This window comes from Odocoileus virginianus, chromosome 6, assembly GCF_023699985.2.
Source record: "Odocoileus virginianus isolate 20LAN1187 ecotype Illinois chromosome 6, Ovbor_1.2, whole genome shotgun sequence".
Lineage (NCBI taxonomy): Eukaryota > Metazoa > Chordata > Mammalia > Artiodactyla > Cervidae > Odocoileus > Odocoileus virginianus.
Genome location: NC_069679.1, coordinates 79,763,456 through 79,835,544, shown reverse-complemented (window position 1 = coordinate 79,835,544; position 72,089 = coordinate 79,763,456).

Sequence of the window (72,089 nt, the reverse complement as noted above, 5' to 3'; positions counted from 1 at the left end):
ACTTCCCTTAGATACCTTAAGTCATCTTTTCAGGGCTGCACATTGAGAGAAGATGAAATGTTCCAGATTGCCTCAGGTCACTTTAAAAGGAAAGTGCAATGACAGTTTTCATATTTTTATTCTGAGGAGCTCTATGCAGCTTTCTTGGGGTTTTAGACTTGCTGCATTAGATTAGGAAAGATGAGACAAAGTCAGAGACTAGAAGAGAGAAGATGAAGCAACAGGATAAAATGGCTGAACATAGAATGAGAACAAGAGGACTACAGAGTGCCCCAAGGGCCTAGAGTCCTGATCAGATATGCAGGAGGCATTTGGTGGCTGCTCAGATGCCCTGTGAGATGTGACATTTTTGAAAGACCTCAGTCCAAGCCTCCAACCCAGGATAGCTGGGCAGCTCTACCTGCTGCGCTGTGTTCAGTTGCTCAGGGGTGTCCAACTCTTTGCAACCCCATGGACTGTAGCCTCCAGGCTCCTCTGTCCATGGGATTTCCCAGGCAAGAATACTGTAGCGGGTTGCCATTTCCTACTGCATGGGATCTTCCTGACCCAGGGATCGAACCAGTATCTCTTGAGTTTTCTGCACTGGCAAGTGGGTTCTTTACCGCTGCACCGCCTAGAAAGCCCATGTAACCCTAGCTGACTCAGCCAACCTCTCAGTCGCTAAGGAGTACATTCCATGAAGGCCACGATCGTGTCTGCCTCATTTGTACTGTCCTCAGTGTTCAGCATGTTCTGGAAGCACGTCTGACCTTTAAATTATGTCCCACTGAAGGTCAGAGTTCGAGTCAGACTGTCTGGGTTTGAACCACGGCTCTGACATTGACCTTTGTGGCCCATGGCAAGTTACTTAAGCTTTCTCTGCCTGGTTTTTCCATCTGTAAAGTGGTTATACAAATGGTATTATTTCATAGGGTTGTTATGAAGATGGAGATGGAATAATTCAGCTACGCTCTTAGAATAGTGTCTGGTACACAGCATGTGCCCAATAAATGTTAGCTATTATTATAACTACTGCTTGTTCAGTGAGTGAATTTGTCTGACCTTCAGTTTTCTTACCTATAGAAGACTAAAGAGCTGCCTTGTACATTTGTTCTGGATTAAAGGAGATAGTGTAAGTAGAACACCTTAGTTCACTGTCTGGCAGAAAGTTGGTCTCAAGAAGTGATAATTACTTCTTCCCCCACTCCCCCAAAATTGAACCCAGGCATTACTCTGTGATGAATTATTCCCCTCAAGGTTCTTGTTCAAGGTTGCCATATCCCTTCCTAGGCTCATACACAAGATGTTCCTCCAGGTATCCTCCAGATATTCCTGGAATGCATTTCTGGATCTCTATGGTGAAATCAATCCTGAATACTCAATGGAAGAACTGATGCTGAAGCTGAAGTTCCAATACTTTGGCCACCTGATGCAAAGAGCAGACTTATTAGAAAAGACCCTGGTGCTGGAAAAGATTGAAGGCAGGAGAAGCAGGTAACAGAGGATGAGATGGTTGGATGGCATCACCAACTCAATGGACATGAGTTCGAATAAGCTCCGGGAGTGGGTGATGGACAGGGAACCCTGGCGTGCTACAGTCCATGGGATCGCAAAGAGCTGGACACGACCGAGTGACTGAACAATAAACAAAGAAGTCATTGGAAAGAAACAAGCCCGGAGCCAGGATGCTCGTGAGCTTAGGACCGGACTTCCATCCCCGTCACCCTAGTTCCCAGCGACCCCCCTGACCCCCACACGGCCCTCAGAACGCCCCGCCCTCTCTCTCCTCTCACACAGGGGCTGCTGGCTGTCACTAGCTCATTTTCCCAAACGAGAAAAAGAAATCTCGGCAAACACATCTTTCTCCCTGGCTGAGGCCCTTCAACGGCTCTATTCAGCTTCCCCTTTTCAGATGCCCTAATCATCTGCCTTCTGTCGTTCATTCTCCACTGGGTCTCTGCTTACAGCTGAAGAATTCTGTGATGCAGCAAGAGTGTGCAAACTAATGCCGCCTGCTCTCTCTTTCTAAATTTTAACCTCAGGACATTCTTCTAGAAGTTTCGAAGTCCCCCAAAATCAATGCAGATCACAGCAATCAAAAGTGCGGTCATCTGCTTTCCACTGCCAAGCATGCAAACCCTGCCTATGCAGTGCTTCCGTTACAGATGAGCTGAAAGCTCCAGTGCATCCTAGAGGGAAGGAGGAGGGACTGGACAAGATTTGGCTCAAGTCGCTGGCGCCAAGGGTGGTAGAGCGTCAAGACCATCGACCCCGCCTCTCTGGAAGGAAACCCCTCCCTCTCTCTTCTTATAGAGATCGTATTACACAATGAAAACACCAGGACACACGGTCTTACAGATACAAATGGATCTCACAGGACACTGGGCCAGAACATGTGGAGTTTGTGCTTGATATTGATTAAGCAGCCTCACAAAAAGCAGCCAGCCCCATTGCAGGGCCTGCCCAGAAGGGACGGACACCTTCCACCTTCTCAGGAACACTGGCTCCTGAGAACCAGGATGTGGGTCTGAGAGACATGGAATAGCTGCTGCTTCTTACCTTTCATCCTTTTACTCGTCAGTTACTTGATGGATTTTCCCAGATACGTAGCTCTGAAGAGGAATTTGAAGGATGACATGCAGTGGTTTCTCTCCTCTGAGTCTAATGCTGAGATGAACAAATAAAAAGAGAGAATTTTAAATGACCAAGAAAGCAAGCCTTGTAGATGGGCGTGTCTTATTTATACACACATGGGTGTAGGGACCAGGGCAGTGTCATTTGCTCTCCTTGACAGAACACCCTCCAAAGCGGTCAGTCATCCCTGTCATTAAGTGCGGTGGGTATTATCAGCCCTCGTTTTACTCCTCTTCCCAGCAGCTTCCAAAAGGCTGCATTCAATCGGGTTGGCCAAAAAGTTTGTTCCATTTTCTGCAAGATGTTATTGGAAACTCGAATGAACTTTTTAGTCAAACCAATAACATGATACGCTTCCTTCCTCACTCTGCCAGAATGATCTTGTCCTTTTCATGACTTTAAACACCGTGTGTGTGTGTTAGTCACTCAGGCATGAACAGCTCTTTGTGACCTCAAGGACTATACCCCACCAGGCTCCTCTGGTCCATGGGGTTCTCCAGGCAAGAACACTGGAGTGGGTTGCCATGCCCTCCTCTAGGAGATCTTCCCAGCCTAGGGATCGAACCCATGTCTCTTACAACTCCTGCATTGGCAGGCAGGTTCTTTACCACTAGCACCACCTGGGAAGCCATATCTTTTTATAACAGACTGGAAAAATCTAGCAGATAAATGTTCTTGTGAGTCCGGGGAGCTGCTCCAGCAAATTAAAGGAACCCAAGTAGACCGTTGTGGGAACCTCTGATTTGTAGCCATCCTTCAGAAGCACAGGTAACAACCTGGACTTGGGCAATCTTGTCAGACTGAGCCCTTAAGCTCGGAATTTGATGTTATCTCTGGGTAGAGGGTGTGAGAATTGAGTTGAATTAGAGGACTCAGCTGGTGTCAGAGAACTGCTTCACAATAGGTGAAACCACACATACACACACACACACACACACATTGAAATTGGTACCCGAATCTTAGTGTACACATCTTGATTTAATTAATGTCTATTTTCCCTATTAGATTCACAAAGGCATGAACTACAGGCATGATATCAAGAGATCTGTTGGTATAGCACAGTGCCAGCTACATAGTAGCTCTCGATCAATATGCAGTGAATAACAGAAGCAAATGAAATAATATATGCAAAACAGTGCACCACCATCAAACAGTTTGTTCCTTCCTCTGGGCTCAGTGATACACACCACAGGAAAGAAGTAGAAGCGTGGGTGACATAAAACAATAAAAATCCCACTAATATTTATATCGAGTGCTGGAATATTTGTACCCAGAGAATTTCTTTTCAAAGACACTAATGAAGCCACACCATGACCATCTGCCTTGAGACCCCAAGACTTGTTCCCCGAGTGTGCTGGGAAAAGACACGTCTTTGCTTCTAAATTCAAGAAAATACGAGAAATGTCTCTTTCCTGGTTCTGATACAAGTCCTTTTCTAACCTCCCAGCTTTCCATTGTTCTCTGATTTTCTGTGTTCCCACTGGCACAGAGGCCTTCAGAGTTCACAGACCCTTCGCAGAGAACGCAATTACTGTACATGAATCCAGACCTTGCATAGAGTCGCTATGCAACCGAAAAAGGGTAAAAGTACGTGGAAAATCTACCTGGTTAACATCTCTGTCACCGGTGAGAAATCACGTCTTGGGTACCCTTTATGTGTCGCCCAATCAGAGGCCTTAACCCAACGACGGCTCCTCAGTCTTTGTAGTTTAACTGTATCACTGGCATTTGCCGGTGTGCAGTAGCAAAACCCTTCAATAAACTTGGGAAAGATTCAGCAGCTAGCTAAACTGCAATTACCGTTACCTGCTTGTGACCCAGACCGTGAACTGGACTTTTCCTCAAGAGAGGAAGAAAATTTTTGGTTTGACTCAAGACTCTCAATTTGCTTCAGAGCTGAAGTAGAGAATGAAAACAGAAACTAAGATAACTTTTTTCTGGTCCTGATTCCCTCAAGTCCAGGCACCTGATACCCGAGGATGGTTCAGAGTGCATCCCACCCACAGACCTCCCAAGCTCAGAGCTTTGCCGTGCTTTTGATGATTAGTGACTGCAAAATAAATCTGGGAGAAGTGCGGTTCTTCTCCTTGGGGTGGTCTCACTGCCCGTTCATATACACTGCCTTCTCTCCTTCCATTGTATGAAGCCATTGACCAACAGAAGCATTATTCAGCCCTGCACCCCCAACCCTGGCAGTAGGCCACCGAATATTATTTCAGGTGGTCTGAGGGTCACGCTGGAGCTCCTACATGTCGTGAATGACATAGAAGAAGCAGACGCTGAAACTACAAATGCCTGTTATTCACTAAACTAGGCAATCTGGCCCCCAAAACTCACAGATGTGGTCACCCTCGGACAATATTTTTTCTCTCAATTTTTCAGGCATAGCAGATCTCTATTTTAACCCTACACACTCTTGCCTCCTACTTCTTTCCTTTATCTAGTGGATGAAATACAATTCTTTGGTAAGTTTAAGTTCCTATTTAATCAGGATTAATAAATTCATACTTAAAGGGGATTAAAATGCTTTGTGGAAAGGAGTGCAGGTAACAGAAGCCTGGATTTGGGCCCCAAGACTTAAATTTCAAGACTGATAATAAATTGCTAGGTTTAGTGGTCAAGTCTCCCAACAATTTTAAATTGAATTTACCTCACCTCACACCATGGGAATAAGAATTTCCCTTTCCCAGCTGCCCTGTATATTGTGAGGATAAATGGGGAAACAACAACAATAAAATTACACTGGAATAAAGGCAGCGTGTGAGTCCAATCTATATGCCTCACTCACCATCATCTTCGTCATCAAGAACATCACCATCATCTTTACCACCCTTTACTACTTAACGCTTTCCACGTGGTTCTGCTGCCACCTAATGGCAGAGCTGAGTCAACCTGAAGCTTTCTTAAAAGTTGCACAGTCCGATTTTGCTTCTGCTTAAAATCTGCAGTTAGATAGCATCACTGACTCAACGGACATGGATCTGAGCAAACTCCAGGAGATAGCGGAGGACAGAGGAGCCTGGGGAGCTGCAGCCCACGGGGTGACAGAGTCGGACACGACTGAGAGACTGAACATCAAAATTTGTGTTCACCCAGACTAAAGTCAGAAAATGCGCAAACTCAAAACCAAAAGCAAGACAGAAATGATCGCACTTGGGATGCTTGGCAAATGGAACTCAGCCCCAACCTTGAATAAATGGGGCAGAAATGAGCCCAAGGTCTCAACTAAAGGGAAAGGCCACCAGGTGGTCTTATTCATTTTTTATTAGTTCAAATGTGTTTTGCATGTCACAAACCATGTTCCTATTAACTGCCAGACATAAAATGAAAACACGTAGGGCAAGCTGTGGACTGACTGTCAGGAGAGCAGGAGTGTGGCGTTGTAAGACTGGGTGAGACAGAGAACCGGGTCTGCTGGTGTAAGACGCTGTTAGCGGCAGCCGGTCTCAGCAGCGGGTGGCCTGGCCGAACCTCCGCCGAGGAGTGTCCCGCTACGCAGTCACTCCCAAAGGGGCAAGGATTTCTGCTCCCGGACGCTGTGAAGAGACGAACACTCTGACTCGTCTTTGGTCTGTCCGCTTTTCAAAACATTCTAGTTAGATGTCCCACGGGCAAGAAAAGCTAACAACAGCTAGCCGGCTGCACTTTGCATTTCCATGGTAACTCTCCTGCGGAGGTATTCCAAAGTCCTCACAAAAACAGGCAACGCTGACTGAGCTACATCCAAGGAATGAGGCTGTGGCCTTACTTCCATCCCAGCAGCAGAATCCTGCCCATTTTAATGTGGGCATCTGGCTGCAGAAAGTCAGTGGAGCTCCGAGTGCAAGGACTATGTGTCACACACTTGGACAGAACATCAGTAGGTCTTGTTAAGACAGGTAAAGGAGGCTGCTTAACCCAGGCCCCACCCCGAAGTGACGGAAGTCCAACCTAGCAGAGTGACAGAATGTCTCCATCACAGAGTAACTTGGGACTTTATGAAGATGGCAGAAGATTTGGAGAATCACTAGATTTATTACCCTTTGACACAAGAAGTAGGTATATTTTACTGCACATTAAACTAAGAACAAATTTTCAGTACAATTGAAACTCTTAGTGAGAAATGAAAACCACACTAAAAGAAGAGACAGAAATATAAATTGTTAAATGGGAAGAATCAATGTGAGCTCCTAATTTTAAGCAAGAAATATATTTTCCAGCTCTGTCTATGTTTCAAAAGCAGTAGCTTCACCTTTTTCCATCATTCCGGCATACTTCTGGTCAGTACAGCCAACTAGTCAACAGTTCAGGCAAGTCATCTTGGCTAGTCTGGGAAGGTATTATTTTTCAGTGAGGTCTGGTAATATTATCACAAGCATGGGATGAAAATAGAGTAAGTTTAGAAAGGTAATCCTGGGAAAGAATCAAAATAAGAGTAAAAATAAGAATACAAAAAAGGAATCTGAAATCGGAATTAAAAATAAGATTAAGAACAGAAAAAAGAATAAATATGAGAATAGAAACATGAAAAGCTACATTTCAATTCATTCTATTTGCATTATGGTATGAAGTTCTATTGTAAGTATAGTAATTTGGTAACCACTGAGATATTTTCTGTATGTTCTCTCTGCATCCTAGCATGCTTAAGCATTTTTTTTATGTTTACGCATTTTAAAAAACTCCTAGATATCTGCGCTTTTAATTAAATCATCAAGAAAGCTTCATGAAACAAGTTTAAGTCTTCAGTCAGTGTCTAAGTACTTGGGGAAAGTAGTTTAAACTTGTAAGATTTAATTTATCATAATCTAATAGTATGTGAATATTGAGAATAATGCTTATTATTTATTGCCTTAAAAATCACTGTTAATTAATAATAGAAATGATTTATACATTAAGTGAACACCAAAGAGGTAATAAAAAAGCTTGTTTAGCTATGAGTCATTTGGGTATTAAGAATCTTTTTACAGACAGTTATAGAAAAGAGTGAGTAAGTGAAGTTGTTCAGTCGTGTCTGACTCTTTGCTATCCCATGGACTGTAGCCTACCAGGCTCCTCTGTCAATGGAATTTTCCAGGCAAGAATACTGGAGTGGGTTGCCATTTCCTTCTCTAGGGGATCTTCCCAACCCAGGGATCGAACCCAGGTCTCCCGCATTGCAGGCAGACGCTTTACCCTCTGAGCCACCAGGGAAGTCCATATAATAGAGTGGGTTATGTAACTTCTCAGCTTCTCTTCTCAGTGGGAATGCTAGGAACCTTACTTAGCCCATGCATCTGAGCAAGTGGTCCCCAGTTTCTACTGACCCTCTTCTGAGAGTCCTTACCATCTCGGAGGAGAGGTTAGTTTCTCATCTCCATGCCCTCATTATTTTTCTAAGGAGGCCATAGTTTTGTATCTCTGTTTCTAACTGGGTCTGTGTTTCACTTCCTCTATCCTAAGCAAAGTTTCAGTGTTTTCCACCATGTTGACTTCACAGGAAGGATGTTTTTTAGTCGATAAGTCATGTCTGACTCTTCCATGACCCCATGGACGGTAGCCCGCCAGGCTCCTCTGTCTGTGGGGTTGCCATTCCTTCTCCACATGGGAAGGTTATGCCAACCCGTGTCCCTGCTGCCACTTTGCAGTGAAATAGGTTTATGCTAGTGAAGGACTTCTTGATTATTTGTCAAAAGTCCCCACTCAAATTGACCTAAGCAAAACAAACAAAAATGACTTGCTCACGTGCCTTGCACAGGCAAGGGTGTGGCTGGGACAAGAACAGCAGGCACTCAAGGGCGACTGGCTCTCTTGTCTCTGCTTCTCCCTGAAGAAGTCTTTATTTTCTCTTCATGCAAACAGACTTCCTCCTCATTGTGCTAAAAATGTGATTGCCCAGATCAATGGACTCACATTCTAACAAGTACCTGACTCAAAGACAAAAGTGTCTTTCTCTCCCAGCCTATGTTTGAAAGAGCACCCCATGATGGGCTAATATTGGCCAGACTATGACCATGCCCAGACTAAAGGAGACTGAGCACTCTTCCTGGCTCAGTTTAGCTCATGCATTGATGCCTATCATCTAACGAGGTCTGCTTCCTCGTTATATCGTTATATAAATCAATGGAAGAGGCTTGGGTATAGTTACTGGGGAAATTGTCGTGATATGGGAAATGGTCGTAAACAACCCAATTTGTACCAAATATAGAGCATGCAGACACAAGGCAATACCCATGACATCATTAAAGATCCCAACACTGATGGCATCTCCCAATGGGAGTTACGTCTCAACCACTGAAACGCTCACCACCTACAGTCTGCATATTCTGATGGAAAGCTAATTATAATCCAAATACTATGATATCTGAGTCCATTTTAATAAGCAAAACAATATTCCTCTTAAATGTACTTATATGACTCATCTAAAAAACTTTTCTTGTATGTGAATAAGCAAATTTCTATTTCTGAGCTTCAATTTATGTAGCCAAGGTAGGCCTATATGTGTCAGAAGGACTAACAAGTTAGAATAAATTTTTTGAGCTTCTGACACTGCCAAGGCCTAAAGATGAATTGCAATGAATTAGATTCAGTCCTTCAGCCCTATCTGTTTCTCCTGTATCATAATAAGGACTGAAATTACATTTAAATGTAATCATATAAAGATAAAACTTAAGTAGCATTAAGTCTTCAGGCTCCTTTTTGGATTGAGATGGAGAGAGACAATTAAGAAAAAACATAAATATATCTGGATGCAAATTAAAATTCCGACTGAGTGGTGAGAAACCCCAGAAGCACCAATGAAGCAACTATAAAGTCTTAGTTAACCACTTGATTGGAAGCTAAGTGGATGCCTTGCAGATATTTTTGCCTCAGAGAGCTGCAAGGCTTGATGGAGCTCAAACAAAAGCTCATCCTTTTTATAGGAGCATGGTGTGACCGGTCCCCCCCACTGTACTGGGAGCTTTGATGTGTGATTCCTGCCCTCTGCATTGTTTTTCCAACAGAAGGAATACATTCCCACTGAGCCTTCTACATTTTTCTCAATCTTCACTTTTGATCAAGTTCACATGTTTTTAGAAACACGACTAGGACTTCATAATGCCTTATCGTTCTGAGCCTGACTCAGATTCTAGGACAGAAATACAGTTGGCCCTCCATGTCTGTAGGGGGTTGGTTTCAGGACTGCTTTGGATACCAGTACCTACAGATGCTCAAATGCCTTACAGAAAAATGGTACAGTATTTGCATATAACCCTCAGGCATATTGCCCTACATAGTCGTCCTTCAGTATCTGTGAGTCTACCCTCACAGATTCAACCAGCCTCAGAGAGTGTAGTACTAGAGTATTAATGAAAGAAATCTGTGTATAATCGGACCCACACAGTCCAAAACTGCTGTTCAAGAGTCGGCTGCACTTATTACTTAAAATACCTAATACGATGTAAATGCAATGTAAACAATTGAAAATACAATGCAAATGTTATGCAAATAGCCCCCAGAGCACCATAAATTCATTTTGCTTTTTAAAACTTTCTAGAAGTATTTTTTTTAACAAATATTTTATTTCATGATTGGTAGAATCCACAGATGCAGAACCCAAGGCTTTGGAAGGCCACTTAATTAGTTGTAAAAATTAGCACTTACTTCTCGAAGTCCATGACTCAAGCTAAATAACTTGGCCTCACAAAAACCCAAAGGAACTCATGAACTCCTTATTGCAAAATTCAGACTTAAATTAAAGTAGGGAAAACCACTAGACCATTCAGGTATGACCTAAATCAAATCCCTTATGATTATACAGTGGAAGTGACAAATAGATTCAAGGGATTGGATCTGACAGAGTACTTGAAGAACTATGGATTATGGACGGAGTTTCATGATCCAGGAGGCTGTGATCAAAACCATCCCCAAGAAAAAAGAAATGCAAAAAGGCAAAATGGTTGTCTGAGGAGGCCTTACAAACAGTTCAGAAAAGAAACGCAAAAGAGAAAATGATAGATATACCCATTTGAATACAGAGTTCCAAAGAATAGAAGGGAGAGATAAGAAAGCCTTCCTAAATTATCAATGCAACGAAACAGAGGAAAACAATAGAATGGCGAAGACTAGAAATCACCTCAAAAAAATTAGAGATACCAAGGGAACATTTCATGCAAAGATGGGCTCAATAAAGGACAGAAATGGTATAGAACTAAAAGAAGCAGAATATATTAAGACGAGGTGGCAAGAATATACACAGGAATACACATAAGAACTATATAAAAAAGATCTTAATGACCCAGATAATGACCTGCAATCACTCAGCTAGAGCCAGACATCCTGGAGTGTGAAGTCAAGTAGTCCTAGGAAGCATCACTACGAACAAAGCTAGGGGACATGATGGAATTCCAGATGAGTTATTTCAAATCCTCAAAGATGATGCTATTAAAATGCTGCACTCAATATGACAGCAAATATGGAAAACTCAGCAGTGGCCACAGGACTGGAAAAGGTCAGTTTTCATTCCAATCCCAAAGAAAGGAAATGTCAAAGAATCTTCAAACTACCAAACAACAGTACTCATTTCACATGCTAGCAAACTAACGCTCAAAATTCTCCAAACTAGGCTTCAACAGTAAGTGAACCAAGAACTTCCAGATGTTCAAGCTGGATTCAGAAAAGGCAGGGAAACTAGAGATCAAATTGCCAACATCCATTGGATCACAGAAAAAGCTAGAGAATGCCAGAAAAATGTCTATTTCTGTTTCGTTGACTATGCTAATGCCTTTGACTGTATGGATCAAAACAAACTGTGGACAATTCTTAAAGAGATGGGAATACCAAACCACCTTACCTGCCTCCTGAGAAACCTGTATGCAGGTCAAGAAGCAACAGTTAGAACTGAACATGGAACAACGGACTTGCCCAAAACTGGAAAAGGAGTACGTCAAGGCTGTCTATTTTCACCCTGCTTACTTTAACATATATGCAGGGTACATCATGCAAAATGCTGTGCTGGATGAAGCACAAGCTGGAATCAAGATTTCCAGGAGAAATTTCCAGGAGAAAACCTCAGATATGCAGATGACACCACCCCTACGGCAGAAAGAGAAGAGTTGGATGGCATCACCAACTCAATGGACATGAGTCTGAGCAAGCTCCAGGAGATGGTGAAGGGCAGGGAAGCGCAGCAGGGCGTGCTGCAGTCCATGGGGTCACAAAGAATCAGACACCACTGAGTGACTGAACACCACCACAAAAACCCAAGTGCCTATTCTACCTTCTTCCTACAAGTATCCTCACCTCCCACTGGGAAGCCACAGGAAATGGGACAGTAAAAGACGGATTTCCATGGAGACTTATCAAGGGCCACCATCTGGTGCCTTGACCATTTCCCTACCCAGAATCTGCTTGGGGGCCAGGAACAAAAATTCAGACATTTAAAGCTCAAATAGATTATCTAAAAAAGATATTTAAATCCAGTGTTCTAAACTAGGTTGAGAAGTGCAAAGTTAGATACCCCCTTGTGAACCTCCCCTGACTTCAGCCTCTTGTCTTAGACCTGGGAACCCATGATGGCATCTGTGTAGATGGCAGTGGGCTGTTGTCAATTACAGAAGCAGCGGCAGGAGGGAAGTGCAGACCCACCGCTTCTAAATCCTTCTCTTTGCAACCTCTTCCTCGTATCTCCCTACCACTGCTCCTTCCCTGAACACTTACTGTACTTGCTCCAGATTGCAGCCGTGGCTGAGAATTTCATTCTCAACCACATCGAGAATGCAACTCTGACCAAAACCAGAAATGCTCTCTGCCCTCTGGCATTTACAACCTGAAAGGGAGCAACAGAAAATGAACATCAAAACCACCAAACTAGACCACCACAGAGAAATTCTACGAAGTAAACAAACCTGGGGCTTTGTTTTGTTTGGTTGTTTTGTTTTGCTAGTGGAGCTTCCTAGATGGCGCTAGTGGTAAAGAACCTGCCTGCCACTGCGGAAGAACTAAGAGATGCTGGTTCGATCCCTGGGGTGGGAAGATCTCCTGGAGGAGGAAATGGCAACCCACTCCAGTATTCTTGCCTGGAAAACCCCATGGACAGAGGAGCCTGGCGGACTACAGTCCATGGGGGTCACAAAGAGTCAGACACGACTAAAGTGACTTAGCACACAAACAAAAGTGAGTAAAAAAAATTAGGGGGGGAAGGGATGGGGCTTCTTTAGATTGGATGGTTATGGAAACTCTCCTCAGCGGGTGATATTTACCTGAAACCTAAACGATGAGAAAGAGCCAGCATGTAGGGACCTGGAAGAGGAGATTTGCAGGAAGAGGCAACAAAGGGATGGTTGCAAAGAGACTGAGAGGGGAGAGGCTGGGTGCCTGAAGCACATTGGCGACGAGGGAGACGAGAGGAAGTGGCTGAGGACAGCAAGGTGAGCGCAAAAGAGGATCTATGGAGCCCCAGGGACTTCTCCATGACGACCGACATCTTTCCATCACTGTGCGTACAACGATATACCGTTCAAGTTGATCTACTCTTCTCTCTCTGTGAGTAGGTGGTGAGTTCCTTAAGTACGCTATATCTTATTCGTAATAATAATTATGCCTTCCATGTATTGAGAGACAGCAGGCACTAAGCTAGCTCCTTGGCGTACATTATCTCCAATCTTCACAACAACCCTGCCAGGTGAGCATTACTAGCATAATTTTAACAGATGAAAAAAAGCAGCTAAGTGATTTGCCCAAAGCCAAACAGAGAGCGTGGGATTTAAATCTATAGCTCGTCGGGCTCGGAAATCTGGCCAGTTTCTTTTCCCACCCCATGTTGTCCTCACCTCATTGTGCCTAATCATCTTCATAGTCCCAGCTCCTAGCACGCTGCCTGGCATGCTAAGCAGTCTCAGATGCTCAACAGACCTGTGAAGCGTTGACTTGGACTGCACCAAATATAAGCCCACACAAGAGGAGGCTGAAGTGATGAGGCCACAGATCTGGGGAAACCAGACCACTCGAGGCAGTGAAGGTAGCCTTCCATCTCAGGATGAACGTGAAACGTGGTGGAAATTGGCAGAGAGGAGGCTGTACTTGATGGAACTACATAAAAGCAATGGGGTTTCCGGAGCGCTAACGTCTGACACCCTGAGACAGCAGCAGTATCGTCTTCTGCAAAAATTAATGGGATTTTAAAGACAGAGGCTGCTCAATGTGCTTGCAAAATGGAGATACAGAAGAATGCGCCCCGATGATGAGGGGAAAAGAGCGGTGAGAGCGGAGGATGGCACGGCTATAATTGCCTGTAATTTCCACCCCCCTCCTCCTAACTTCAATTAGGACACTTGCGAGACACACACATTTGTTAGAGTGACAGAGCTAATTGAAGCAAACCACATGTCTCATCAACAACCAAATCAGGAATAATAATCAAAGCAGCAGAAGCAAAATTGGAAGCCATGGAGCTGTCAAAAGCAGGAGGAACTCAAATACAATGAGGCATATAATTTAGAAAAAGTGAGAGGGCCCTATGGAAGCATTAAAAAATGGGACAGGAGATAAAACAGAGAGCTCGACTCAAACGGAAATTGTCACTCCCACAGTCTGGGGACAGTTAAGCCTGGTCAGAATTCATCTGATCTGGGGATGGCTGCGTCCCACCACTTCACTGCCTGGAATGGTCCAGTCCAGTCCAGGGACCGCCACTCCCTGTCACCCCAAGCTCTTCATTACTTCACATCGCTCCCCTGTCCCCAACTGTGGTCAGTTCTGTCCTAGGTGGACATGGAAGGTGATAGGCCCTCATCATCTTTGATTTTTAATATTGCTTACTTTCAAAGGTCACTATTAAGTTATCCATTGATCCTCTGTTTGCAAAAACAAAACTGAACGAGCAGGTTGAATTGGAGGAAGAACTCTCCTACTTACACTTTTTTCATAACAGACTGGACATCTTTTGTTGGCCTCCCCAGTATCCATTCTCCCTTCTCTCAATAGACCTACCCTGGTCTCAGCCAATGTAGTCAAGGCAGGGCTCCCTCTCAGGCCCAACCCAATGCAGGAGAGGATGCTCTGGTGTGTGTCGGGGGGAGCCGGGGAGGGGGGCGGGGCGGGGGGAGAGGTTGGGGGTGGAAGTGACCCAGGCTGGCCAATTAGGATCTCAACAAGTTCCCAGGCCGGTTTGGACAATGATGTTCCCTCTTTCTCTGATCTGACTCTTGGACCTGTTCAAACAACTTGCAGGGAAGGAAAATTCTCCTGTACTTTCTGGGCTCTCTGGGTGTGTCTGTGAAAAAAACTGACAACAGACAGATTAACAGGAGAAAAGGCTTGTGAATGCATTTGATGTTAAAAGTTTTATGTGGCACAAGGGACTTCACGGAAATAAGAGAAAAATCCCCAAAGAAAGAACTAAGCTTGGAGGCTTTTATACCATTTGGACAAAGGAGGATACATTTAAAGAGAAGCGACAGGACAAAGGAAAGGGACTTGGAGGTTCGAGGAGCAGCAAATTGTAGGAAAGCAAATAGCATGGGGAAACTAATAATAGACAAGGGCTAGTAGTAAGCTTCGCTTGTGCAGGCTGAAATTAGGATCTAAGATTTCCTTTGAAAGCACACGCTCTCAACATCCTTTGCAATGCCAATAAAAAAAGAGAACGGGTCACAATCTCAATTCTAAACTTCTTACATTCATCAGTGAATAAGTAGAGAAAAATGTCCTGCCTGTTTTCTTCATTTTTCTTGGGATACCTCTGATAAATCCCTTTAGGCTTTTTCATCATCCCTCTTTCTTCATATACACTATCACAGATCTGTAGATGTTTTTCTTAAGCACAATTCCACAACAGAAGCGCGCTGCAGAAACTGAATTGCTTGTCATGATTCGGGTTCTCAAACACCCAAACAGATGTGTACACGCAGAGGTCACAGTCCCACAGAGAGAGCCATAGAATTTTAGAGGCTGCTCAACAGGAGAGAAATCGACCATTACAGTGTACAAAAGTAACCTGAAACTAACCATGTGAAGTCATAACAGAGTGCTATTTTCTGGGTCAAGTACCATGTGGGTGCATGCTAAGTCGCTTCAGTTGTGCCTGATTTTTTGCAACCCTATGGACAGTAGCCCGCCAGGCTCCTCTGTCCATGGGATTCTCTAGGCAGGCATACTGCATGGGCTGCTATGCCCTGTGCCAGGGGATCTTTTCAACCCAGGGACTGAATCCACATCTCTCGTCTCCTGCATTGGCAGGTGGGTTCTTTACCACTAGCACCACCTGGGAAGCCTGGGTTAGGTACCATAATCAGTGCTAAGTAGTCACTCTAATTCTATTACTAGAGTCAAAAGTTTCCAGGGGATTCCTAAGCTTTCCTTCACTGATTTATGGTAACCATCTATGAATCTGAACTTATACTTTATTTCAAATTTACATCACTATTTGCAGTGAGGTGGGCTTTACCCAGGTTACTGCCTATAGGAGTACTGATGACACGTCTTTTTTTGATTAATTAATTAACTTTTTGGCTGTGCTGTGTCTTTGTTGCATGTGTGGGCTTCTCTAGTAGCAACGGTGTGGGCTCTCTAGTTGTGGCAGATGGGCTCAGTTGCCCTGTGGTACATGGGATCTTTGTTTCCCAATCAGGGATCAAACCCACATCCCCTGCATTGGAAGGCAGATTCTTTGCCACTGAACCACCAGGGACGTCCCAACACTTCTTAAGCAGTACCAGTCTTGCCTGATGGGGCAGGCACAGCACCAGAAAGAAAATGGAAACACAAAAGTCCTTAATCAAATGTAGGGAAAACTCTTTATATAAACAAAAGTCCTCTCTTTCTTAACATTGATGAGTTCCCAAACTGGTAGCCAGCCCTACAACTTAGCCTCCAACTAATAAAAATAAATGGAAAAAAAAAAAGAGAGAGAGAGAGATCCACCAAAAATAAATAAATAAATAAATAAAAATTAAAAAATAAAAACAAAACAAAACAAAAAAGATCAAAAAGTATTTTCACAATATTCTAGTGGAAAATAAACAGTACTTTTTAAAAGGAAATGTCAGATCTGAATATAATGTAGTCATTCTATGAATATGAATAAATTTATATATATATATAAAATAGATTCCATAATATGCAAAAAAGGGAATATGCACTCAAAGGCAGAGGCAAAATATGCCTTTGAAAAATATTTATTATGGGAAGTGTAAATAAAACTTAGACTTTATTTTGTTTGTAATAAAATATGTATACTCTATGAAACAAAAGATAAAAGATTAATATCTTCAATAAGGATGAAAATGGAGCTGAATGAGAGGGAGGAAGGAATAAAAATTAGAATAAGGTGATATAAAATAGAACGTTGACAAAATGATAGTTCTACTAGAATTTTAAAATCTGTAAGAAATAGTAAGTTGATGCTAAAGAAAATAAGTAAAAGAGATGACAAATTTGCTTGCCCAAATGCAAAAAGAAGAAAGTAAAAAGGATAACAAAGATGATGATAGCTCTGGGCAGAGAATAAAAGATGCAACAAAAAATTCACTGGAAAAGAAGAAAGAAATTTTACTGAAAGAAAAGATCAAAGATATGGTGGGAGAAAACTTTCCTGAGATGAAAGATCTGCAAATTCACCAGATTTCAGATAACACTGATGAAAGGAGACCAAAATTTAAATATACCCCATGACAATCTTAAATTTCAAACATAAAGAAAATAAACTAAATAGCATTCAGCAAAGGAGTGAAATGTTGACCACTAAGCAACCAAAATCAAAGTAGCTTCAGACTTCTCCTTCACAGGATAAAGTGCCATAAACAAAAACAAGTTGGCCATGAAGTTAATAAAGTTTAAGCTTCAAGACCCAACACTTGCATGGTGACTTTCTAAGTCTTAACTTTCATAACTAGCTTTATGTTCCTGGTTTTATATTCTTTTTCTCAAGGAGGTTCCCTCAAACTGTGTATGCTTCAGACTCCACAAAACCTAGATCTGCCCTGGTCAAAAGAAAATAGGAAAACATCTATAAGTCTTTGTTGACAATAGATTGTGATCCAAGAATTAAAACCACAAATGTTATGAATCTAGTATGAAAAACAAGGTGTAATGGAAGGGTGGAAAGGAGTGAAGATGTCTTAAAATTCGAAGCTCCTCAAAAGATTAGGTATTTTTCATCTTTAATTGGGACTTCCCTAGTTCTCAGCTGGTAAAGAATCTGCCTACAATGCGGGAGGCCTGGGTTCAATCCCTGGGTTGGGAAGATCCCCTGGAGAAGGGCATGGCAATCCACTTCAGTGTTCTTGCCTGGAGAATCCACGGACAGAGGAGCCTGGTGGGCTACAGTCCATTAGGTTGCAAAGAGTCAGACATGACTGAGTGACTAACACTTTAACTTCTAATCTTTTAATTAAGATTAATCACTCATATTTCAAAAGATTTACCAAATTAAGAGATTTAACAAAATAAAGATTTCAAGAACTGTTTAACTGTCACTGAAAAAAAAAGCAGACAGTAAAATTGATGATGATTGACATTGAAACCATTAATGTATGAAATTAAATCTAAATAATTGCTCTCAATGTGTCTACAAAATATAAGATGAATGTCATAAGTACTGAAAAGAATACATAATCAATATTCTTACATAATTCTAAGAAAGTAGAAAGTTTTGACACAGGTTAAGATGAAAGCTATCAGATTCAGCACAGAGTCTATAGTGGTCTTAAAGTGAATTCCAGCCGTTGCTCATTCCCAGTTTTAACCTAACCAATAGTCTAGCTTTCTTTAGAAAAACACAAGCTAAGAGAACATCAGGATGACTGATCACAGGAAGAGAATCTGAAGCCTGGGGTTCTGATGAGGTCACGGAAGAGAGGACAATTTCCCTCGTGATTCCAAGGGAATCCTGCAAACCTAAAGTCAAGAGACATGGAGCAAGTTTCTGGACCCCATGTTCCTTGACAGAACTTGAGCTGAAGAAATCCACGGCATCCAAAGAAGAAAAGGGGCTCCAACCCCTGCGTGTGGTCTTGGGGAAACCTGCAGATTTCTTTGTTCCATGAAGAGCTGTAAAGCACTACACAGGTGGACTGGGTTCCTTCTTGACTCGAGGCCTTGCAGTGGTTGCAGCCAATGAAATCAGAGAGCAAAGATGCTTTCTCCTGCTGTTCGAGAGAGGGCCAATTGCTTACCGCTTGCTACACCCTCAATCCACAGGGAAGGAACAAATGTGTGTGTCTTAGTGGCTCAGTCACATCCCACTCTTTGCGACCTCATGGACTATAGCCCTCCAGGCTCCTCTGTCCATGGGATTCTCCAGGCAAGAACACTGAAGTGGATTGCCATTCCCTTCTCCAGAGGAATTTCCCAATCTAGAGATCAAACCCTGGTTTCCTGCATCGCAGGCAGATTCTTTACCATTTTAGCAACAAGTGCTGCCATGCAAACCAACGCCCCTGGGCTTGCCACTCTCCAAGTCATTACAAAGCTAAAATTAATCTCGTCTGATCTCAAAGTTAAGCAGGGTTGGGCCTGGCTAGTACTTGGATGGGAGAAAACTAAGATTAAGATTAGGACTTTCCTGGGGGTCCAGTGATTAAGACTCCTGGCTTCCACTGCAGGGGGTGAAAGTTCAGTCCCTGGTTGGGGAGTTAAGATCCTGCATGTCATGCAGCATGGCCAAAAATTAAAACAATAAATGTCTTTAAAAAAAAGAAAGAAAGAAAGCTAAAATAAGTAGAGCACAGGCAAAGGCAATAAACATGCACCCAAGGAAACCTAGAAATCCCAACACTGAAGAAAACAAATTTCCAATTATACACCTTCAAGGGACATTGGCCTCCTGGAGGACAAGGTAGCTTTCATATTTATAAAGGAAAATGTTGATCTAAGGAAAGGATTATCATTATTGAAAACTAAATTAGTAACTTGGAACATCAATTAGAATAAATATCTCACAACATAGAGGAAATATACTTAGAGGTAGATGTGATACAGGAAGGATAAGATTTTAAAAGATGACCAAGTTATGGGAGTTTCAGAAAAAGGAAAAGGGAAAGCTAGAAGATAGGCAAAAATAGCAAAGAAGTATTCATGGTGGGAACACTTGATCCTGCAGATTAAAAGGGCTAAGGTCCAGAGTGATGAGGAAGGGAAAGAGGGAAGAAAAGAAGAGATGGAGGAAAGGGTAATGGGAAAGAGGGGGGTGGTATAGAGAGAAAGAGGAGGAGAAAGAGGAACCTTGACAAAACGAAAAAGAATACAATTGTTATTGGCTGAATTTTGTTACCCCACAATTCACATGGTGAAATTATAACCCGCAGTACCTAAAATATGACTATATTTAAAAAGGCAATTAAGTTAAACAGCATTATTAGATTAGGCCCTAATCCACTATGACTGGTTGCCTTAAAAGATTAGGACACAGACACACGCAGACAGAAGATCGGGTGAAAGCACAGGGAAAAGACGGCGATCTATAAGCCAAGGAAAGAGGCCTCAGAATCAACTCTGCCAACATATTGATATTGAACTTCTTCTAGTCCATAAGAAAATAAACTTCTAATAAGTAAGCAGCCAGTCTGCGGCACTTTGTTATGGCGGTCCTAGCAAATTAATACAAAAACTAGCATCAAATTTTTCTCTGTTTGATTTTAAGCACCATTTACAGTAGATAAGATATGGAACCAATTTAAAAGTCCATTGCCAGATACATGGATAAAGTAGATGCGAAATATATGCAATGTATATGACTCCGTCATAAAAAAATAGGAAATAATGCCTTTTGCAGAAACATGGATGAACCTAGAGATTATCATACTAAGAGAAGTAAGTCGAAGAAAGACAAATACCATTTGATATCACTTATATGCAGAATCTAAAATTTTTTAAAATATACAAATGAACGTATTTACAAAAGCAAAGAGATTTACAGACATAGGAAACAAACATGGTTACTAAAGGGGAAAGTGAGGGGAGAGCTAAATCAGGAGGCTGGGATCAACACATACAATACTACTATATATAAAATATATAACCAAAAGGACCTATTGTATAGCACAGGAAGTGATATTCAATACTTTGTAGTAACAAAGTATATTCAATACTTTCTTTCCTATAAAGGAAAAGAATCTTAAAAAATCGATACCTACATGTATGTATAACTGAATCACTATGTTGCATACCTGAAATGAACATGACATTGTAAATCAACTGTACTTCAACTAAAAAAAAACCTTTTATCTGTAACTTTTAGATGCTATAAAACAGGAGAATAATATTTATCTGGACAATGAGAGAAAAGGATTACAACAAAATAATCTTATACTCAGAGGAAAGAAGTCTGTTGACAGATATATAATGGATTCTGAGAGCATATCACCTACAGAACCCAACTGTGGAAAATACTTAGGAAAGGACTCTAATCAAATAAGTGAACAGAACAGATGGCAAGATAAGGACAATGGCAAGGAGAGAAAACAGCGGTAGGCAATAAACTTTGAATGGGTAATGACAGAGTAATTAGGAATTTGCAATATTAAAAATTCTTAAACCAAAAGAGTCACATAACAAAGCTGAAACTAACAAAAGTGTGGAACTAAAAGAGGTAAAATATCTCAGCAAAACCTATGACCTGTGAGAGAGCAGGGAATCAGAAGCAACATTTTTTAAAACTTTTTATATTGTGCTCATTCAGTCATGTCTGATTCTTTGTGACTCTATGGACTGCAGCCCACCAGGCTTCTCTATCAATGGGGTTATCCTGGTGAGAATATTGGATTTGCGTTGCATTTCCTCCTCCAGGAGATCTTCCCAACACAGAGATCGAACCTGCATCTCTCAAGTTTCCTGCATTGCAGCAGATTCTTTACCACTGAGCCACCAGAGAAGCCCATTTTATATTGGATATAGACAACTAACAATGTTGTGATAGTTTCAGGTGGAGAGCAACTGTACTCAGCCATACATATACATGTATCCATTCTCCCCCAAGCTCCCCTCCCATCCAGCCTGCTACAAAACATTACATCAGTGTGTGCATGTCCATCCCAAACTCCCTAACTATCCCTTCCCTGCAACTGTCCCCCTGGTAACCATAAATTCATTCTCTAAGCTTGTGACTCTGTTTCTGCTTTGTAAATAAGTCCATTTGTATCATATCTTTTTAGATTCTGCATAAAAGGGATGTCACAGGCTATTTCTCCTTCTCTGCCTGACTTCTTCATCAGTATGACAATCTCCAGGTCCATCCACATTGCTGCAAATGACATTATTTCATTCTTTTTAATGGCTGAGTAGTATTCCATTGTATTACATACCACATCTCCTTTATCCATTCAGAAGCAGCATTTTTATAGCACATTAATAAGAATGGCACAGGCCCTGCTCCAGGCACTTCATTTAATTAAATCATCACAAAAACCCTATGAATAAAGTCACACTACTGTCATCTTTTTACAGATGAGGAAAGTGAAGCAAAGAGAACAGCTTACCTACATTTACAAACCTAGTAAGTCACTCCAGAGTCTGTTTTTACCTACAGCACTAGGCTGCGAAAAGGAAAGAATTAAAGGCATTCTAGTGGCTATCTACATTAAAGGGGCATGGGGAGGACAGTGATCTAAAATGTTTAGTTGACTGTGCACATTGGATTGTATATATGTAACTTACTGAACAAACAGGGGCAGGCTTAGATTAAAGTGGCACAATTACTAGTTATGCCAAGAAAACAGAAATAAACCAGGAGTTCTATAAGCAAATCAGGACATATAATCATCTTATATCTTTAGGTCTCAACATAATGATCATAAGCAGTAAATAACCTTGATTGAGAAATCCAGTTAATTTCTTTATTTCACATAACATTAGAGAAATATATATTCAACTATGTATGTCAGAAATAACAGGATTGCAAAGACTGCAGATGAGAAAAGTACCAAGAAGCTACTAACCTAAAATAGAAACAAAAGTTAAATATATGAGTATCCTATGATATAGCATTTCCACTCTTGGCATTTTCTTTATATATACCCAAGAAAAAAACGGACACCTATGTCTCCAAAAAGACTTGCACATGAATGTTCATATCAGATTTATTTACAATAGCCGAAAACTTTAGTAACATATCAAATGTCCCTCAACAGAAGAACTGACCAATTGTAGTTTAGCGACACATAGAATACTATTCAGCAAAGAGAAGCAATGATTTACTCAGACATACAATGTGGATGAACTTTCTCTCTGAGAGAAGGAAGCTGGACAGCACATTCTAATTATGCCTACAGATAAAATTAATCTATGATTAAAGAAATCAGAACACTAGTTGTCTTTGGAAGAAGGGGTAAGGACTGACTGGAAAGAAGCATGAAATATCTTTCTAAAATGCTGTTCTACAGCTTGTTAAGAATATATGCACTAAGTTGTTCCAGCTCTACTGTTTCATGAATCCATGGACCAAGGTGTAGGTGAGGAAGAAGTTATAACAGCAGACTCCCATGCTGGCTACCACTGCATGCCACATCCAGGCCACACTGAATCCATTTCTTACTTTTGGAAGGTAGATTCTGTGAGCACTCCTGGAGCTTGCTCAGTAGGCAGAAAGGACGAATCTCTCATGCTCAACAGCAAACAGCCCTCAAGCTACCTGGCGAGCCAATGGCAGGAAAAAAAAACATAGCTTAGTCTGGTGCCCAATGACAGTCACGATTCAACCATGGGGTTTTGATGTGAAGGAGTCAGCAAAGGGGGAAGGTTGACAAGATACACAAACTCTTGGCTTATCTACACAATGGAAAATGCCTAAACACAAGCTAGAAATGACTTATAAAAGAGAATACTTTTTTGTAGAGATTTATGTCAGCACCCACCTCCTTCATCTTGGACCAGACAGCCAGAGCCTAGGGATGGATGTGGGGGAAGAAAAGACACCGGCTAGAGAGCTAGGTTAGGAAGCCCTCTCTCACACCATGTCACCAAGGCTTTTATTTCAAAGAGAACTTCTCTATATCTGGAAAGAGATGCAGCGGGGAAGGTGGCGGAGTCCATGGAGAGGCCCTCAGGGCCCCCTTCCCTGGCACAGCGGTTTACATTCAGCAAGACTCCCCTGGAGGGGGATGGGGTGGGGGGGACAGTCAAGTGAGTATCGGGATTCTGCTCTTAGATCACCCTATGTACCAGTCGGCATCAGTGGCAGCATAGTAATCACCGGCATCAAGCATGGCACAGAGCCGAAGGCTGCTAACAGGGAAGAGGCTCCGCTGCCCAGATCAGGCGCATCTCCGCAGCTCTCTTGTATGGACCAACAATCAAGGGTCAAACTGGTGATGTATATCTAAGCAGATTCCTAGGTAGATAGATGACCTGGAGGGCTACAAGCCTCCCCCTCCCCAACACACCCAAACAAGGCCACAGCAACCCGTAAATCCTCCTAACCTTGCACCTGATGGAGAACCCAGCTGAAGGAGGGTTGGAAAAATACTGTCATATTAAAGAAGAATAAAGAAGTAATATTCCTTGCACAGGCTTCCCCACTGGCTCAGCGGCAAAAAAAAAAAAAAAAAAAAAAAAATCTGCCTGCAATGCAGGAGATGCAGGACTCGGGTTTGATCCCTGGGTTGGGAGGATCCCCTAGAGGAGGGAATGGCAACCCACTCCAGTGTTTTTGTTTTTGTTTTTAATTGGAGACTAATTACTTTACAATATTGTAGTGGTTTCTGCCATACATTGACATGAATTAGCCATGGGTGTACATGTGTCCCCATCCTGAACCCCCCTCCCGCCCCCCTCCCCATCCCATCCCTCTGGGTCTTCCCAGTGCACCAGCCCTGAGCGCCCTGTCTTATGCATCCAACCTGGACTGGCGATCTATTTCCCATATGATAATATACATGTTTCAGTGCTATTCTCTCAAATCATCCCACCCTCGCCTTCTCCCACAGAGTCCAAAAGTCTGTTCTTTACATCTGTGTCTCTTTTGCTGTCTTGCATATAGAGTCATCGTTACCATCTTTCTAAATATTCTTGCCTGGAGGATCCCATGGACAGCGGAGCCCAGCCGGCTACAGTCCATAGGGTTGCACAGAGTTGGACACAACTGAAGCAACTTAGCACACACGTATATTCCTTGCACACCTGATCTTGTGTTACTCAAGTCTTTCAGCTTGTCAATGAATTCTACTGACAGAAGTTTTAAACAATATTATTTGTGTTCAACTCTCTTGCCAGTAAGAGCTTGAAGGTCTGTGAAATCAGAGCATTTAATACTGCCTGTCTACCCTCTCTACTCCCCACCAGAACTGCTTATGGAGAACTGGAGAGAGACAGAGGGAGGGGGCAGGGAAGGAGAGAAGAGGGGAGTGCTGGGTCTGAGGACTCGGGTCTGCCTAAGGGACAATGCTATTTAGCACTAACATCATCTCAGCAGCAGGGAGTAACTGAGACGGGCAAATCTTCAAGGAATAGACAAGAAGGCTAGTAGGCTTGTAATCAGACCATCTCAAAGTCAAGTCCTAACTTTGCTAGAAGAATCACTAATTTCCACATCAGAAATGCATAGTTTTCAATTAAGAAGCCTGTTACTTTTGCTCCAATTGGTTTCTACTCCTTAAAAGCACAAGTGGGCTACCACTCCTTGTTATTTTAAGTCCAAGTGTCAAATTCACACCAAGGCAGAAGCTGAATTAATCAATTAATAATCAATAATGAATTAATTAATATAATACAGAATTAATATCATTAATGATCTGGTTGATCAAATCTACAAAAAGTCCAGAAAAATGTTCATCCTTCACATATAGATATGATCACATCTTATAGTAAGGGTATATATTTCAGAAATGAAAAAGTAGACTTTAATGATGTCAAATATTTTTAACCATTCACCATCCTTGGATCTAGTTCCTAGACACAGCTGAGACAGCAGTGCAACTGTCACTTGGTTTTCTGCTTCAAATTTACCTTAAAGTTTTTGTAACCACACACATAGCAAACCGTTCATCACAGGACTAATCTATTTTCTGCCCCATTGCCTCTAACTGATTAATTTTTTTTTAATGAAGCAAATTTCTTTGAAACACAGGAATGCAAATAAATATGAATGTTTCCCTGGAAAAATTGAAAACATAGTAATAATACAGGCTGATTTACATGCCTCTAACCATTAGGCTAGGTGAAGATCTAGAATATAACTTGATTCTTAAAATAAGTACTGGAACAAGGTCATGGTCACCAATTCCAGGCACCATTTTTGAAATACAGATTGGAAAATTTGGCCATGATAGAAGAAGGTGACCAAAAGTTTTACTTTAGACATTTAAAGGGAGTTGGGAGACAGGTAAAGACAATCACTGTTCTGGGTTGGCATTAGAAATGGAGAGAACTGGCCTAAAAATAAACCCTTGTTTTAAGCAAATTTTGCTAAAGGGACTTTTGAAGATCACCTTAATTAGAATTTCAACTAAAGGATAATAAAAGGAGAGTAGGTGGAAAAACAAAGGAGGCATCAAAGAAAACACTGTCAACTTACTTTCCATAAATACAACTATAAGGGAGTATATTTTTTGTACCACAGAATACCAAAACCACCACAGAAAGCTTCCAAACAGAGATCCATCCTTGTCTGACCCAGCACTCTCTAAAAATATTAATGCTGGGTGGTTGAACAGCCCCATAGAGATCTAAGGAGACAAATCAGCAAAAAGCTACAACTCACTAGCTCAATGCACTCATTTCATGATAAAGAGAGGCTACTTTAGGACCAGTAAGTAACGATTCACCCATGCAGAAAATCCAGATAAACTGAAGGTGATTATGGGAGTAGAGTTGCTTGGTAAGAACTCTCAAATTTATTGTCCTTACCCATGTATGAACATGAAGGACCCACTTAGGTACAGTTACTTCCCTTTCATCCCAATGAAAGTCCTGGAATCCTAGGATTCACAGTTGATTCAAAACAAACATAAAAGCTGGGAGATATTGCTAAGAGTTACCATCACCCACTTTGGTATGCATGACCTGGATTATTTGAGAATATTATGGTGGGAGTTGAATGTGTATTCATATATGTGTAAATGGCACCCCACTCCAGTACTATTGCCTGGAAAATCCCATGGACGGAGGAGCCTGGTAGGCTCCATGGGGTCACAAGGAGTCGGACACAACTGAGCAACTTCACTTTCACTTTTCATACATAAAGAAATCCAGATTAGCAATTTCTAATTACTAATCTATTACTATTATTGTTGTTTAGTCATGAAGTTGTGTCTGACTCTTCTGCGACTCCACACACTGCAGCCCACCAGGCTCCTCTGTCCATGGGATTTCCCAGGCGAGAATAATGGAGTGGGTTGTCATTTCCTTCTCCAGGGGATTTTCCTGACCCACAGAATGAACCTGCGTCTCCTTCACTGGCAAGGAGATTCTTTAATATTGAGTCACCTGGGAAGCCCCTGTTACTATTACTAATCTGAAAAATCCAGATGAGTCATCTACAAAGGGTACAATATCCTGGTTCCAGACTAGCTCTTTTGAATAGGTTTCAGTAATGATAAGAAAATTTCAGTGCAGCATTTCACCACTATCTCAATATCTTCCAATATCATAGAAAATAAAAGGAATACAAAAAGAGTTTCCTGCTACTAACATCATTTTTAAAGAGCCACACATTTATTCTAGGAAGTGTTCTTGCACCTCAACATCTGGGGAATCCTTAGAATTCTGCATTAAGGGCCAGATGAGGGACTTCTCTGCAATCCATTGGTTAAGACTTTACCTTCCAATGCAGAGGCATGCGTTCAATAGACTCCATGTGCATTATGGCCAAAAAAAAAACCCCCATAAAATAGAAGCAGTATTGTAACAAATTCAATAAAGATTTTTAAAATAGTCCATATCAAATAAATAAATTTGTTTAAAAAGGCTAGATGAATATGGAGATTATATAACCTTACTAGAAGGTAAGTTCTAAGGAGGGGAGCATTTCTGCCTAAATTTCCAAACCTAACACATATCAAGTGCTCAATAAATATATGTCAATTTCATGAATAATTAGCAAAGGGAAGCGTGAAGGCAAAATGTACCAAAGCTAAAAATTTTCATGCTGTCACCTGACATGTCTAACTGATGATCCTGCCGTATGTCAAGGGAAGAGCTGCGACATGGCTCCAAGTATGATGCATAATAGGGAAGAAATTTGATCTAAGTAGCTAAGACTTTGAAACACTGATGCTCAAAAGGCTTCTCCAATTATGATTCAAATCACCCAAAATATATGAAAATAAATATCCAGAAAATTCTGGCACTTACAGGCAAAACTAATCTTGTTCCTTGAACTTCCTTGGACCTTGTCAGAGATGTTTTGATAGATTCCAAATCAAGACATCCCTGGTGGCTCAGACGATAAAAGTGTCTGCCTACAATGCAGGAGACCTGGGTTCGATTTCTAGGTTGGGAAGATCCCCTGGAGAAACAAATGGCAACCCACTCCAGTACTCTTGCCTGAAAAATTCCATGGATAGAGGACCCTGGTAGGCTACAGTCCATGGGGTCGCAAAGAGTCGGACACGACTGAGCGACTTCACTCAAATCAAGAGTGTCTTAAGCAATAAAGACATTTCACTTTCTCACAGGACAATAAGTCTGGAAGTAGCTGGTCTAGAGGTAGAGAAACTGTTTAAGAACATTACCAAACATCTATATTCTTTCCTATCCTTCTGCAAGATTCTCCTCAGCATATTGGTTCTTTGTCTCTAAGCTTTTAAACTCATGCTTTCAAGATAGCTGCCATAGCACCAATCACAAAGTCTTTGCACACCACTTCGTGGCAGAAAAACAGAACCAGCCTCATCACCATCTCTTGTCTTACCAGATAGCAAAATCTTTCTCAAATTACCACAGCCGATTTTCTTCTATGCATCACAACTTAGAAGCTGTTCTCATACTTGCCCTTAAAGTAAGCACTAGCAAAGGGAATTAGATGATACTACCTACCTTAGACAAAAGGCCAAGTGATGGTTTCAGTCTATTTACCCAGGAATCTCCTATCGATCTGAAAATAATTACAAGTTCATTTAAATAAATGCTAACTATCCCAAAGCTAACAAAGGATGGAATTAAATCCAATTCTGACATCCTCTCCTTTAGTTTGCAAAGAACTATTTCCACTGGCGTCCAGCACCCTGGAAGCGCTCATTTGCTCTGAAAGTCATTAGACTACAGCCATCGGCTAATGAGGCAGTAAGTGTTTGGAAGCAGCCTGGACTACTTCAGCATATCCAAGTTAAAATAAGGCAAATTAGTAGTGAAATCAAATTGGTTTAAACTGTGAAGTGAGTGTGAAAACTATTGCCCTGGAAAGTAGTACTGGGTCAAACTGCTGCACTGGGACATTGGAAATGATGTAAGCCTGCAAGAGAAAAATGTTACTTTTAATGAATTTCATTCTTTAGAAGGTAGCATATCTTAATTATCCTGAAAGTCCAAAGGTTTTATTCACAGAGAAAGGAAAAAAGATACCCAGAGAGGTAACAGTACATCCTTCCCCCATCAGAGGCAAAATTCATTATCCACACTGGAACACGTCAGGGAGAGGAAAGGAGAGAATTATATTGATGTATTAAGAATTACATCAGAAAGACACGTGTAAAACAGGGTGTTTGCTCATCCTAAGTATCTGACACCTTTAGGAAGAGTATCAAAAACATGATGGGAGAAGGGAATCTCTACTCTTCATATTCCAGAAAAGCTAGAAACCCACTTTTTCAGCACATTTTGAAGAGAAGGAAGGAACGGGAAGTGGGGAATCATGTTGTTGAAGGACTCAGTTACACGGCACCAAGGCCAAAGAAAACTCAGCTTCGCCCACTTTCCCCACTCCCACTCATGCACAAAATGTCCAGTTCTTCTCTAAGCAAATGATGGACCAATATGGTTTCTGTGGGGTTTTATTTATTTATTTATTTTTACTGCACCTTGCAGCATGCAGGATCCTCGTTTCCCAACCAGGGATCAAATTCATGCACCCTGCATTGGGAGTGCAGTCTTAACCACTGAACCTCCAGGGAAATCACATGGTGGACCAATATAAACAGAGATATTAAAAGCCATCTTCAAAAAAAAAAAAAGCCATCTTCAGATACAGAGATAGGAGGACTCAAACTCATGGTCCATTAACTGAATCTGGCCCACAGATGTGTTTGGTTTCACTTCAGAGACGCTTTTTCCCTTGTATCTGAATTATATGCCAATATGGAAAGACTGGAATAATTCACGTACACGCTTGCATATCCATCTTCTCTTGAGCAACAAGATTTGATGACGGGTCCACATCCCTGCGCAGGTAGAGGGGCAGAGCTCACTGGTTGCTTCCTCTTTCTCTTGACTGCCTTAGGATGAGATGAGGAGCTGTGTACAAAGGGCTTATTGGAAGTGCTCTTGAGAGGTACTCTGTGAGAAGGTGAAGACGGTAGAATCTGGCAGAGGGAAAAGCCAGCCTGCAATGCCCTGGGGTCTCTGAGGTCTTAGGCAATCCCATGAGAGGCTCTGGAGCAGAGATGGACCTTCAAGACTGCCCAACATTGAGGCACAGTGTCACTTAGCCCTTGAAGGGTCTTCTTGATTTGGTCACTATTTCTGAACTTCTCTTGTTCACTGACCTGGCCTCATACACCAAGAGGGCAGTTAAGGGATCCAGGCCTTGTGGGACCAAATCCAAGGTTCTGTTTCTCACCCTGCCCACCAGATAAGGGGGAGAAAAAAAACAAACACAGATATTCTCTGGATAACCAAAAGCAGATTTCTCCATGTTTGTCCCAGGCTTACAGTATTAGCCCATAAGTGGACCGCAAGACAAGGGCTGCGTTAAGTATCTACTGATGGATAACAAGTTAATCCAAGAATCGACGGCATAAAACAGCAAACATTTATTGCCTCACAGTTTCCATTAACCAGGAATCCAAGCATGGCTTCCCTGGGTGCTTTGGTCTCCAGGATTCTCACAAGATAGCAGCCAAGGTATCAACCCGGGCTCATGTGTCACGCAAAGGCTCAACTGATGGAGAAGCTGTTTACCAGTTCACTCGTGCGGTTATTCTCAAGATTTGATTCTCTATATGCTGGGAGACCGAGGGTCTCAATTCCTTTCCAACTATCAGTCAGAGGCTTTCCTCAGCTCCTTCCACAGGGTAGCTCACAACATGGCAACTGGCTTCCACCACATCAAGCAGGCAAGAGGGATAGTGCTCAAAGGACAGGCGTTATGGACTTGTTGTAGCCTCATCTTTGGAGTGACACCCTAACACTTCAGTCTTATTCTATTCACTGCAATCAAATGAGCGGGTTCATTGGACAGCTGGCAGGGAAGGGATTACACAAGGGCATGAATACCTGAGCAGGAGGATCACTGCAGATTATCCCAGAGGCCACCGACCTTAACAAGTAGTTTACCGTCCAATTGGAAAGATCAAAACACACATACATATTAAATGCTAAAGAACCATGTATATGTTAATAACAAAACTAGACAAAACTATTAAGCTTTTTACTAAGGAGGCAGATAGAGTACGTCCCCTACATACGAACAAGTTCCAGTCTAAGAAAGCATTCCTAAATCCAAAGTGTTCATTACATCCAACAAAGTTAGCCTAGGTACCAACTAACACAATCGGCTATGCAGTACTATACTGCAGTAGGTTTATAATGCTTTTCACACAAGCCACACATAAAAAACAACTGCATACAAAAAATAAAGATAACATTTTAAATTTTACAGTATACCTTGAAAAACACCATAGTATGGTACAACAGCTGGCATACAGGGGCTGGCCTTGAGTGAACAAGCAAGAGTTACTGATTGGAGGAGGGAGGGAGAGTGGGAGATGGTAGAGCTGAAAGATCATCAGCAATAGGAGACAGAGGGCAAGTGCAATGTCACTCGTATTTGATGTTGATGGTACTGGTTCTGGTTCCTTGCTGGATTCAATTCTACCTACCCTCCTGAAAACAGGATCCAGTGATGTCTGGGTAGTAACACAATCACATCTTTGAAAGTCTGCAACTTGCAGGTTTATATGTAGGCAACTTACTGTGTATATGAACACCAAATGAGAGCTAAGAGTAATTGGTGCCATTCAAGGAATTCAGATAAAGAACTTTCTGTGAACTGGAATAATCAGAGAAGGCTGTGTGCAGGTGATGTGCCTGGATGTGAGCCATTTGAATAGATGATTACAGTCACAGGGCTCCAGAATTAGACAGATATTAATCAAGGATTCTTTCATGACACTAGGAAAGACAAAATACACAAATATGACAGAGATGTGTGGCATGCGGCTGAATGCCAACAGTTAGCTTAGACATGCCTCTAATTGTACCCCCGTTCTTAAAATAAAGCCTGTAAGACTCCTTTATATTCCCTTAAGCAAAAGATTAGCAAAGAGAAAATGTTAGGATGGGGAGAGGTTAAAGAAAATGGAAAGGGAATAATTTTCAGTTGATTTTATGAGCAAGGCACTATATAGCTTCAGAGTAGGGAGCCTGTAGGTTCACCTCCAAAATAGCATGCCCCGTCTTGAACCTGCCAAAACTGTAAATAAGAATAATTAACATTAAGAGCTTGCTGTGTGCCGGACACTGTGAGCATTTTCCATCTCACTTTGAAAGTGACCAACAAAAAATGAAGCAAGTTGGCTGGTCACTCTCTGGTCTTCCCTTTCTGCTCCCTTCTCCCTGTTTTCAGGCTTTCCTGGTAGTGCAGTGGTAAAGAATCCACCTGCAATGCAAGAGATGTGGGACATGTGGGTTAGATCCTTGGGTCAGAAGACCCCCTGGGGGAGGAAATGGTGACCCACTTCAGTATTCTTGCCTGGAGAGTCCCATGGACAGGGGAGCCTGGCGGGCTACAGTCCATGGGGCCACAAAGAGTCAGACACACCAGAGAACACACACATGCTCCCTGTTTATATCTTTCTTCCCATTCAAGGCCGAGGCTCTTTCTTCCCTGAACCATTAAACTCACTCTCAAGAGAGTGCAGATTCAGTCACTCACACCTCAGTGTGTTCTTAGGTCACACCTAGGGTGTGTTCATTATGAACCTTATTATTGACTTCTAAATGGAAAGCATTTTTTCCTATAAAAGACATTTCAGGCATCAGTGGGCACATAGGAGCCATATTTTCCATTTGGAGGATCAGGGGACTGGTATTTCAGCCCCTGAAATGAAACCATATGGGGAGTTGCCTACTCATCAGGCTGGCCTTGGACGTGACCCATGTAATGGGTATTTGGTTAATAAATAGGGCCTTTCAGTCAGATACACAATGACCTCTTGATCTGGCCCAAAGGGGCCCATGTTTTCCATTCACTAATGAGGTAGATTTGGGCTTCTTCCTGCGCCAGTTGGAAGTGTAATATTTTGTTTCTCTTTAAATATCTGAAACCTGAGAGAACAAAGTTGCCAGAGACTCCTGCTGGTAAGTATTGAAGACGATTTGGGCCATTAGAGAAAAATTTGTTTTTCCTCTTCCCAGGGAAGCAGGTGAGGATCAGATAACAGGACAACCGGAGGCCTAGAGGTGGCTACAGTCTTTGCCACCCTCCCTAACTGGGGTCCTTCCTGCTAAACACGTGGGCCTGGGGCAGGGCTGACACCAACTTTTCAAAAGCCTCCACGTTTCCTCATTAGGAAGGAGAAGGCCACACATTTGTGTCCCCCAGTTCAGTTCAGTTCAGTCGCTCAGTCGTGTCCGACTCTGTGACCCCATGAACAGCTGCACGCCAGGCCTCCCTGACCATCGCCAGCTCCCAGAGTTCGTTCAAACTCATGTCCATTGAGTCAGTGATGCCATCCAACCATCTCATCCTCTGTCGTCCCCTTCTCCTTCACACCTTCAATCTTTCCCAGCATCAGGGTCTTTTCCAGTGAGTCAGTTCTTTGCATCCAGTGACCAAAGTATCGCAGTTTCAGCTTCAGCATGAGTCCTTCCAATGAATACTTAAGACTGATTTCCTTTAGGATGAACTGGCTGAGGATACAAATTCATGTCTCTACCAGGAAAGCCAAGTTTGCATCCTTTGGGTTTGAAATATGCTTTTCTGGATGGAGTTGAAAAGGAAACAGAATTTTTTACATTTGATCTACAGTTATCTTCAGGCCTCTACATTTTCATATCTCACTCCCTTCAACAATCTATTGTGAACAAGGGGTTTATATTCTGAACATCTGCTGTTGAAGCTTTTGTAAGCATGTTCCTGTTTAAAGCTGTGTCTGTAACTGAAGGAAATACGAGGAGCGCTTTTATTTGTTTTTTAATTAATTTTGATTGGCCTGTAATTGCTTTACTATGTTGTGTTATCTTCCACTGTACAGAAAAGTGAATTGGCTGTACATATCCAAATATCCTCTCTTTTTTGGATTTCCTTCCCATTTAGGTGACCACAGAACACTGGGTAGGGGTTGACATACACACACTATTGATATTATGTACTAAATAGATAACTCATGAGAACCTGCATGATAGCTCAGGAACCAGACTCAAGAGGAACATCTTTAAACAGGAAGCCTGTCCAACCACAAACCTTTTCCCTTAAGGGGACCCCCTACTGTGCTAAACTTCAATGGATAGGAGCCGCTACTCTGATCCTAAAACTCTGTGAGGTTCAAATAATTAAGTCTTGGTCTCTGATTTGACCAGATAAATGGTCACGATCTGTCTGCTCTACTCACAAAATGCTACTTTAATTGTACTGTGTATTTCTAAGATCGGAAATTTAAAGCTGGCTAACGCCAGCCTCTAACCAAGGCGAAGGAGGGAAACCACACGTTGGGTGGTGAGGGCTGGGTCAAACCGTTTTGCCGTCTTACACTTTGGATTAATTCCTTTCTTCTTCTTGGCACACACATTCGCACCCCTAAACACACACACATGTGTGCACGTTGTCATGAGTCAGGATGAGTTTTCACCTCGGCTTGTCTAACATTTTCTGGGCTTCCACCCAATTTAAAAAACAAAAAAAAACCTTACTCCCCTCTTAACAGCAGGACTTCTTCACACCTCTGCAGAAGCTAAACATCACACAGTTTATGGTACTAGCCTTTAAAAAAAAAGAAAGAAAAAAAAAGAACAAAAAAAAACCCTTGTGTTTTCTTAACTAAAGGGAAAGAAAGGTCAATACAAATACTGAGAGGAAAGAAATTGCTCCTGGCAGCCAAGCAAAGAGACAGACAGGAGTTAGCATTTGCTTAATACCCACTGTGTGTTGGACACCCTGTTTCTGTTTTCTCATTTCAAGAGAATTTCTCCGTCTCTCTCCCCCCCAAAAAATTTTTTTTTTGTATGTTAACAGTTGTGCCTGATCACACATCAATACTTTTTTTCCATAGAGCAGCACTGATCTGTGCACCCACTCAAACTAATATCTCTGCCTCAACTGCCTTATTTGCTAGGAAGAATGAATTCAAAATGTTAATGTAAATTTTAAAAAAAGGAAGAAACATTGTAGAATCTGTCAGGATAAGAGCTTTGTAAGCACATTTTCAACCAGGGGGAAAAGAAAAAGGGAACTCTTGGTATTATCTCTCCTGTTAATCATAAGCACAGTCTTCTTTCAACAGAATTTCTCAGTTCTGGTTCTGATTTGGTGTAAATCAGGTTTCTGACATGGGGGAACTATGTTATAGACTAAAAAAAAATGTGAATTCATAAGACTGGATCTCTGTAACAGTCTCTTTCAACTAGTGAAAGGTTTATCAAGGAAGACACAACTCAAAGCAATTATTTGTAATAAAAAAATCTAAGAGACACTTTAATATGGAATACGACAATTGTTCTAACTTCCATATTTTTCAAACATAACAAAGTGTCAGACACTGCTCGAAGCATGTCAAAAATATTCTTATTTAATCCTAAGAGTGGTACTAATATTTTTTCCCCATCTCCTAAGTGAGGAAATTGAAAACAGAGATTAAGTAAATTGCCCAGTGTCTCACAGCTGCCAAGTGTCTGGGCTGGGATTAGAACAAAGCACTTATGATTAAAGAATTGATATCCTCAATCACAGTGTGATCTGGTCTCTATTCTAAAATGATTGTAAAATACAAAGCAGATCAATCAAAAGCCTTTACTAGAATGAGTACACAAAACTCTAGTTGTATAGGTCTATATATTTGAATGTGAGGCCATGGAGTGTAGCACAGAACTGAAAACCAGCAGACCTGGCTAGGTGCTTGAGAAATAAGTCTGGTGGTCCTAAAAACAAAGGTCAAATGTGAGACTCTCCCATGAAATTAGCAAAACATTTCTCAAAGCCACACAAAGGCTGAATTGAGAACATGTTTGCTATTCTGGTTTTCATGCTTCATGGACAATTACGGACTTGAATAAAGCCTAAAAGTGAAAGTGTTAGTCGCTCAGTCGTGTCCAACTCTTTGCGAGCCTGACCATAGACCACCAGACTCCTCTGTCGGTGGAATTCTCCAGGCAAGAATGCTGAAGTGGGTTGCCATTTCCTCCTCTGGGGCACCTTCCAACCCAGGGATAGAACTCAGGTGTCCCGCATTGCAGACAGATTCTTTAACATCTGAGCCACCAGGGAAGTCCCTGAATAAAGCCTAGAAACAGTTTAAAAAAAAAAAAAAAAAAGGTGACTTTATATCTGTAGACAGGTAAGGAAGATAAGAACCCTCAGGCTAGAGAAATAAGAGAGTAGAAAATCAAACTCGGTGCTATTGTTATTTGTATGAACACATCAGACAAAGAGATCAAGATGCTCCTTCCCCAAGAGCGCTACTTTAATTGGTTGACTCAGGAGATGATATAATCTGAAATGATAGCAAAGATTTGAAAGACAAGTCTAGCTACAGGAGTCAAATTCATAGGTGATACATTAATGGTGTGTTACGGGAAGAAGCTGTTGTGCGTGGCAAATATCCTCTTTATCACTCACTTTGCTCTATCCTCTGTCGTCATAGTGTTCAAATATATGTAATTTAATTAATGCATTTGTTGCATTTAAAATCTCTTTTGCCCCATGAGCTTCATGCTAGGCTGTAAGCATCCTGAAAGCAGAGACCACATCACTTACATCCTCATATGACCCTTAGCGTGCTCACCGGTAAATGCTTGTATACATTAAGTGCTCAGATATAATCATTAAAAACAAAAAATGAGAACACCAACCCAAAGTTAAAACACTGGATCTGCACTCAAAAATACTAATTTCATTTTTGACTCACCTACTAACCTGGAGGTCTCCTCTCTCTGATATTTCCCCTGAAATGCATGACCTTACTTCCTACCAAACAACAGGCTCATCTGTATGAGCAGAGACAAGAAAGGTCTGAAACTTTTTCTTTCAGTTCTATAGAAATATCAAGCAGGATTTGAACCTAACTCAGCCCAGTTCTAAAATGTCTGCTTTTTAAGTTTCACCACACTACCTCTCGGAATCCTTACCACCCTAGACCCACCTTAAGAGTCCAAGCCTTGCCTTTTACTTTCCACCCTCTTCCCAGGAGCTGACTCCCACAAGGTGCCTCTTTAAAAAAAAAAAAAATTATTTGTATTGAGGTACAGCCGATAGTTGTGATACAACGGTACAGCCATTGTGATAGTTTCAGGTGAATAGCCAAGGGACTCAGCCATACATACACATGTATCCATTCTCCCCTAAAGTCCCCTCCCATCCAGGCTGCCACATAACATTGATCAGAGTTCCATGTACTATACAGTAGGTCCCCACCGAGTACCTCCTAACCCCCCGCCCCCCTCCCCAACTCAGGGGATGAGGCAGGAAAGAGAAGCTGAAATGATCCGTCCATAAAGCTACCTGTGCAAAGAAGAGTTAACACAGTTAGCTGTCTGTATGTGAGACTGCAATCTTTGGAAAGGCCTGCTGCAAACTTGGCCCTTGGCTGACATCTGGGAACTGGGATTTGGGGAGTTTTCCCACAAATTTCCAGAACTGATAAGAATGGCTCACTGTACCTAAACTGTTTGCACAAACAATATAGTTTATTCTGAACACCCGCCTTTATTCTGGGAGTCTGGAATTTGAACATGTCAGGCAGAGGGTACCTATGTCACCCTTCATTTAAAAACTTGGTCCTCAATTTAAAAATTTGGATCAGTTCAGTTCAGTTCAGTCACTCAGTCGTGTCCGACTCTTTGCGACCCCATGAATCGCAGCACGCCAGGCCTCCCTGTCCATCAAAAACTTGGATCCTAAATCTCTAAAAGCTTCTCGGGTAGATAACATTTCACATATGTTGCCACAATCACTGGGGAGTGAAGAATGTCCTCTCCACCGGGAGAGGCTTCAGCGTGGTTTCCTCCCCACTTCACCCCACATGCCTTTTCCTTTGACTCACTTTGTATTTTTCACCTTAATGAATCTTAGCCATGTCCACTCTGTGCTGAGTCCCGTAAGTCTTCCCAGCAAACTATTGAAATGGGGGGTGTTCTTCAGCTCTGCTGAAAATTTTCTTGGGGAAGAAAGAGGACTGAAGGATGAATTTAAGTTGGAGGCCCTCTGGAGAGTCACAGAATAATTTCCAAGGATTATTCTGGAACTCTATGGCCCACACTATGCTATTTAATGTTTGGGGGAAAATATTCCCACTATCCTCCAAAACATTACACATTTTTCTTAGCTATGGGATAAGGTTTTGCTGGCACTCTAAAAAGGCCAGAAAGTGTGGATACAGAGCAACCTCCAGGATCTGTCCTTAGTAGACAGGCAATGTGGAAGCTCTAAAAACAGCTTCAGAGTGTTTACAAACCATGGCATCCTTTGGGATGGGAAAGTGCTCTATAAACAAAAGGTGGTTTGCCTACACTTTGTTCTCAAAATAAGCACGCTTTTGATGGGGGAAAAAATGGCCTTACTTGCTGGTGAAAATGTTCAGGAGAGTTTCCTTTTTTTCCACTCCCATGATTAAAACAGCACCTATCTGGATTTGTGTTTCTAATGACAAGAAAAGACATATGAGGTCATCACGAATATCTCAATCATTGAAACAAGCAGCAAGGCAGAGCAATGAACGTGACTGTGTCAAAAAACACTGGGGGGAATAAAACCATCTTTGCAAGGAAGAGAAAACTCCAGAAACTTTTTCGCTATCCATATTAGACTGGAAGAAGCAAACAGATAAAGAAAAGTCTCTCATCTGAGTTCAATTTTCTTGATGAATGCTGTTGAATTAGTTGTTTTGTGGAGGCATTTTTTTTTTTAATCATTTTTCTGCAATGCAATAAGATTTGCATGGATTTTATCCAAACCAGGCTAGGGAACTAGCACTTTCTGTGTCTATCGCCAGATTAGATCCTTGCCTAATGAATGAGTTTTGTGCATCTTGACTGTGGCAATTTGCTCCAGAGAGTCTCCTTCTGTCGCTTTCTCTGGAGTGGGGAGACTGGGTTGGGGGGGAGAGGGCAGGAGGTGGGGGGATGGGTTTATTACTCCCAATATGCTCTGTGCTGCTGTGCCTGTCTGTGCATATGCCCAGGACTCGGAGCATGCGGCCCAGGGGCTGCTAGTGGCCCGCTTAGCAGCTGTCTCCAGTATCTTCTGACATAAAAGCTATTATATTTTTGGCTGGCTGATTGCTTTTTATTAAACGATTGTTGGAAGTTGGCTGATAACTTTTATGAATTTGAAATGAAATCCTCGCTGAGAACTTCTGGAAGCAAACAGTGCTTGGTCCACCCGGGAAAATCTGAAAGGGCTTGCGTTCCACTTGCCAAAGAGAACTTGTACCAGGCCCAGCAACTGAGCAATAGAGGAGGACAGTTTCCATTTTTCAAAGCACTGGGTTCTCCTGAAAGAGAACATGCATGTTCCAGCGCATGGCTCTGGAACAGGGTACCAAAAAAAAACAAGGAAAAGTTGCCCTCTTTAAGATCTCCTGGGGAAATACAGGAGGAGAAAATCTCTTTTTCCAACCCCCAAATCCTCTCTATAAAGGTAGTACAGAAAAAAAAAATCACTCATTATTGAAAAAGCATTAAACCAGAATGTGATGTACATCACAGGCAATCCGCTAAGAGTTTTCGAGGACAGAAAGAAAGTGTTTTCAAGATAAACCATAACTAATCCTCAAGTAAGAGGACTGGAGAGCACCATTCGTCACACATAATTCATCCTAACTTTACCCAGTAATTGGGGTGACCATCTATGTTAGCTCAGTAACTTAATCCACAAGGGAGCAGAGAGGGATGTCTGTGACAGGTGGTAGTTTTACAACTTGGAACAAGGCACCCACTGAAGTTAGTCCACCATCCTCCCTGAGAAGCTGGGAGGCAGGGGGCCATTCCCTTTGATGTTTGGGTTTCAAAGAGAAGTCTCCCAGGTTCTCAGAAAGACAGTCCTGGGTCATAAAGCTGACAAAAAGGCTTATTCTGTTTCTAAAATGATGCATTTCAAAGACAGAGAGAAAGTGCCTGCTTACAAGTTTTCTAGGGTAAATGTTCTGAGAATAAGCAACAGAAGAGAAAGCTCTTTATTTTCAACAGGGAAAACCGAATCTCTTATTTTTCAATCATATTTGTCCTTGCAGGTCTTATTTTCCAATAGTAGGTATTAGGGTTTCTCTAGAGACCAGGCTATACCTGATTTCCAAACCACTGAAGATAAAATTAACTGCAATGAATTATTTTGCTCATTTTTATACCTAAGTCCTTCTTCAGAAAGGAAAGAAGAAAGGCAAAGAGGGATTAAAGAGGGAAAATATAAAGAAGATTAGAAGGAAATTACACAACAGTTCATGGATTTTCTTTCAAGTTATTTAGCGTTTTTAAACGGTTCTCTCAGGTAGAAAGGAGAAATGGCCTTAGAAAAGGGAAAATGGAGGAGAAACAAAAGATTTTTGTCTCCATCAATTCCATCCTACTCTGAGGCTATACACAGATTCTACCTTAACTCTAGTCTGAGATTCCCCTATACGTTGGCCACAGGAAGCAGGAAAGAAACTGTAAAAGACTTTAGAGCAATTTATCACTAATCTGAGAAATATTCTTCAAACTGCAGATCCTCTGGGCTTAAGCTACACACGTTGAATTTTCCTTTCCTGTAAGACACCAAGTCTTTCTTCCTGAGGGCCTTTTCCATGGGCCCCTCTACCTGAAACACTTCCATGTCTGTGCCCACCGCATCTGCACCCAACTCTTCACCTACGAACTCCTTCCCAGCCTTCATGTCTTAGCCTCAGGGCCCTATTCTCTGAAGTCGCACAGATCAGGCCCTTCCCTAGGCTGCCATGCTGCCCTGTGCATCCCCGTATGTAACATACCACACTTGCCCTCACAAGGAAGGCAATTTCAAGCGCACGCAGAGGCAGGGCAGTTAATAAATGAGTGAGCCGGTGGGGATCTGAGACCACGGCAGCACGTGCCACCGGTAAAGACACTCACCTCTGGTTTAAAACGAGCACCGGCCACAACATGCATTTGCTTTTCCGATTTAACTGGCTGCGGAGCGATGGGAAAGACGAACGTCAAACCCCAGAGCAAGAGTCAAGGTACGAACTTTATTGAGCAAGTTTGCAAACAGGCTCAACCAAAACAGGTCCGCCAGCCCACATTCTCTCATCATCCCTCACACAGCCTGCAGGATGAGAGAGGAGCCTGTGGACACAAGGCTTCTGCTGCGGGAGGGACACCGAGGGCTGCCCTCCTGCTAGCCTACCTTCTTTTTTTTAAAGTCATGTATTAATTTCAAGTTGTTGTTTTTTTTGCTGTACCACCTGGTATATGGGATCCTAATTCCCCCACCGAGGACCAAACACGCGGTCCTTGCACTGCAGTGCAGAGTCCTAACCAGGGAGCTACCAGGAAAGACCCCATTTTCTACCTTCTTCCAGAACCAGCAGGAAAGCAAGCTCATCAGTGGGAAAACACTCAGACAGCAAGTAGGTCCCAGGCGATCAGGGAAGGGAGAGAGTACCAACCCTGCTTGTTGTACCCAGAACGCGGAGTCCCACCAAACACCACAGGAGCCGCGGATCGATGCAAAAGCAGTGAGGAACGTTATTACAAGCTCCAGCAGGGACTCCCTTCACACGAGGCGAAGGAGCCCCGAGCGAAAGCGGCGAATCTTTTTTATACTGTGCAGCAGGGGAAGCGGGAAGGGAAGCTTAAGGGGATTGGTTAATTCATACTGTGCAGCAGGGGAAGCGGGAAGGGAAGCTTAAGGGGATTGGTTAATTCATACTGTGCAGCAGGGGAAGCGGGAAGGGAAGCTTAAGGGGATTGGTTAATTCATACTGTGCAGCAGGGGAAGCGGGAAGGGAAGCTTAAGGGGATTGGTTAATTCTTCAGCTAAGGATGTCTTGTTAGCTACTGATTGGTGGGTTAGAGTAAGGGGGGGTGAGGGGCTTTCCTGTCCTCCCCTGATTGGCTCGTTGAGTTTCTTTCTCTCCTCCAGAGGGGGTTTTAGTCAAAATGGCGGTGCTATCCTAAAATGGGAGTCGTTTGGGTTTCACATTTCACATGCTAAGAATCCTCAGAGTACCAGCTGCCAGCACCTGGCAACCTTACAAGATGGCAGAAGCAGGCAGCTGGAGGGCGGGGACCCCAGCCCCATAAGAGGCTGTGTTTGAGGACAGCGCCTCCACCAGCACTCTTGAGCTTCGGGGGTCCCTAGTCCATCTTCCTTATCTCTCCTCCACACAGGGAGCCACTAGCCCCCAACTTTTTTCCCTGTATCATTTCTATCTTACACAGTTGTATTCTCAGAAGCTGACTCAGTACCTGGCATAGAGTAGGAGCTAAAAAAAAAAAAAAAGAAGTTTTGTGTTGAATAAATGAAGAATCATCTTCATGGTTTAAACGCGTAGACTAGAATTGCCATCGAGATGCTTTACTGTCTCTCAAAAAAAAAAAAAAAAAACTGTCCTGTGAAAACTGTAAGGTGGGAAGCAAGCAGGAAAGCATTCCTTGTCATCTGCCTGTTATGATTTCCTCCCACCCTCCTTTCAGTCAAGCCTTGCTTATTCTCTAGGGCTTTGCTCTGTCTCATTAATGTTGATATCTTAGCTGATCTTTCCTGAGCTCTCTGCAGTGGTGGGACTTCTCTTCCACTGCCTAATCACTCTTGTTCTCCATCTTTCAAACTGTCCACCCCAAAACTTTTTCCTCTATAGCTTCAGGCCAATTCATGCCTCTTCTGAGACTTAATCATCTTCCTTTTGGCCTGGGTTAGCTCAGAGAAGTAGACTGAAAAATGCAGGAGGGCTTTAGAAAAATAAAGGAGAAATTCTGTAGTGGTCACATTCTTATAACCAGTAGAAGGTTCATTCATCCCTCATTTCCCCTTTCCCCTGGGAGTCGAGATTCCTCCTGGTGGAAGATTTGATGTCAAGTCACAGGGAGGGGAATGAATAGATCTGCCTGCAGACTGGGTCCCAGAGTAAAAGCAGAGCTTAGAGCCTGCAGTTCCTGCCAAGTACCTACACACTGCCTGCAAAAGACCAGAAGTTTTCTATCAAGGTCACCCTTGTCTTTAGATCAATAAGCAAAGAAGATAGCAGATTGTAAGCATCCTCTTGGGTCAAGTTAAGACCACAAGGGAAGCATAAGGAGGTGAGAGGGTTAAGCCCTGGAGTTCACAGGCGTTTAGATCTCAACTGTTTCAGATCTAATACTGCAGCATTTAGTTTGCTCAGACTGCACCTGTACTCAGGCTATTTGAGTCTGCGAAAAACTATAAAGCAAACCATCAAAACAGGACTGTGACCATTACCCCAACCCAGGTGCTGCCATCACTGAGCTGCTTGAGACACCCAGAGGTGGCTGACAACGGAACTGAGTAGGGAAGCAATCAAATATGAACATTTGAGTCAGGGAACAACTTCAGATTGCTCACCCTCTGATTAACTGCTTAAAAAAAAAAAAAGGAGTTCTAACTTCATATTCCATTCTGCACTCTGAGTCATGATTGCCCTGTAAAATGTCCTTATCAAACATGAGGGGGGGGAATTAATAAGCTCACAGAATGAGTGGAATTACTCCAGCCAAACAAAGAAGGCAAGAAAATAATTTCTCGGCTATGACTATTAAGGTCAAGACAGGGATTGGAGAACAGGTATTGACATGCTTAATGATACTCCAAATGGGGAGCCTCGAGAAGAAAGACCAGGCTGGCAAGAAGCAACAGAGAGAAGCAGCACAGAGAGGCAATATAACCAAAAAATAAACCACTACTCTCATTTTTGTCTAAAAATTTTCTGTTAATAATCTTGGTAAACTGAGAACGGGAAGAAATCATAGCATGTGCTGTCGTTACTGTATTTATTCTTGTTTTGCTCTTTCCCAGAAGAACACTAAAGCTTGCACTCTGAGCTCACCTTTGAGAAATGCAACATAAAAAGGCAATTTCAGAACAGCAGGGCATGGCTTCTGACATCTGATCGACAGCCTAAATGCATTTTATCTTATCAGCTCCTCTCGCTCTCGCTCGCCTCATTTTTCTTTATTCCCAACTGCAACCATCCTTTGCTCATCCTCAACCCCCGGATTCCCATCTCGCTCATGGAAGATTTTAAAAGAAAAACATGTTTTTTATTAAAGTCATATACAAAGCATCCCTGTGTCCCTGGGCCCTCAGGCGTGTGTACATATTGGTTTGCTCTGTTTAGGAAAAGAAATTGGTGGCATATTTTGTTCCCTATCTGGACACCAAGAAAATTAAACCGAGTCTCTTCTTGTCAGTTGCTACACAAGAACCATACAATCAGCCTGGTTTGTTTTATTCTTTGGGCCCTCTGAATGAAAATAGTTTCAAAAATGTGTTTCATGAATGTTATCCAGATGGATGGAAAGACGCTCTGATATGAATTAAGATTTAGCTAGTTGAGAAGAGAAATGAAAACTATGACCAAAATGCTGCAAAAGGAAAGGGAAATCAGGAAATAATGAAATTATCCAAATTATTCAGAACAGCCAGCAAACTAGAGAGGAGCAAGATGGAAGATAATGCTTCCTGAATTACCTGTTTTACCTACATACATCCATCAAATTCAAAAGAAGAGGCAGAGGGGAGGGAGACAAGTAACTGACTGTTATCAAATTAATTAACTGTGCCTATGAACAGATATATGTATTTTCCTACTCTCTTCTCAAACTGCTAGTCACTCAGGCATATCCGACTCTTTTGCAACACTGTGGACTGTAGCCCACCAGGCTTCTCTGTCCATGGAAGTCTCCAGGCAAGAATACTGCAGTGGTTAGCCATTTTCTTCTCCAGGGTACCTTCCCGATGCAGGGATCAAACCCAGGCCTCCCACACTGCAGCTGGATTCTTTACCACTGAGCCACCGGGGAAGCCCCTTCTCAAACTAAGGGTTAGTTTAATTGCGCTCTGCCATTGTCCTGACTGAATGACAGCAAAGGAAAGCTATATTTTATTCAGCGTGATAAAAACAGATACTGTGCTATTGTTTGCTACTTTATTTTTGGAGATGATGGGAGAAAGAGGCAGCACACCGTGTGAATGTGAAAGCGTAGGTTTGGGAGTCAGACCACAAAGACTCGGGTCCCAGCTCTGCCACGGACTAGCTGTGTACCCTTGGACTTTGTAAACTCACCTCTGCAAGTCTCAATTCCCCACGTATAAGATTAGATATCCTACTTTCACAAGTGTAGTGAGGATTAAATAATCATCCATCAAAGCTTTTTGCAGAGTTCCTGGGGCACATGCGTGTGCATGCACACACACACACACATACACACACACCATTCAGTGAGTGTCACCTGCCTTGATGATTATTAGTAGCAATTTTCAGTTTAAAAATCTTGAGAAGAATAACCTATTGAACATATCTGTTCAAACTGAATGAATAGATCATCATTAAAAAGAACAGCACCATCAGTCCCTCTTTACAAAGTGTGCACATTTACTAGAATTTAAGGTTAGAATTTAAGGTGTGGGTATGTATAAATCGCTATGAACATTTTTTTCATCCATGAATTTTTTGAACAAAGAATTACTTCTGACATCTACTCTGCATACAGAAACACATCACTTTAGCAACATGATCAGGTAAAGGAGATACCCGTGGCACAAATGGATTTCTTCAGTATGAAGAGGTGAAACAATTAGGTAGAGAGCCAAAGGTATAAATGGAGATTTAACTGGGGGGAGGGGGAAGGAAGGAAGGTGTGGGGTTTTTATAGAAATCATTTCTGAAGGTAGTAAGTACCCGCCCAGGTTCCAAAATGCAGCCTTTCCTGAGTCACACATCACTCCTAGCACGGGGAGCTCTGCTTCATGCTGACTTCTATCCTCCCTGAATAGAAACGTTCCTGATGCACCGTGGTAGGAGAAAGAGCTCTCCGCCTGATCGCAGAGTGGCCTGTAAGTGTGACCTTTTTAAATTCCTCTTTCAACATCATGCAGTTCTTCTCTGTCCCCTCAGCCTCTGAGTCACATGTTTGTTTGTTTCTTTGTTTGTTTAGATAGTGTTTACGGAGCATCACGTGTCAGCGACAGCGCAGAGCGCGCAGACGGCCCACGTCAGCTGTGCTGAGGGAGACTGCAGTCCAAAGGGATACACGAACTTTGGTTATGATGTCTTCCTCTACACAATGCACATGCTCATTCCTCGTTTCTCTCCCTACCAACCCTCCCGCCCTTGCTCTTGCTTTTGCTGAAGGCAAAGAAACCAATCAGCCCAGCTGGTTAGAATGACATTTTTTAATGAAAGCAAGCATATTTTGAGTCAAGAGTTCTTCTTTTACTCAAATATATGAAATTTGTTTTTAATGACCTTGATACATCTAGTTGAGCTGTTTAGAAACCATTTGTTTTACTTCATTATTTTCTCCAGTGTTCCATGGAGATGAGGTTGCCAGAGCAATGACCAGTGGATAAGTGAGGAATTCGTGCATTATAGTAAACAGAAACCTTGCAGTTAGCCAACACTTCCAAAGGAGACTGTAACATAAAGCCTGAATATTTAAGCACTGTTTATGGTATTTTTGCAATATCTTTGGCAACAAAGACTGTCCTTCAAAACCACACTTAAAAAACTGGTATCTATGTTTAGAATCCTGGAGAAAGGAATGGCAATCCACTCCAGTGTTCTTGCCTGGAGAATCCCATGGACGGGGGAGCTGGGCGGGCTACAGTCTACAGGGTCACAAGAGTCAGACATGACTTAGTGACTAAACTACTACTACCACTATGTTTAGAATAGTCCTTTGTCCCAGATCACATACACACTTTTTTTTTCATTTATTTTTATTAGTTGAAAGCTAATTACTTTACAATATTGTAGTGGGTTTTGTCATACATTGACATGAATCAGCCATGGATTTACATGTATTCTCCATCCCGGTCCCCCCTCCCACCTCCCTCTCCACCCGATCCCTCTGGGTCTTCCCAGTGCACCAGACCGGAGCACTTGTCTCATGCATCCAACCTGGGCTGGTGATCTGTTTCACTATAGATAATATACATGTTTCTATGTTGTTCTCTCGAAACATCCCACCCTCGCCTTCTCCCACAGAGTCCAAAAGTCTGTTCTGTACATCTGTGTCTCTTTTTCTGTTTTGCATATAGGGTTATCATTACCATCTTTCTAAATTTCATATATATGTGTTAGTATACTGTAATGGTCTTTATCTTTCTGGCTTACTTCACTCTGTATAATGGGCTCCAGTTTCATCCATCTCATTAGAACTGATTCAAATGAATTCTTTCTAATGGCTGAGTAATATTCCATGGTGTATATGTACCACAGCTTCCTCATCCATTCGTCTGCTGATGGGCATCTAGGTTGCTTCCATGTCCTGGCTATTACAAACAGTGCTGCGATTAGCATTGGGGTGCACGTGTCTCTTTCAGATCTGGTTTCCTCAGTGACATACACACATTTTAAAACACTAGCATTTAAGGGAAAAGAAAGGGAAGTATTACTTCAAACAAGTACAATACACTAACTCGTGACCCCTGAGAAGTCACAGGGGCTACACGTGTGAACAGATTAGAAAATCACTTGAGGACAGAGGCAATGTGGCCATGTGACTAAACTTCTGAATCTCTTCAAAAGAGACAAACAGAAAATGGACAATACAACTAAAATGTCTAACAACTCCCCCAAAAGTTCCATAGTTATATAAAAAAGACATTTTTCTCATTTCAAAACTCTTTAAAATATAATTGGGTATTTAAAGCGAACTTAGTGATAATAAAAAAAAATAGGGCCTATAACTCAAATAGAAGTAAAATATCTGACAGCAGAAGCACAAAGCAGAAAGGAAAAAAATAGAAGTATGCTGCTTTAAGATTTTGTACACACACTTACATAATATTATTTGAAGGTATATTACATTGTAATGAGTCAAACATGTATACTGTAAATCCTAGAGCAATCACTGAAAACTAAAACAAAAAGGGATACCCAAAAAGCCAAGGGTGGAGATAAAAATCGAGGGACAGAAAATATTTAGTTAATCCACTGAGGACAAGAAAATGGAACAAAAAACAGTGGGACAAATAGAAAACATACAGCAAAATACACTTTACCTGTCTCCTGAGAAATCTATATGCAGGTCAAGAAGCAACAATTAGAACTGGAGATGAAACAACAGACTGGTTCAAAATTGGGAAAGGAGTACGTCAAGGCTGTACATTGTCACCCTGCCTATTTAACTTATATGCAGAGTACATCATGCAAAATGCCAGGCTGGATGGATCACAAGCTGGAATGAAGGTTGCCAGGAGATATATCAACAATTTAGATAAGCAGATGATACCACTCTAATGACAGAAAGCAAAGAGGAATTTAAGAGCCTCTTAATGAAGGTGAAAGAGGAGGGTGATAAAGATGGTTTAAAACTCAGCATTCAAAAACTAAGATCATAGGATCTAGTCCCATCGCTTCATGGCAAATCGAAGGGGAAAAAGTGGAGGCAGTGACAGATTTTATTTTCTTGGGCTCCAAAATCATGGCAGACAGTGACTGCAGCCATGAAATTAAGAGATCCTTGCTCCTTGGAAGAAAAGCTATGACAAATATAAACAGCATATTAAAAAGCAGAGACATATATATTATCTATAGTGAAACAGATCACCAGCCCAGGTTGGATGCATGAGACAAGTACTCGGGCCTGGTGCACTGGGAAGACCCAGAGGGAGCAGGTAGAGGGAGGTGGGAGGGGGGATCGGGATGGGGAATACATGTAAATCCATGGCTGATTCATGTCAATGTATGACAAAACCCACTACAATATTGTAAAGTAATTAGCCTCCAACTAATAAAAATAAATGGAAAAAAAAGCAGAGACATCACTTTGCTGACAAAGATTCATATAGTAAAAGCTATGGTTTTTTCAGTAGTCATGTATGGATATGAGAGTTGGACCATAAAGAAGGCTGAGCCCTGAAGAATTGATGCTTTTGAATTCTGGTGCCAAAGAAGATTCTTGAGAGTCCCTTGGACTGCAAGGAGGTAAACCAGTCAACCCTAAAGAAAATCAACCCTGAACACTCATTGAAAAGACTAATGCTGAAGCTGAAGCTCTAATTCTTTGGCCACCTGATGCAAAGAGCTGACTCATTGGAAAAGACCGTGATGGTGGGAAAGATTGAATGCGGGAGGAGAAGGGGGCAACAGAGGATGAGATAGTTGGATGAAATCACCAACTCAATGGACATGAATCTGAGCAAACTCCAGGAGATGGTGAAAGACAAGGAAGTCTGGCGTACTGCAGTTCACAGGGTCACAAAGAGACACAACTTAGTGACTGACAATTAGTCCAGCCACACCAATAAATATATGGTCTAAGAAAATCAAGAACTGGCTATATTGCTGTATACAAGATATCCACTTTAAATATAAAGACACAGATAGCTTAAAGGCAAAAGTACTAAAAATACACCATGCAAGCAGTAATAAAAAGCTGGTGTGACTGCTCTATTTAAAATGGACAACCAACAGGAACATACAGTACAGCATATGAAACTCTGCTCAATGTTACGTGGCAGCCTGGATGGGAGGAGGGTTTGGGGGAGAATAGATACATGTATGCGTATGGCTCATTCCTTCCCCCTGAAACTATCACAACATTGTGAGCTGGTTGCACCCCAATACAAAATAAAAAGTTTAAAAAAGAAAAGAAAACCCAGCTTTGCAAAGATATGACACCATCAAAAGAAACATAGCTCCAATTAGTTGGGAAACAGTGACATATCTTGACCCTGACCTTGCAGTGTCCAATTAGATGTTGAGTATTTTTGTGATTTCCATGAAATTTTGAAACATCCCATGGTGTCCCATGACAGACTCCCCTCCCTGTCCCCACTCCTCCCCACCCCCAGGGCATATCAGCACTTATTGGAAACTGTGAATTTGGGTTCAAATAAACATAATACCACTCTATCAAAAAAAGCTGGTGTAGCTCTATTAATTTTATAATGATGAAAAGAAAACATAAGAATCTTAAATTCTCACATTTTAAATTTACCAAATAACAGAGTTTAAAAATATATGGAAAAAAAACTTAGCTTAAAGGAGATACAGACAAATAATTATACTGTATCAATAATTATACTGTATACTCTTTCTATAACTTGTAAAAGAATGAGGCCAAAAAAATAAAAATCAGTCAGTATTTAGATGATTTTAACAATATTGTGAAACCACTTAACCTAACTGCTATTTAAAGAAACTCAACACAAGAACAATAAAATACATATTCATCTCAAATGCATAAGGAAAGGATAGTCGCCATGAAAGTCTTTATTTTGGGCCAAGTCTCCAATAAATTGAACTGAAATCATTCATAGTAGGTTACCTGGCCACAAAGGAACTGAACTAGAATTCAATAACAAAAAGTCACCTGGAAAATCTCCAAATATTTGGAATCTAAATATGTGAAATCTAAAAAATATGGACAAAGAATTAATCTCAAAAATATACAAGCAACTCCTCCAGCTCAACTCCAGAAAAATAAATGACCCAATCAAAAAATGGGCCAAAGAACTAAACAGACATTTCTCCAAGGAAGACATACAGATGGCAAAAAAACACATGAAAAGATACTCAACATCACTCATTATCAGATAAATGCAAATCAAAACCTCAATGAGGTACCATTACACACCAGTCAGAATGGCTGCTGTCCAAAAGTCTACAAGCAATAAATGCTGGAGAGGGTATGGAGAAAAGGGAACCCTCTTACACTGTTGGTGGGAATGCAAACTAGTACAGCTGCTATGGAGAACAGTGTGGAGATTCCTTAAAAAACTGGAAATAGAACTGCCATATGACCCAGCAATCCCACTCCTGGGCATACACACCGAGGAAACCAGATCTGAAAGAGACACGTGCACCCCAATGTTCATCGCAGCACTGTTTATAATAGCCAGGACATGGAAGCAACCTAGATGCCCATCAGCAGACGAATGGATAAGGAAGCTGTGGTACATATACACCATGGAATATTACTCAGCCATTAAAAAGAATTCATTTGAATCAGTTCTAATGAGATGGATGAAACTGGAGCCCATTATACAGAGTGAAGTAAGCCAGAAAGATAAACACCAATACAGTATACTAACGCATATATATGGAATTTTGGAAGATGGTAACGATAACCCTGTATGTGAGACAGCAAGAGAGACACAGATGTACTGAACAGTCTTTGGACTCTGGGAGAGGGCGAGGGCAGGATGATATGGGAGAATGGCATTGAAACATGTATATTACCATATGTGAAACAAACCGCCAGTCCAGGTTCGATGCATGAGACAAGTGCTCGGGGCTGGTGCACTGGAATGACCCAGAGCGATGAGATGGGGAGGGAGGTGGGAGGGGGGTTCAGGATGGGGGACACGTGTACACCCATGGAGGATTCAAGTAAATGTATGGCAAAACCAATACAATATTGGAAAGTAAAATTAATTAATTAATTAAAAATAAATAAATAAAAACTAAAAAATAAACAAATGTCTGTAACAAGCCAGAAAGAGACTCACAGATATAGAGAGAAAACTAGTAGTTACCAGCGGGGAGCAGGAAAGGACGGGGGCAAGACAGCATAGGAGATTAAGAGATAAAAACCACTACATATAAAATAAATAAGCAACAAGGATATGCCATACAGCACAAGGAAATAGAGACATTATTCTGTAGTAACAATAAATGGAGTATAATCTACAAAAATATTGGATCACTTTGTTGTACATCTGAAACTAATATAATATCGTAAATCAATTATACTTCAGTAAATAATAATAAAAGATGGGGGGAAATCGCATGAAAATTATAAGTTACTAAACTAAATGAAAACAAAAATAGAGTGTATTGAAATTTCCGGGATGCAGCTAAAACAATTATTAGAGGGAAATGTATAGCATGAGATGCTTACATTAAAAAAGATAATGGCCTAAAACCAACAATCCAAACTTCAAACATAGGAAACTAGGGTAGGAGCAAGTTAAATCCAAATTAAGCAAAGTATGGAAACAAAGAGAGGAAATCAATGAAATTGACGAGAGAGAGAATCAATAAATCCAAAAGGTGCTCCTTTGAAAATTTCGAAGATTGGTAAATTTTTAGAATAAAGAGAAAAAAGTGGGAGTCATAGAGAGAACACACAGGGAACATTCCTTGCCCCTGGTAAGCATCCTCGAAATGTATATCCAGCAGTATTTTAGGACAGCTACATAAGAGTGACTACTGTGTGCCACCCATCTGTCCTCCTTCCAAATAACAATGCTTCTTGAAATTATTCTGTCTCGACTCCATGCAGATACGCTAAGGGAAATGGTTACCAATAAATCATCTTTTTTGGTGGTACTTCGGGACTGTTTTGGTTTTTTGCTTGGTTTTTGCTTCTGTTTATAATTTTCCCAGCCAAGAATCACATGTGAAGCTGATGAAATATGATCACAGAATCCTGGACTTTGAGCCAGTGTTGTGACTGGATGGAACTTCTGTGGCATCTACTTTGGGAAACAGTAAATGCATTTCCCTGTAGGAAGAAAATGGAGTCCAACTATATAGGGTGTATTATTTCCCCCCAATACTTACTGCCACCTGTCTCAATGTATAATCCTCTTCAGAAAACTATTCCCACAGCAGATGATACATACTAACCTATTGCCACCACTTGCAAAACCTCCTAAGAAAAGAGTAGATTTCCTTCCAGAAGCCAACCTATAATTGCCTGGTTCATTGTTGAAAGTCACCATATATACCACTCCAAAAACTAAGTAAATAGCATTTTTGTGTGGCCTAAAACCTATGAACTTTGGGGAGTTATATTTAAGGCAAGACTATATAATTATACAGTTAGAAATAAATATCTATTTAAAACTTAAAGAGAAGTAAAAAGTCACAAATATTAAAAAAGCTCACAAATTCATCAAACATCACACACGCACACACACAAAAACCACACAGAATTTTTTTTAATTTACTGAAACACATCTATAACAATTTCCTACATTTCTTGCCTACACACTCTTTATCCCTTGATATGATAATAATTTTGTTTTTTAAAACAATTTCCTACATTTCTTGCCTACACACTCTTTATCCCTTGATATGATAATAATTTTGTTTTTTAAGAAAAGTTTCTTTCTAAAGTGAGAAAAACAACCTAGTCTTTCCTTTATCATGGTTGATTAAAATTTGTGTTTTAACTATAGATAGTTTAGAAAAAGTTCTTTCAACCTCACAACTCTATTAACAATTTTTATAAAGACTGATTATAAATAATTTGGATGTATCACACTTGTTAACATTAACTAATTTGTTACTGATATTCCTGTTTAACCACCTAGCAAGGGTATTATAATGGATCCTTGGTGTCATGATAGAGGTAATCCTCCCAGAAGGCATTTCTACACTGGGACAGCTAGTAAGTTAACTACACACAAAATGAGGGAAACTTACATAAATATATTATACTAAATTCAAACTAAATGTGCATTAAACTCAGATTCTCTGTGACAAAAATGTTCTTACTGATCTACCCTTTGAACTAGCAGTTCCAATTCTAAATATCTATCCAATATACTGTAACAAAATTACTAAATAATTTGCATACAAGACTATTATTTGTAATAGATAAGACTGTAAATAATTCAGGGCAACTCAAATGTCACTAATAAGAGACTGGTTTAATAACATAAGATATATCCACAAGTGGAATACTATGCAACTGTAATAAGGAATGAAGAAATCTCTACATACTACTATGCAATGATCTCTAACATATGTTAAGAGAGAAGTGCAAGTTGTGGAATAGTATGACTGGAATACTCCTTTACCCAAGACGTGGTGCTGAAAAAGAGATTATGTAACTCTTAGAGTAATGCCCTAAAGTTTTTACAGATGAAATGATACCAGGTCTTAGGTTGTCTTTACAATATTTTTATATGGGTGTAGTGCCTTGGACTGCAAGGAGATCCAACCAGTCCATCCTAAAGGAGATCAGTCCTGGGTTTTCATTGGAAGGACTGATACTGAAGCTGAAACTCCAATAGTTTGGCCACCTCATGCAAAGAGTTGGCTCATTGGAAAAGACCCTGATGCTGGGAGGGATTGGGGGCAGGAGGAGAAGGAGACGACAGAGGATGAGATGGCTGGATGGCATCACCGACTCAATGGACATGAGTTTGAGTAAACTCCGGGAGTTGGTGATGGACAGGGAGGCCTGGTGTGCTGCGATTCATGGGGTTGCAAAGAGTCGGACACGACTGAGTGACTGAAGTGAACTGAAGTAGGATAAAGGAAGAATAAAATGGGTAAAGACGCAGGTAAACATAATCTTTGACCTGCTGCTGCTGCTGCTAAGTCGTTTCAGTCGTGTCCAACTCTGTGTGACCCCATAGATGGCAGTCCACTAGGCTCTTCTGTCTCTGGGACTCTCTAGGCAAGAACACTGGAGTGGGTTGCCATTTTCTTCTCCAATGCATGAAAGTGAAAAGTGAAAAGTGAAAGTGAAGTTGCTCAGTCGTGTCCAACTCTTTGCGACCCCAAGGACTGCAGCCTACCAGGCTCCTCCATCCATGGGATTTTCCAGGCGAGAATACTGGAGTGGCTTGCCATTTCCTTCTCCAAATCTTTGACCTAATATGGTCTTAATAACTACAGATACACTGAAACAAATATATAAACATTTGTATATAAAGATGTGCCCTGTAGCATTGTGGTAACAAAATAAACAAAACTGAAACAACCTAAATTCTGTCAGTAGAGTACTGGCTTAATTAATTATGCCACATGTGTAGAGAATTCTCTTATCAGGAATGATATTCTGGTCAGAATAATAGATGAGTTCTCTAATGAGTTTCATGGGTCATTTCAAATAGCAAGAAGATTTTTAGTTAAGAAACACTTCCTCCATTTTTATTCTCCAGAGAATCATATAGTTTATGTGATTTTCTCCAGAGAGTCATGCCTCATAAATCCATGGATTGTACAGTTGTTTACCATAAGCAATCCTAATTCAGAGTGGTTCTACTTGAAACATTCCATAGATAAAGACTCTCCAGCTAAGAAGTATTATTAGCCTGTTGCCTAGTGGTCTAGATACCATGCTGATAAGGAGATAAGGTTGGATCATCTGCTTAGGATTCTTTTGCCTGAGTGTATCCTCCCCAGTAATGAAGAGATAAATGGATCGCAGGTGCCCATACATACACACATGTGCTTACATGTGCATGAAACAATTCTGGCATAAATGCAAAGAATTATTTACAATGGTTGCATCTGAGAGATAGCTCTGAGGAATAAAAAGGGTGAAAAGAGAAAAGTTTACTTTTTAATTCATACTCATCTGCACTTTTGACGTTTTTAGTACCATGAATATTGCCTTTAGGATTTTCAACATTATTATTTTTTTAAAGTACTTGGAACAAACTAATAGGTAAATAAACCCATAATGGGTTATTTAAAGCATCTGGAATATATCTGAGGAGAATTCATAATATTTTAAAGAAAAACAGCACCCCTGTCAACTATCTTTGGGTACCACCAACAGACAGACTTGGGTTTCCCAGGAGGCAGTAGGGGTAAAGTACCCGCCTGCCAATGAAGGAGATATAAGAGACTCAGGCTCATTCCCAGGGTCGGGAAGATCGTGGGGAGGAGGAAATAGCAACCCACTCCAGTGTTCTTGCCGGAGAAATCTATGGACAGAGGAGCCTGGTGGGCTACAGTCCATGGGTCACAAAAGAGTCAAACTCGACTGAGTAACTAACGCTGTCATAAAAATTAGAGAAAATGTTCTGTTTCTCCAGCAAATCCTGGCTATTATAATAGCACATTATATTAAAAGAGCATTCATGGGCTTTTGAGTCCTAGTCCTTTCAACACAACTTTGAGGACATTTTCCAACTCTCTGAGCCTCAGTTTCCTTATACATAAAATGGGTAAAAGCTTACCAACCTCATAGAACTGTTGTGAAGATTTAGAGAAATAATATTGAACAGAGAGTGTGAAATAAGTTTATATACAAATAAACTTAACACAGAATGTGTGTGTGTGTGTGTGTGTGTGTGTGTGTGTGTGTGTGCGTGGTCAGTCGCTCGGTCATGTTCCAGTCTCTGCAGCCCCATGGACTGTAGCCTGCCAGGCTTCTCTGTCCATGGAATTTTCCAGGCAAGAATACTGGAGCGGGTTGCCATTTCCTACTCCCAGGGAATCTTCCCAAGCCAGGGATCGAACATGTGCCTCTTGCATCTCCTGCACTGGCAGGAAGATTCTTTACCACTAGTGCCACCTGGGAATCCATTAACACAGAGTAGTTACTCAGTAAATACAGTTTATTATCTTTAATTGGATTACAGATGAAGCCAGGCAAACAGCATAGCAGTCATTTTCACAGTGCTGTCTTAATTTCCATGGCCTTCCCTGGTGCCTCAGTGGTAAAGAATCCACCTCCCAGTGCAGGAGATGAGGGTTCAGTCCCCATGGTAACGAAATGACAACCCACCTCAGTGTTCTTGCCTGGGAAATCTCATGGGCAGAGGAGCCTGGTGGGCTACAGTCCAAGGGGTCGCAAAAGAGTCAGACACGACTTAGTGATTAAACACCAACAATCTTAATTACTATGCTTTCCACAAAGACCAGCAGGCAAGGGAACTAGCTCTGGCCCTCTAACCCTCTGGAATTCAGGAGTAAAATTTCATCTAGAATCTGAAATAAAATTAAATTTGATGAGTTTTGTCGCTATCCTCTTTCCTGTATATCAATCACTGCCAAATGTCATAACAAACCAAACATTTCAGGACTGACCAAACGCCTGCTGCTGGGAGGGTGCAGGTTCCCGGTAACGGGAGATCAAACACAGGACCTGTGGCATGCTAGAGAGACCCCCAGACGTAATCACAGCAGTCCAAGGCATAGGAATCGGTTACTGGGGGAGCAGGAGAGGCATGTTTCTCTTCGTGTACTTCTCTTTTCACTAGACTGACAAAGAGAAAAAAGAACACTTTGTCCACCAAGCAGAGTTTTTACTAAACAGTTCACCCTGGCTACCTGCAAGTCTGTCTCATCCCTGCCTTCTGGGCAAAAACACTTAGATGGTGGGGCTGGAGGGGGAGAGAGGAGTGGAAGGCAGATGGGGTGGGAATTAAATTCTTTAGCCTAGAGTTTTACTCCCTTGCTGAGAATAAAGATTGAGCTTCCATCAGAGGTGTTGATCCAGGACCCCTTGACACTGAGATTCTTCTCCATTAAAAAAAAAAAAAAACAAGTATTTTGAAATAAAACTCAGTTAACAAACACTTGGAAGTAAGAACGGGGAGGACTGTTTGGGTGGTTTTGTTTTCAAGTGGAATCGTTTCTTTTCTGAAGGCTACAGACTCACAAACAATAACTGTCTGTGGAGTACAGTGAATGCATTCATGTCTTCCATACTTTCTCTAACAAAGCTTCTGAAGCCTTACACTCCAACTGGCCAAAGCATCTCTTGCTTTGCACAGCAAACCCCTGACACATAGACCCAGTCATGAGTGTAGCCCCATCTCTATTATTAAAGCTAAATACATTCCCAGGGTGAGATTCTTTGCTAAAAACTCATGCCACATGTGGAAATTAAAGAGGGGGGAGAGATGTGAGTTCCAGGAATTTTGGAGATGGTATGGGGGGTCAGCTGATAACATAATAACATGATATTGATAACATAATGAAGTCAAGAAAACAGACATTCAAATGGGGGAAGCATATGTTCCAATGAATGCTCTTCCAATTAACGTCTCTTTGACAGAAACGACATAAGTTATTTAACCTCTCTAACTTCTATTTCCTCATTTCAAAAGTGGAGGAAACCACAGTTATGGATTCCGAGGTGGCGCTAGTAATAAAGAATCCACCTGCCAATGCAGGAGCACAAGAGGCACAGGTTCGACCCCAGGTTGGGAAGATTTCATGGGAGTAGGAAATGGCACCCAGCTCCAGGTTTCTTGCCTGGAAAATTCCACAGACAGAGAAGCCTGGCAGTTCACGGGGCCACAGAAAGTCGGACACGACTGAGCGACTGAGCACACACATACACAGTTATATATTGTCTTGTGATGATGATTAAATGCATAGAAAGATATTACAGATATGCTCAGTAAACAGCATACACATAGACACACAATGGAATATTATTCAACCATTCAGTTCAGTTCAGTTCAGTCGCTCAGTTGTGTCCGACTCTTTGTGACCCCATGAACCACAGCACGCCAGGCCTCCCTGTCCATCATCAACTCCTGGAATCCACCCAAACCCATGTTCATTGAGTTGGTGATGCCATCCAACCATCTTATCCTCTGTCGTCCCCTTCTCCTCCTGCCCTCAATCTTTCCCAGCATCAGGGTCTTTTTCAATGAGTCAGCTCTTTGCATCAGGTGACCAAAGTATTGGAGTTTCAGCTTCAACATCAGTCCTACCAATGAACACCCAGGACTGGTCTCCTTTAGGATGGACTGGTTGGATCTCCTTGCAGTCCAAGGGACTTTCAAGAATCTTCTCCAACACCACAATTCAAAAGCATCAATTCTTTGGCATTCAGCTTTATTTACAGTCCAACTCTCACATCCATACATGACCACTGGAAAAACCATAGCCTTGCCTAGACAGACCTTTGTTGACAAAGTAATGTCTTTGCTTTTTAATATGCTATCTCGGTTGGTCATAACTTTCCTTCCAAGGAGTAAGCGTCTTTTAATTTCATGGCCACAATCACTATCTGCGGTGATTTTAGATCCCAGAAAAACTAAAGTCAGCCACTGTTTCCACTGTTTCCCATCTATTTGCCATGAAATGATGGGACCGGATACCATGATCTTAGTTTTCTGAATGTTGAGCTTTAAGCCAACTTTTTCACGCTCCTCTTTCACTTTCATCAAGAGGCTCTTTAGTTCTTCTTCACTTTCTGCCACAAGGGTGGTGTCATCTGCATATCTGAGGTTATTGATATTTCTCCCAGCAATCTTGATTCCAGCTTGTGCTTCTTCCAGCCCAGCATTTCTCATGATGTACTCTGCATATAAGTTAAATAAGCAGGGTGATAATATACAGCCTTGACGTACTCCTTTTCCTATTTCAACCAGTCTGATGTTCCATGTCCAGTTCTGTTGCTTCCTGACCTGCATACAGGTTTCTCAAGAGGCAGGTCAGATAGTCTGGTATTCCCATCTCTTGAAGAATTTTCCACAGTTTATTGTGATCCATACAGTCAAAGTCTTTGGCATAGTCAATAATTGAAAGGAATGAAATAATGGATGGGCTGAGAGATTATTAGCAACATGGATGGGCTAAGAGATGATTAAACTAAGTGAAATAAACTGCATGTGTCTAAGTCATTTCAGTCATGTCTGGCTCTTTGTGATCCTATAGACTAATAGACCGCCAGGCTCCTCTGTCCACGGGATTCTCCAGGCAAGAATACTGGAGTGCCTTTCTGTGCCCTCCTTCAGGGGGTTTTCCCAACCCAGGAATCAAACCCACATCTCTTACATCTCCTGCATTGACAGGTGGGTTCTTTACCACTAGTACCACCTGGGAAGCCCAAGACAAATTCCATATGATAGCACTTATATGTGGAATCTAAATTTTTAAAAAATGAACTTATTTACAAAACAGAAATGGATCCACAGATACAGAAGACAAATTTGTGGTTACCAAAGGGGAAAGGGATGGGGAAGGGTTAACATAGGAGGTTAGGGTTAAGATGATATACTGTTATATATAAAATAAACCAACAAGTACAGGGAACCATACTCATGTTTTGTAATGAAATATATGGGAAAAGACTCTGAAAGCGAATCACTGTGCTGTGCCCTCGAAGCTAACACAACACTGTCAATCAACTATACTTAAAAAAAAAAAATTTTTAATGTAGCCAATATTGATGCTGATATTATTATTAAAATTTAAATACTATTTAAAATAAAATCAAAATGGCCTATAAACATTAAAAAAACATATTTAACAGTCTTAGAGATAAAGATACAATGAAGGACAGAAGGAAAGAAGCCAGCAAGGGAAGGAGGTGGCAAAGGCAGGAGGGAAGAGGCAGGTTTGGTGATGGAGGGGCATCTCCCTGGAAGGTCTCTACTTGGGCACCGTTACTGTGGGTCTTGCAGCGGGGAAAGGCACCTTTCCTCCAATGATGTCTAGAAATGTCAACTTCTGCCTCTATCTCCAGATTTACCTGTGACTACTCATGCTACCTCTTCCCCTTCCACCAATTTGACCACTCAACTGTATATAATTTCCTCAACTGGGGGGAGCAGTATGTTTTCTTCCTTTGGGAGAATAATTAAGCCCCTAACAATCAATATTTTCATATCTTCCCAACTCCTGCTTCATCACCTGTACTCACAACTATTGGTTCTCAATTACTACCCCTGATTTCCAAGGAAGTTATAAGGAAAATCACAGAAATCCCTTTTCCCAGCCCCTTCTCACCATTAGAAAAGGCTGCCATGAGAAAGAAATGTGGAGGGTGCATGGGATGGGGTGGGATGGGGTTGGGGGGGTGGGAGGAAGACTCAAGAAGGAGGGGGCATACATGTACCTACGACCGATTCATGTTTATGTATGGCAAAAACCAACACAATACTGTAAAGTAATTATCTTCCAATTAAAAATAAATTTTAAAAATAAATTGAGAAAAGGAAATGCGGGGAAAAAAATTAAAAGTCGACGCAGAGCTGAGCTAAACAGGGGGGTCCTTGCAAGGAAGAAGCAGTCAAGCAACTCAAAAATATCTGAAAGGTACTGTGGTCTTTTTGAAGATTCGAGTTTGTTTGTTTTTTTTTAATTCAGCATTATTGTTACAGGAATAAAAAGAAGAGACTATATTGTTGTATTGTTTTGTAAGAAATTTCTACCTCCAAAATCATATGTGTAAACCTAGAAAGAAGAGAGGATACGTTTTAAGTGTAAAAACACTGGAGTCCTTTCCAATCCTCCTTCCTTTGTTAGTGACATTGGGTTTCTTTGTTCTGGAGACTCCCAGAATGATACAGGGAAAATTTTTCCAGCTGAGTTATGCCAGTCACTCTCTGCTCTTGTGTCAAACCCCTTTTCTTTATATTTGCCTGCCTGGGAATAAACTTTCTTGTTAGATAGATTTCCAACAAAAGTGAGAGGCTGGGAAGCTGTTTTATTCTTGAGCAGCTTTACTCTCTCCCAATTGCCTCCTTATTTTCCCTACAGAGAATGTTAGCATTCTCTCTATTAAAACTCAATCTGCCACTTTAGGGGCTAATGATTAACTTTAATACGTCTGTGCCTTTCATTGTAATCTAAACTCTAGAATTAAATCAAATGTAATGGAAAGAATGGAATTAAGACACCTGGGCACTGGTCCCAGTCCGACCGATAACTGGTTGTCTGACCTTAGGAAAGCCTTCAATTTCTCTGGAACTTCATCTATAAAACAAAGTGGTAGGAATAGACAACCTCTAAATTTCTTGTGGCTTTAAAATTCTGTTTGTATTGAGATAGGCGGGGACCTGGGACCGTTTACCACCGGGCTTGCACCTGGACAACCATCTCCTCCAGTGGCAGAATACAAAGAAACAACAAGGGGCTAAAAATAACTACATGCATGTGCACTTGGGCAAATTTCTGAACAAAAAGATACAAAAAGGCCAAAATCCAAACCGTCACTTCTGAGATGCCGGGAGCAAATGAAAGAAACTGCACGTGACTGCTGCACCCGCTGTACCACCAAAGGGGTGGGTAGACCACCCAAGCCAGCCCTTCAGCCAATCCACCATCCACCCCTACCCTCGCCTCGTTCAAGGGACCAGCTTGCCACAGGCCTCCCTTATTCCCCATCAGGGAGCCAGCAAGGAAACCAGTTGCTTGTTTTTCCTCCCTTGGGCTGCAACACCAGTCCCAGTAAGTTGTCCTTGCCTGAATTTGTCTTCTGGCCTCTTAACAATTTCTGTTGATTAGAGTCCAAGAACCCAGGTTGGTTACAGTGTGAACAAGGAACGGTTTACAGTATGAATAAGGAACCCTCAGATTTAAAAGCTAATTGGTAAAGTAGTTTTCTATTAATAGTATACTCAGTTGGTTGACTCAATTCTAACCAACCAGAACCTAATACAATGTCTTCAATACACAACTCTCCTCTGAAAGAGTAACAGCAGAAAAGAAAAGTCCACGCTTGTGAGCAGGCAGCCCCAGAAGAGTCAGCAATAGGGGAGAAGGGGTCAATAATGAGGACAAATGACTGAAATTGTTTCCCCCACCCCTTTCTCTACATAGGAAAAGTAAGAAAGGGACATGGGAAATAGCAAGGCTATGCAGAGATGAACTACTCAGGGAGACCCTTCAAGACAGTAGTGATCCACTCGAGGGACTGAGTGGAACTTTAACCTCATCCTTCTTTTTTAAAAAATATACTTTACTCTCTTTTTGTCCCTGCCTCATTGTGGAGAAAAAGAATATTAGTGTTTTCCTTTTTCTCTTTCTCAGATCAGGCAAAGGATTATTCTGCAAAAAAGAAAAAGGAAATGAAACAGAAAATAAGCTTCCATTTGGGGAAAAGAAATGATTATGCTGGTGAGTTGTCTAAAAATGACTGTATGGATGATACACTTATCAAAAACTGCCAACTTGCAAATGTTCTAATCTAAAAAAGAACTACTTTGTACTTAGGAAGCCACAGAAAGCTGGTAGGAATGAGACATACACTGCACTGTGGATTTGCACTTTGTTTTCATTTTTTTCTTGAGTCCCCTAGTGGAGCCTGTAAAACAAGCATGAAAACACAGGAGTTGAACTTTCAGATTCAATAGTTCACAACAATTAGCAATAATAAAAAAAAAAAAAAAGAATTCTCTCCCTTTCCTCGACAGATATATTTATAGAGACATGTGTGCTTAGTCACTCAGTTGTGTCTGACTCTTTGCGACCTCATGGACGGTAGCCCGCCAGGCCCCTCTGTCCATGGGATTTCCCAGGCAAGAATACTGGAGTGGATTGCCATTTCCTTCTCCAGGGGATCTTCCTAACCCAGGGATCAAACCTGCATCTCCTGGGTCTCTTGCATAGCAGGTGGATTCTTCACCGGGCAAACCATGTAGGCAGAGGTGACACTGAAAACCTGGATAGAAAACTAACTCATCCAAAGGTTCTAGTAGGATGATTGTCTGAGAACCAATAAGGTGACTTTTTATTTGGAAAACAAAAATGATTGTATAAAACGAGATGGGCTCAAGAATGTGGGCTGAGGTGGGAGGGGGGACTGGGATGGGGAATACATGTAAATCCATGGCTGATTCATTTCAATGTATGACAAAAACTACTGTAATGATGTAAAGTAATTAGCCTATAAAAAAAAATTTTTTTTTAAATAAACTCTATTGGAAAAAAAAAAAAAGAATGTGGGCTGGTTTTTTTATAGGTAGGATCAGAGTGAATAATTTTACTGGTCTCAAAGCTCACATGTAACAGAGATGTAAATTAAAATTTCTTGCCCCTTAAAAAAAAAAAAGGATCAGTGTGAATGCTCAGAGTGTGGATGGTGTGGGTGGAGAAAGGCCAACTATTCTACAAGCACAAGATTTCTGCAAATGATTAGACATAGATGTGGGACAACTTCCATAGTCTTGGTCACCTGGCTTTGTGCTTCTACTGCTGTTGAATGATTTCCAGTATCATGTCATCCTGATTTATATGGAGGCAACATGATTTACAACTCACCCCTTTCCCTTATTCTATTAATAAATAAGTAAACAAAGAAGAAAATAAAAACCCTACTTCAGGGCACTGCACATGAGTGGTGACCATGCCCAGAGAGGGCTTTTCTGAAGACTGAAGCTTGGTGGCCCCCAAAATAAAACCCACAGGGAGAGACCTGCAGCCTGTAGCACAACCACTGCAGTCAACCCCAGAGACCCACGAATGAAAAAGAAAAATTTCTGTTGTACGTCTCTGAGGTTTGAGTGCTGTTTGTTCCACGACACCATTTTGACAAAAGTTGACTTACACAAAGAACTCTCTGGGAAAGGGGATTATATCACAATAATACAAACATCACATTAAGCATTAGACTAAAAGACCCTTAAAAAACCCACCACTAGGAGGGTGACTTAAGAGCTGTTTGTGTAAGTCAACTTTTGCCAAAATGGTATTGCACAACAAACAACCGAATCAATGGACATGGTCTTGGGCAAACTCCAGGTGATACTGAAGAACAGGGAGGCCTGGCATGCTGCTATCCATGGGGTCATGAAGAGCCAGACATGACTTAGCAACTGAACAACAATAGGAGGTTGTCAAGAGGCACTTCAACCTGTAAGACTCCCCTCCTGGGTCACCGCAAAGACTTTATTGCTCTCTGTCCACTTCCACCCCTTTCCACATGTTGTCTCTTCAAGACCCTACTCCACACCCTCAACTCTAGTATTTCCTCCAAGCACTTTGGAGAGCAAGTCTCAACCCCTGCTCTCAACCCCTCAACCTCCGGACTTGGCTATCTCTTCATATTCAGATTTCATATTCAAGCCCACCAAGGATCCAGCAGAACAAAGACACTTCTCCTACAAAGAGAAACATCCTAACAGAAGGCAGCGGTGTTGTTGTTGTTTTTTTCCCCCACAAGGATTTGTCTCTCTGTTACACACTTAAACATGAAAGAGATAAGTAGTGTTAGTTCTTACTAAAGCTAGGAAGGGTCTCAAAGGATTCCAGACATGAAGTCAGCTTATATTCTCCTCACCTATGTCCCCTTCTTCTTTCCTCCCCTTCTCCTCTCCTCTCTCCACACTTTCTAACCTCTGTTTTCTGCCAATAACTTCATCTATGGATGCGGGGGCTTCCTAGGTGGCGCTAGTGGTAAAGAACCCACCTGCCAATGCAGGAGACCTAAGAGACATGGGTTCGATCCCCGAGTCGGGAAGATCCCCTGGAGGAGGGCATGGCAACCCACTCCAGTGTTCTTGCCTGGAGAATCGCTATGGACAGAGGAGCCTGGCGGGCTACAGACCATGGGTTCACAAAGAGTCAGATTCGACTCAGTGACTTAGCACACAGCACAGAGCTGTGAGGAAGACGTTGTGTACTGCCAATTAGCAAAGGAAAGTTCCCGCTTGTTCCCCTTAAAAGTTCAACTTCCATAAAGTAATGAGAATTTAGCCATCAATAATTAAGACTATCCCTGGGAAACACTCCCACAGAAGCGAGCAGCAGTGCTTTCTGAATAATAAAGCAGATTTTCCCAACCACAGTGATTTTCTTTGTACATTTTCACAATCCCCAAGGAGAAAAGGGCAGCCATTTTATAAAGCCCCAGCAGCAATTCTGGAACCCCAGGCAGCATGATGATCACAAAACACTCCAATAGGTTGGCCCAGTTTAGGCCAAGTACTAAATAACACATCGCTCTTGAAATAAATGACATGAGATCTTTCAAAATTTAAAAGCTGCTTGATTTTCAGTCTAAAATTAGAAAATTGAGTTTGACTGTCATTTTCTCATCAGTGGGGCAGTTCTGTTTCAGCCAGGAACCACTAACCCACTGCCCTTTCCAAACAAGGAAGAGGATATGGCAGGCAGAGGAGGGAAAGATTTAACTTCCCTTCTGCAGGAAAAAATTACAGAAATATGGGAGGGAAGAATTTTCTTCCTCCTTCTGATGGGAAGAGGAAACTTGAGTCTGTTTATTCATCAGATTTCCAAATACCACCTTACTCCCAAGAACAGAAGAGCACTTTTCAAATCAGAATATAGAAAATCATCTAAAGCATCAAAATGCAGCCACAAAGAAGGACAGCTGGTTCAAGCTGGGAAAAGATGCATTAAGAAGGCTGAAATGCTTCAGAGTCCTTACACCAGCCAACATGAAAAAGGCAGCTGACTATGGACAAAGTTGGGGGCCATGCAGGGAGAGAGAGAAGCTCAGAATAGTTCAGGAGCCTGGAAGGATGAGATCTCTTGCAATACATTTCAATATTGCACCACTGTAGCAGTGAATGACTATTGCCCTTCAAGGTACAAAGTATGTGAATCCACCAGATGAGCCAGCTTAATCATAAACCGTGTCTGTGTGCCTCTAAACTGCTAAATAGCCTTTTTGCTTCTGAAGCGACATAGAAGCATTCGGTATATAGCATAGATCCAGCTATTTCATTGGCCTGACAACCCAGAAGATTAAAGAGGGTAGAGAGATACCAGCATCATAGCTTCTTTCCAGAGCTATTAAAATTGAAGAGAGAGAAATGGAAAGGAACAGCTTTCCCATCAGGGCACGGGAAATTGGAAACCATGGTTTGAAAGACTTTGCTAGGGGAGCGAGGCCTTTGCAGATCTGAATAATTGGAGGGTGTGGCAAGGAGACAAGAAAAATTCTAGAGTTGGAGACTAGTGAAGAAATCTCCCATCATGACTGCCAGGTAAAACCGCTTATACTCCTGTATCTAAAGCAATATGAGCTGGATGGAGAGACACTGTCTGTACTTCGACCTCTCCTCACTCCTCTTCCCTGGTCCTCTCAGACTCTAGGAGTGACTTGGAACTCCCTCTATTTCTCTCTTTCTTCAGCACGCACTTTCTTCCTCCCATTCATCAAAACTAATACCAATTAGCTATTAAGTCCTCTAATACTGACTCACCCTTTCATTCAACCAGCAAGCACTGAGAAACTAACATGTGTCTGGTTCTGTTCTGGCTATATGGAATAAAAAGATAAATAAAACGAGGGTCCTCCCCTCCAAAGGATGAATATCTAAACTTAGAGAACCAGGAAAGTCTTCCTGGAGGAGGTGATACCAACCAGTGCCTTAAGAGAGGAGCAGAAGTTAGCCGGCACAGAAGGCATGCACGGAAAGGCACTTAGGTAGAAAACAGTAACTGACAGTGTGAGGACATTGACATTTTCTAAGATGACCCCAAGAGAGGGTTTTCTTATTGTCAACTTTAAAAACATTTTTCCCCAAAGCAAAAAGTAATAAAAGAAAAAAAAGTCAGTGATGAAGGATTGCATTTTAAAGAATTTATACTGTAGTTGATTCACTAAATCATCACTTAGTCAACCTCATTGACTGCCTTAATGAAAACTTAATTCTATTATATATGGAACAAGGCCTATGCAAAGTCAAGCTGGAGTTCCCTTCTCAAAACAACCATAAAAATACTGAAAATTCAAAATGACCTATGAATGTCCCAGGAAAAGCTAACCAGAAGGTGGAAGAGGTGACCATGGCACCTGATATAGGCAAAGGGAGATTCCCCCAGTTCAAAAATATCTTTAACACAGCCCAGAAGCTAAAAAGGAAAGGAAAGATACACTCTGACCTCCTACAAGAAGAAACAAAAAGTCTATTTCTGCATAGACCAGGGACCAAGTCTAAAAATACCACATGGGTGCATGGGTGGGGAAAATATATTTGCATGTGCGATCAAGGGAACATGGATTTCAGAATGACTGACCACAATCCAGGGCCCGCAGGGGTGGGGGAAGCAGGCCAGGAGAGGGGCAATATACATTCCCTAAACAAACCAAGTTCTAGTTCATCTATATACACAGCTAGTATATGTGTGTGTGTGTATATATATACCTTTGCCACAAATTTTACCAATGAGAGATTCGACTGTGTCAACCCACTTCTCTTTTTAAGAAGAGGATACAGTAAATAAAGTAATGCTGAGCTGGATGAAACTCAAGCTGGAATCAAGATTGCCGGGAGAAACATCAATAACCTCAGATATGCAGCTGACACCATCCTTATGGCAGAAGGTGAAGAGAATTAAAGATTTGATGAAGGCGAAAGAGGACAGTGAAAAAGCTGGCTTAAAACTTAACATTCAAAAAATGAAGATCATGGCATCCGGTCCCATCACTTCATGGCAAATAGATGTGGAAACAAAGGAAACAGTGACTTTACTTTCTTGGGCTTCAAAATCACTGCAGATGGTGACTGCAACCAAAAATTAAAAGATGCTTGCTCCTTGGAAGAAAAGCTACAACCAACCTAGACAGTATATTAAAAAGCAGAGACATTACTTTGCCAACAAATGTCCATATAGTCAAAGCTATGGTTTTTCCAGTAGTCAGGTACGGATTGAAGAGTTGAACCATAAGGAAGGATGAGCACTGAAGAACTGATGCTTTTGAACTGTGGTGTTGGAGAAGACTCTTGAGAGTCCCTGGACAGCAAGGACATCAAACCAGTCAATTCTAAAGGAAATTAGTCCTGAATATTCATTGGAAGGACTGATGCTGAAGCTGAAGCTCCAATACTTTGGCCACCTGATGCAAACAGCCAACTCATTGGAAAAGACCCTGATTCAGGGAAAGACTGAAGGGAGGGAGAGAAGGGGACAACAGACAATGAGATGGTTGGATGACATCACATATTCAATGGACATGAGTTTGAGCAAACTCCGGGAGATAGTGAAGGACTGGGAAGCCTAGTGTGCTGCAGTCAGCGGGGTTGCAAAGAACTGGACAAAACTGAGTAACTGAACAACAACATAAACCATATACCTTTAGTGTTCTCCTTATTTCACTCAATGGAGGCTCCATTGTCTAAGTCAATCAACTTTTTAGCACCAACTTAATTCCAGAAGCACTCCATGTTTTTTTATATTAGATGCCTAGTTTTGCATTATCATAGAGGGTCCTCTATGGAAAACAACAGAGGCTGACTCTGGTTGATTGAAACATCAACAATAAAAAGAATTTTCTTAAAGGACATTGCACAGCTTACCATAGCAGACAGAGTAGGCTGTCTGTAGCTTTCTCAACATTTTTCTCCATTTCCCACTTCTATGATAGAGTCTGACCACTCCAAATACTCACTTGGTTCTCATTTTCCTCCTTTTCCACATATTCCCATGCAATTAGTTAACCATATTACTGAGCTTTGGTCAATAAGACGCAAGCTTAAGTCTACTGGGGCTTCCAGGGAAGCTTTGGATCCCCCAGTAAAATGGAAGGATACATCTGGTGCCAATCTGTCTCCACTTCTTCCTTGAACAGAGACTGCAGCCCAAGGGAAAGGCCAAAAGGTCAAGAGAGAGCCTTGATACCATCAACAAATGTCAAAAAGCTTCTTAATTCCAGACTTCTTATTTAATGCAGGGAGTGAGGAGAGCTAATGGCCTAAGCCACCACCAGCTGGGTTTTCTGTTTTGGCAGTTGAAAGAATGCCAAGCTGACACATTTCCTAGCTCACTGAGAAGGCTCAAGTCTACGCAACCAGCACCAAGGCCCAAAAGCAAACTCCACCCACACACCCACCTCTGATTAAAAACTGTTAGCAGTTCCCCATCACCTAAAATGGAAAGTTCCCTCCCTGGATAAGACACAAGAACACTCTAGAATCTTTCCATCTCCAGCCCCACTCCCCATTGCCTGGAGCTTCCAAAAATATGCTAACCTGCGTGGGGTACGTGCCCATCACAGCACTGACTGCATCTTACACACATTTTTTTTTTCATTTATTTTTATTAGTTGGAGGCTAATTACTTTACAATATTGTAGTGATTTTTGCCATACATTGACATGAATCAGCCATGGATTTACATGTATTCCCCATCCCGATCCCCCCTCCCACCTCCCTCTCCACCCCATCCATCTGGGTCTTTCCAGTGCACCAGCCCCGAGCACTTGTCTCACGCATCCAACCTGGGCTGGTGATCTGTTTCACCCTTGATAAAGTACATGTTTTGTGCATCTTGCATACATTTTTTAATAAAGATATTGGATTTAAGCAGTGAACAACATATTACCTATCAGAAAGGGAGACACTCTGCTCACACCTCGACTATGAACATATTAGAGGCAGTCTGCAAAATTGACATCTGCATTCGCATTAACATAGGACTGAGGAAGGCAATTTGGAAAGAGATAGTTTCTTTTAAATGTGCGAATATACTCTAAATCGTTTATGAAAGAACTTTGTGATCCTAATAACGAGATCCTTCATAATCCCACTGGACTTCCTTCCTTTATTACCCTAGCAATAAGCCCAGGGACACCGGCTTCTTTTCATTGAGAGTTTGTACAACTCTTCTCGGCCAGGGTTCTGTACAGTTGCTTTCTAAGTGCAGAGATCTATAAAAAGCCTTTCTCCAAAGATCAGGAGCCAGCGGCCAGCCGAAACCAACTCGTCCTCTGAGATTCAATGGGAGGTAGAAAGCTAAGCGCCTGAATTGGAGGCTCTGAGAAAAGAAAGCAAAGGTTAAGCCCCTCGAATCAAAGACTTAGGGCTCCAATCAGCTGGGCAGCTTGTTGTGATGACGCTAAGGAGAAATACCAACCCCAGAGTTATTTTGTGCACCGTATCGAAACCTCTTGCTGCCGTGTGAGATAAAGCCAATCCAACAAATATCGATCGAACGTTGTGCCGCTGCTGTGAAATGTCAGATTCTTTCTGTCCTCCAAAATTAGAATCATACCATTATTATCTTTTGTTTTTGATGTTTGGTTTTGGTTTTTGCTTTTTTAAAGTGCATTTATTTATTTTTTTGGCTGCACCCCGTGTCGTGTGGAATCTTAGTTCCCCAACCAGGGATGGAACCTGCGCCCCCTGCTGTGGGACCACGGAATCTTCACCACTGGACCACCGGGAAAGTCCCTACTTGCTTGCTTTTAGTATGTGTTGAGCACTTGTCGTTGGACAGGTTAAAATATTCAACCCTGTGACCTAGAATCTATCACTATTGGCCGACAGTTGGCAGACAGGGACACTGAGGCCGTGTTTAATAACCCGCCCAGAGTCAAAAGAACAGTAAACGGCAGCACTTCATCTCCTTCAAGAGATGAATCAAACACTGTCAAGATACTAAAGAGTTTCAATTTAAAACAAATAGAAAAAATAAATAAATAAAACAAATGTCTTTGGTGAAAAGACAGCCCTCAGATTGGGAGAAAATAATAGCAAACGAAGCAACAGACAAAGGATTAATCTCAAAAATATACAAGCAACTCCTCCAGCTCAACTCCAGAAAAATAAATGACCCAATCAAAAAGTGGGCCAAAGAACTAAACAGACATTTCTCCAAGGAAGACATACAGATGGCTAAAATACACATGAAAAGATGCTCAACATCACTCATTATCAGAGAAATGCAAATCAAAACCACAATGAGGTACCATTACACGCCAGTCAGGATGGCTGCTATCCAAAAGTCTACAAGCAATAAATGCTGGAGAGGGTGTGGAGAAAACGGAACCCTCTTACACTGTTGGTGGGAATGCAAATTAGTGCAGCCACTATGGAAAACAGTGTGGAGATTTCTTAAAAAGCTGGAAATAGAACTGCCATATGACCCAGCAATCCCACTTCTGGGCATACACACCGAGGAAACCAGATCTGAAAGAGACACGTGCACCCCAATGTTCATCGCAGCACTGTTTATAATAGCCAGGACATGGAAGCAACCTAGATGCCCATCAGCAGACGAATGGATGAGGAAGCTGTGGTACATATACACCATGGAATATTACTCAGCCATTAAAAAGAATTCATTTGAATCAGTTCTAATGAGATGGATGAAACTGGAGCCCATTATACAGAGCGAAGTAAGCCAGAAAGATAAAGACCATTACAGTATACTAACACATACATATGGAATTTAGAAAGATGGTAATGATAACCCTATATGCAAAACAGAAAAAGAGACTCACATGTATAGAACAGACTTGTGGACTCTGTGGGAGAAGGCGAGGGTGGGATGTTTCAAGAGAACAGCATCAAAACATGTATATTATCTATAGTGAAACAGATCACCAGCCCAGGTTGGATGCATGAGACAAGTGCTCGGGCCTGGTGCACTGGGAAGACCCAGAGGGATCAGGTGGAGAGGGAGGTGGAAGGGGGGACCAGGATGGGGAATACATGTAAATCCATGGCTGATTCATGTCAATGTATGACAAAAACCACTGCAATGTTGTAAAGTAATTAGCCTCCAACTAATAAAAATAAATGGAAAAAAAGAATGTCTTTGAATGAGTCAATGAATGACAGAAAGTCCTGAAGTGCAAAAATTGCTACAGAAAGTGCCAGAAGGTGGTGACCTGAATAGGAAGGAAGTCCAAAGGGGAGGGGATAGTTGTATATGTACGGCTGATTCATTTTGCCATACAGTAGAAACTAACAT